This window comes from Triticum dicoccoides, chromosome 2B, assembly GCF_002162155.2.
Source record: "Triticum dicoccoides isolate Atlit2015 ecotype Zavitan chromosome 2B, WEW_v2.0, whole genome shotgun sequence".
In the NCBI taxonomy this organism is placed as follows: Eukaryota; Viridiplantae; Streptophyta; class Magnoliopsida; order Poales; family Poaceae; genus Triticum; species Triticum dicoccoides.
Window position 1 is genome coordinate 638316874 of NC_041383.1, and position 72089 is coordinate 638388962.

Here is a 72089-nt window from a genome sequence, read left to right on the forward strand (position 1 = left end):
TCACTCATGATTGGACGCTTTTAACATGGCAGTTTGATAGTGGTTGCATCTTGCATTGATTTCTACGTTGTACTGCTTCTAATTTTTCGAATTGCCACTTATGACAAGACACTTTTAACTTGGCAGAGTAATATTGGTTGCATCTTTCATATGGTGTCTAGCTTGCATTACTTCTATTTTCTTGAAAATCCTTCTGCTTAGTTTGCACATCGTAGCTGTGAATGTGTCATGCCGTCCTGTTTTTCTTACATATTCCATCCTCATACGGTTGTCTTACATCAAAGTATTGCTTGTCTATATCATGCATCAATGAGTTCTGAAGAGTGATTTTATTCTTTTGTGTTGTGGGTACAGCTTGACATGGCAAAGTCAAAAAAGAGCAAGGAAAATAATATAGTAGGGAGTGTTGTTACTCGTCAGGTGAAACGGAAAAGGATTTGCCGTCGAGATTCTGCTGGTACTTATAGTGCAGTAGAAGGTCCAAGTCCACCGGCTAAATCTACAAACACAGTATCACCTGCTCCACCAGCTGCAGCATCCGCTTCAATTGTACCAGCATCTCAACCAGTTACTCGTTCGTTTGCTCCGGAACTGGCCAGTTCCCAAGCTACCTTCACACCTAACACTACTTCTGAAGCACTGCTGACACAACAGGCCTTGGCAAGATCAGATGAACCTCATGAGCATCAACACCAAGACGGTACCTGACCGAGTCAAGTTGCAGTTGCATGCTCCTTTATATGTACTCTCATAGTTTGATGTACACTAACACTTTCCATATTCGTTGTTGAACTAGCACCACGGCGCAAGCGGAAACAGACATCAGGGATAATGCTTGACAGATTAACAAAATCTAAAGGAGGAAGAATGGAGATCCATTTTGAGGCAGGTTTAAAAATGCCACGCAATGCTACAGAGTCAGCCAAGTTAGTATCAAAGGCAGCCGTTGCCGTTAGGTGTCATGCACGTATCCTTCCAACGTGGATCCAGTACAGGAATGAGAAAGACAATACCCAGTTCAACACCTTCCTTGACCTTTTATCCATAAGTAATGTTATTCATCGTAATTAGTAATATTGTCTTGCTCTGTCCCATACTTTCTAGCTTCCTCCTAATAAGACCCACATTCTTTTTCAACAGATGAGGTTCAAGTTGGATCCGAAAGATGATGCAACTAAACAAGCATGCACTCATGTTTTTAGTCTGCTCTGCAACAGTATCGGTACCACCTTTGAAAATCTCACTTTGAAGGCAAGGCTAACAATGAAATCTCCCAAACATCTCCAGTGGAATATATTACAGATGAAGACTGGACAACCCTCATTAAACACTGGTCTGATCCAAAGTATCAGGTAGGCTATATATATTTGATCAGACCACATATTGAACTTGTATTTATGTATGTGCCTTACAAGTGTATCTTGTTCTAGGCTAACTATTTGAAGAACAAAACCAACCGTTCTAAAGTGAAATTCCAACAGACAACAGGATCTCGTAGCTATATTGCACACTGCGAGGCTCTTGTAAATAGCTGCTACTTCCTTCTTTTTTGTGTGCCATATTATCGTATCTATATTGACTTGTTCCAAATACAGAGGAAAGCCCGTGCGGACCAAAGAACCTGAACCGAATGCAGTGCAAATCTTCAAGGATTGCCACACCAGCAAGATGAAGGGCATGAGCACAGCAGTTCAAGCCGCTGTTGTAAGTCCTTACTCCTCCTGCCTTGAACTGATTGGTACTGTGATGTGTTCATTTAACTACTTGGTTTGCAGCCAATGTCAGTTACTCTGTTCACTTTTATACATAGTTATCTTAACGTATCATTTCACCTTACATGGTTTAAAAGAGATGAAGGATATTCTTTTGGTCTTGATCTGTAATCTAGTTGTTATGTTCACGTGCGCACACAATGATAAAATAGCCTGATTGTTTTATATCTGTTTGCCCATGATATGAATGATGTCATACTATGTTCGTCCTACCTTAAACCATGTCTCTTTATCCTTAGATGTCAATGAATGTGAGGAAATAGACAATACAGTAGGCATGCTACATGGACATATGTTCCGAAAGTGATTTTATTATGTAGTTGGCACTACAATACATGCTAATGTATTACAGTAGTTCACCAAAATAAGTTATGTATAAACGTTTAACCTACTTTGTTTGTTTTTGTCTCATTAGTAAATTATCTGGTACACTAATCTACAAGTCCAAACTTTCAGGAAGCTATGGAACAAATGATTGAACTGCCACAACCACCTGAAAGTGACGAGGCTACGACAGGCACAATGTCACCTCTTGCGTAGTGCGTCAGTATCTCTCCACTAACAGTGCAAAAAGCACCTGCCTGCGTAATTCTGGGTTGGTTGTCAAGGTAACCTCGTCCAAATCGCCTTCTGAACAAAATCTTCCTGCTAGACAGAGTGATATATCTGTGCTCTAAACACAAGTCCAATCCCTAATGGACGTTGTTTCGGAAACAAGAATAGTTGTTGAGAAATGTTGTTAAGATATGAATGGTTTTAAAACCATACTATCAGACATTCGCTTTGTAGTTCAAGAGCAATGGCGGAAAAAAGGTGGAGGTCGTGCTGCTTCATCAGATTCTATAGCCTGAAACATTAGCACTCAGGTCAAATGATCTGTGCTTCTATACATTTAATGGTGCTTTTATCTGGAAGGACTGTAAACTTTATGCCAACAGACCTTTCGTTGTATTGTTGGAATTTATTTTGTTGTGATACAACATTTATGATGCTGCCATAGGCTGTAGTAATTATGACGCTATTTTTGTATAGTGTAGGTTTATCTTAGTAATGTATTCGGCCGAAAGCTTCGTAGGAGCCCAACATGCCAACATTCGTCGGGCCATTCCAATTGCGCTAAAAACGATTACGGGCCGAAATTGGCATGTAGCCCACTAAAAATATCTGTGCCTAAATCAGCATAAGCTTTAATATTTTTCTCGTAAGCCTGTGCCCATAGTGGGCCTTTAACAGGCCTAAACATAATTTGGGCCCTCGGTAAAATTAGGCCGTTTACATGTGTAAATATCTCGAGCCCATAAAAAACATGGGCCTTTAGTAGACTGAAAGTGAGATTGGGCCCTGATTGTGCCAAATAACCTAATGGACTTAGCAGGCCGAAATGGTGGCCCATTTACGATGCGGATCTTTGACAGGCCGAAATTCGGATGGGCCGTAAATGCACCGACCTAATACACGGGCCTTTAACGGGCCGGAACTTCGGTCGGTCTAGATTATCGCCATTTTTATATGGGCCATTAATGGGCCTGATATGACGTTGGGGCACATATGGCCCATGGTTTACGTCCGGCGTTAACAGACCGGAAATGACAACAAGCCGAAAGTGGCCCAAATCTATAGTGTGCCTCTAACAGGCAGAATGTCAGACATGGCCGAATATGACCCAAATCCTTTACGGTCATTTATGGGCCGAAAGTTTTGATGGCCTATAAATGGGCCCAAATGAAGCCGGACCTTTAACAGGCCAGAAATACACCAGGCCGTAATTCGGCCCAATTACTTAGCGGACAGTTAACGGGCCAGAAGTGACCATGGGCCTCATTGATGACAAGTTTAGTACAAGCCGTTGACGGGCCGATTTGACAGAGAATCTTGGGCCTTTAGCTGGGCTGGCCCATAATGGTCTGCAAAATCTTGTGGGCCTTTAGCTGGGCCGGCCCATTGTGGTCCGCAAAATCCTGTGGGCCTTTAGCTGGGCCGACCCATTATGGTCTGCAAATTCGTGTGGGCCTTTAGCTGGGCCGGCCCATTATGGTCCGCTAAATTTTGTGGGTCTTTAGCTGGGCCGGCTCATTATGGCCTGCTAAATCTTATGGGCCTTCGGTTGGGCCGGCCCATTTAAACTTTGTGGGCCACTTTTGGGTCGGTCCACATGTCAACATATCATAGGCCATCTCGACCATTGGATGAGTGACACCTGTGCCAACACGGAGCTGACGCGTGGATCCGTCAGCCAATGAGAATTTTACACATGGAAAATCGGCATTGGTCGTGGCTGTTAACGGGTTATCGGATCCAAAATCCAACCCGATAGCTTAACGGCGTTCCGTTACGGTGGATGCCACGTGTCGGTTACCCTTGCCGAAAGCACTTCTGTGACGCGCGATTTATCGTCATGGAAGTGGACACTTCCGTGATGATAATTTTGGTAATGTCATGGAACACTTCTACTACAGCACAGGTATGACTATCTCGATTCTGTCAAAAATTTGTCATGGATGTACATGCATGACAGAAAACGCGACCTACTGTGACAAACACGTATCATCACGGAAGTGTATTATTTTGTAGTGTGAAGACGCATTTCTCTGATTTGGGTTCGAGCTTATCAGATTGAAGCTTTTTCAAATAAGCATCGCAGCCCCAAACTTTTAAGAAATGACAACTTTGTTTTCTTGCCAAACCACAGTTCATAAGGCATCATCTCAACGGATTTTGATGGTGCCCTATTTAAAGTGAATGCAGCTGTCTCTAATGCATAACCCCAAAGAGATAGTGGTAACCTGGTAAGAGACATCATAGATCACACCATATCCAATAAAGTGCGGTTACGACATTCGGACACAGCTTTACGCGGTGGTGTTCCATGTGGCGTGAGATGTGAAACTATTCCACATTGTTTTAAATGAAGGCCAAACTCGTAACTCAAATATTCTCCTCCACGATCAGATTGTAGAAACTTTATATTCTTGTTACGATGATTCCCACTTCACTCTGAAATACTTTGAACTTTTCAAATGTTTCAGACTTGAGTTTCATTAAGTAGATATACCCATATCTGCTCAAATCATCTGTGAAGGTCAGAAAATAACTATACCCGCCGCGAGCATCAACAATCATTGGACTGCATACATCGGTATGTATTATTTCCAATAAGTTACTAGCTTGTTCCATTGTTACGAAGAATGAAGTTTTAGTCATCTTGCCCATAAGGCACGGTTCACAAGCATCAAATGATTCATAATCAAGTGATTCCAAAATTCCATCTTTATGGAGTTTCTTTATGCACTTTACACCGATATGACCCAAACGGCAGTGCCACAAATATGTTGCACTATCATTATCAACTTTGCATCTTTTGGCATCAATATTATGAATATGTGTATCACTGCGATCAATATTCAATAAACCATCAACATTGGGTGTATGACCATAGAAAGTTTTATTCATGTAAACAGAATAACAATTTATTCTCTGTCTTAGATGAATAATCGTATCGCAGTAAACATGATCTAATCATATTTATGCTCAACGCAAACACCAAATAGCATTTATTTAGGTTCAACACTAATCTCGAAAGTATATATAGGGAGTGTGCAATGATGATCATATCAATCTTGGAACCACTTCCAACACACATCGTCACTTCACTCTCAGCTAGTCTCTGTTTATTCTGTAACCCCCGTTTTGAGTTACTAATCTTAGCAACCAAACAAGTATCAAATACTCAGGGGCTACTATAAGTACTAGTAAGGTACACATCAATAACCTATATATCAAATATACCCTTGTTCACTTTGCCATCCTTCTTATCCACCAAATATTCAGGGCATTTTCGCTTCCAGTGACCATTTCCTTTGCAGTAGAAGCACTTAGTTTCAGGCTTTGGTCCAACTTTGGGCTTCTTCACGGGAGTGACAACTTGCTTGCCATCTACTTGAAGTTCCATTTCTTTCCCTTTGCCCTTTTCTTGAAACTAGTGGTCTTATCAATCATCAACACTTGATGCTCTTTTCTTGATTTCTACCTTCATCGATTTCAGCATCACGAAGAGCTCGGGAATCGTTTTCTTCATCCCTTGCATACTATAGTTCATCACGAAGTTCTAGTAACTTAGTGATGGTGACTAGAGAACTCTGTCAATCACCGTCTTATCTGGAAGATGAACTCCCACTTGATTCAAGCGATTGTAGTACCCAGACAATCTGAGCACATGCTCACTGCTTGAGCTATTCTCCTCCATCTTTTGGCTATAGAACTTGTTGGAGACTTCATATCAATCAACTCGGGTATTTGCTTGAAATATTAACTTCAATTCCTGGAACATCTCATATGGTCCATGACGTTCAAAATGTCTTTGAAGTCCCGATTCTAAGCCGTAAAGCATGGTGCACTAAACTATCAAGTAGTCATCATTTTGAGCTAGCCAAATGTTCATAACATCTGCATCTGCTCCTGCAATAGGTTTGTCACCTAGCGGTGCATCAAGGACATAATTCTTCTGTGCAACAATGAGGATAAACCCCAGATCACGGACACAGTCTGCATCATTGCTACTATCATCTTTCAACTTAGTTTTCTCTAGGAACACATATAAAAACATAGGGAAGCAACAACGTGAACTATTGATCTACAACATTATTTGCAAAATACTATCAGGACTAAGTTCATGATAAATTAAATTTCAATTTAATCATATTACTTAAGAACTCCCACTTAGATAGACATCCCTCTAATCATCTAAGTGATCACGTGATCCATATCAACTAAACCATGTCCGATCATCACGTGAGATGGAGTAGTTTTCAATGGTGAACATCACTATGTTGATCATATTTACTATATGATTCACTCTCGACCTTTCGGTCTCAGTGTTCCGAGGCCATATCTGCATATGCTAGGCTCGTCAAGTTTAACCCGAGTATTCTGCGTCTGCAAAACTGGCTTGCACCCGTTGTATGTTAACATAGAGCTTATCACACCCGATCATCACGTGGTGTCTCGGCAGGACGAACTTTGGCAACGGGGCATACTGCATACTCAGGGAGAACACTTATACCTTGAAATTTAGTGAGAGATCATCTTATAATGCTACCGTCAATCAAAGCAAAATAAGATGCATAAAAGATAAACATCACATGCAATCAATATAAGTGATATGATAGGGCCAACATCATCTTGTGCCTTTGATATCCATCTCCAAAGCACCGTCATGATCAACATCATCACTGGCGCGACACCTTGATCTCCATCGTAGCATCATTGTTGTCACACCAACTATTGCTTCTACGACTATCGCTACCGCTTAGTGATAAAGTAAAGCAATTACATGGCGATTGCATTGCATACAATAAAGCGACAACCATATGGCTCCTGCTAGTTGCTGATAACTCTGTTACAAAACATGATCATCTCATACAATAAAATTTAGCATCATGTCTTGACCATATCACATCACAACATGCCCTACAAAAACAAGTTAGACGTCCTCTACTTTGTTGTTGCAAGTTTTACGTGGCTGCTACGGGCTGAGAAAGAACCGTTCTTACCTACGCATCAAAAACACAATGATTTTTTGTCAAGTATGTGCTGTTTTAACCTTCAACAAGGACCGAGCGTAGCCACACTCGATTCAACTAAAGTTGGAGAAACTGATACCCGCCAGCCACCTGTGTGCGAAGCACGTCTGTAGAACCAGTCTCGCGTAAGCGTACGCGTAATGTTGGTCCGGGCCAATCATCCAACAATACCACCGAATCAAAGTATGACATGTTGGTAAGCAGTATGACTACTATCGCCCACAACTCACTTGTGTTCTACTCATGCATATAACATCTACGCATAAACCTGGCTCTGATACCACTGTTGGGGAACATAGTAATTTCAAAAAATTCCTACGCACACGCAAGATCATGGTGATGCATAGCAACGAGAGGGGAGAGTGTCATCCACGTACCCTCTTAGACCATAAGTGGAAGCGTTATGAAACCGTGGTTTATGTAGTCGCACATCTTCACGATCGACCGATCCTAGTACCGAACGTACGGCACCTCCATGGTCTGCACATGTTCAGCTCGGTGACGTCCCACAAACTCACGATCCAGTAGAGCTTCAAGGGAGATTTATGTCAGCACGACGGTGTGATGATGGTGTTGATGATGCTACCGACATAGGGCTTCGCCTAAGCACCGCTACGATATGACCGAGGTGGATTATGGAGGAGGGGGGCACCACACACGGCTAAAAGATCAATAATCAACTTGTGTGTCTTGGGGTGCCCCCCTGCCCCCGTATATAAAGGAGCCAGGGGGAGGCGGCCGGCCAAGGAGGAGGGCACACCAAGGGGGGAGTCCTACTCCCACCGGGAGTAGGACTCCTTCTTTCCTAGTAGGAGTAGGAGAAGGGAAGGAGAGAGGAGGAAGGAAAGGGGGGCGCCGCCCCCCTTCCTTGTCCAATTCGGACTAGAGGGGGAGGGGGCACGCGGCCTGCCCTGGCCGCCCCTCCTCTTCTCCACTAAGTCCCAATAGGCCCATTACACTCCCCGGGGGTTCCGGTAACCCCCCGGCACTCTGGTATATGTCCGGACTTGCCCGGAACCCTTCCGAAGTCCAAACATAGTCATCCAATATATCGGTCTTTATGCATCGACCATTTCGAGACTCCTCGTCATGTCCGTGATCATATCCGGGACTCTGATCTACCTTCGGTACATCAAAACACATAAACTCATAATACCGATCGTCACCGAACATTAAGCGTGCGGACCCTACGGGTTCGAGAACTATGTAGACATGACCGATACACGTCTCCGGTCAATAACCAATACCGGAACCGGGATGCTCATATTGGCTCCTACATATTCTACGAAGATCTTTATCGGTCAAACCGCATAACAACATACGTTGTTCCCTTTGTCGTCGGTATGTTACTTGCCCGAGATTTGATCATCGATATCTCAATACCTAGCTCAATCTCGTTACCGGCAAGTCTCTTTACTCGTTCCGTAATGCTTCATCCTGCAACTAACTCGTTAGTCACATTGCTTGCAAGGCTTATAGTGATGTGCTTACTGAGAGGGCCCAGGGACACCTCTTCGACAATCGAAGTGACAAATCCTAATCTTGATCTATGCCAACTCAACAAGTACCATTAGAGACACTTGTAGAGCACCTTTATAATCACCTAGTTATGTTGTGACGTTTGGTAGCACACAAAGTATTCGTCGGTTAATCGGGAGTTGCATAATCTCATAATCATAGGAACATGTATAAGTCATGAAGAAAGCTATAGCAATATACTACACGATCAAGTGCTAAGCTAATGAAATGGGTCAAGTTAATCACATCATTCTCTAATGATGTGATCCCATTAATCCAATGACAACTCATGTCTATGGCTAGGAAACTTAACCATCTTTGATTCAATGAGCTAGTCAAGTAGAGGCATACTAGTGACACTCTATTTGTCTATGTATCCACACATGTACTAAGTTTCCGGTTAATACAATTCTAGCATGAATATTAAACATTTATCATGAAATAAGGAAATAAATAATAACTTTATTATTGCCTCTAGGGCATATTTCCTTCAGCATGATCTCCAGAACAGGATTACCGTACCACTCTAGTGCGGATCGTGCTCTGCCAGACCTACGAGGTTCTGTAGTAACTTGATTTGAAGTTTCATGATCTCTATTATTAGCTTCCTCTCCAGTTGGTGTAGGCATCACGTGAACAGATTTTTCGGATGAGCTACCTTCCAAATTGAGAGCAGGTACAATTACCTCATCCAGTTCTACTTTCCTCCCACTCACTTCTTTCGAGAGAAACTCCTTCTCTAGAAAGGTTCCGTTCTTAGCAACAAAAATCTTGCCTTCGGCCTTGTGGTAGAAGGTGTACCCAATTGTTTCTTTAGGGTAACCTATGAAGACACATTTCTCCGATTTGGGTTCGAGCTTATCAGGCTGAAGACTTTTCACATAAGCATCGCATCCCCAAACTTTCAGAAATGACAACTTAGGTTTGTTGCCAAACCACAGTTCATATGGTGTCGTCTCAATGCATTTTGACGGTGCCCTGTTTAAAGTGAATGCAGTTGTCTCTAATGCATAACCCCAAAATGATAATGGTAAATTGTTAAGAGAGATCATAGATTGCACCATATCCGATAAGGTTTTTTTACATCTATGCCCCTAGTTCTTTAGCTCTACTCATTCATCCCCACACTCTTAACTTTTGCTCAGTGTTCCCCACTCCCTTGTCCGAAACCCTCAGAACAGGTCACAATGAATGTTGCTGTCGGGTCAGTGCTTTGACTGTTAACTCTGAGGAGTGGGGCCACATTGGGCGGTGTCACTGTTTGACTGTTGGGCCGTGGTTTCCTTGGGCCGTCCCTTGCATTAAACGCTTGCGCGCACCGCCATGACAGAAGCCTGCTATTCATGCACCCAGCAAGCCTGCCTCCATGCGTTGATGCGTGCCGCCACGATGCGTTGACCGAGCCTACATGCGCCAATGTGTGCTGCCACGATGCACTGACCGAGCCGCTTTCGTGCATGCCAGCCGCCATGGATGCGGCGACGTTCACTGCCCCTGGTTCGTCTCTTCTCGCACGCTTGTCTCCTTAATTTAGAGCATCGCTTTTTATGATCAGTTGCAGCCTTTTCAATCCACTCGCATCTGCACCCGTTTTGCTACGACAAATAAATTGAACAAATATGTTTTATATTTTTGTGGTTGCATGCACTAGCTAGGTGGCTACATATTTGTGGCTTGTGTAAAAAAAGAAGGATTCGTTGTGGCTACATGCACTAGGTGGTTACTAACAAAGCGAGCTCTCTTGGCCTCAGAACACAAGAGACCGAAAGGTCGAACTTGAGTCGTATAGTAGATACAATCAACATAAATATGTTCACCGATGATGACTAGTCCGTCTCACGTGATGATCGGACACGGCAGAGTTGACTCGGATCATGTATCACTTAGATGACTAGAGGGATGTCCATCTGAGTGGGAGTTCATTAAAATTTGATTAGATGAACTTAATTATCATGAACATAGTCTAAAGGTGACATCCCGGACTTTTTGGGGGGCCCGTCTGGGTCAAAAAATCATGATCAGACAATGACCAGGCGTATCTTTCACCAACCCACCCTCCCCACCCACGGCCTAGGTTTTCCGGCGATCTCCACTTCTAGCCAGTGATTCTTGGATCTTCTCCGCTCATCTTCTCCGGCGTGCTCTGATCTACACGCCTATACCCATCTTCTATGGGTACCTCTGGTGGATCAACGTTGGATTTGGATTTCTCGGCGGGCTCCAACTTTGCGGATAAGGTTTTCATTTCTTGTGGGAGATCTATTCATCCCTCGGATGACACGAGCCATTTCATTATGGTTGTGTCCTTTAGCCAACATGCTTTTCGTCTTGATGAGGATTCAGTGGCCGCTGCATTGGAATCAACGATTGGAGGATCGGCCATTGATTTGTGGGTCCAACTAATCAAGGGCAAGGTATTTTCTTTCATTGTTTCCTGCAAACAAGTTGGTCTTTTCATCCTCAAGTTGAGATCATATGCATGCCCGCATTTCAAATGTTATTTTCACCTTTGGGGAAATGGTGGTCCAAATTGGAGACGTGAGTTAGTGATCTGGAGGAAGGAATGCGACGTTGAGTGGATTCTGGTTAGCCCCTCTAAAAAGCGTGCAACTTTGGGTTTGATTGCTATGCATAAACCTCCATCAAAGTCTTCTCTTAGATCGGGTTCTTTGACAAGGAAGAAAATCTCCTTTGCCATGTTCCATCAGTACCCTATTTGTAAGGGTTATAGATACCCAGCTACTCAGATCCTTGTTGACACAATTGCTAAGGCCAGCTATGAAATTAACCCTGCTGAGAAGGTGATCCTGCCGTCACCGCCGGCGAACAATCTCCAGTGGACGGTGGCGACGCCACCCATCTCTTTCGGAACGATCAACGTCCCTGCCAAAAATACGGCCGTCATTTCCGGAACGGCACCAACATGTTTAGGCAATGTGTTGCATGACACGCAGGATGTTGTGTCACCTTCTTGCGTTGCACTGGAACTTCACGCCCATCGTGGATCTCCGGCCCAACATGGGGATCTGGCACCATGCACGGCTTCTATGGCCCAAGTTGCGGCCCAACCATCAGTGCCGCTTCTGGATAAGGTGATTTCTTCATCTGGAGATTATTCTCAACTGATTATGGACTCTGCTGGGGATTCTGCCAGGTTTAATGATATTATTGATGATATTGTGTTCAACGTGTGGAAGTGCCAGAACTGTTTATCTATGTTGCACCACACAAATTTGTGCACCAAGCAGGTCAGATGCCGTCATTGCTTTAAATTGGGCCACAGAGCCAAGGGGTGTTCCGGCTCTGCGCCTTCCCCAACTTACAGGTGGGTCCCAAGAGCCAATTCGGTTTCTCCGGAACGGTCAGCGGAGATATACTCGCCCGACGCCTCGGTTTCCACCTTGGGGTCTTTGCCCAGTCCTATCACGCCTGCCACCCCATCGCTTCCGCCATTGCCCGCAGAGCCACCGCCCACCACGCCTCCGCCACCTACCTCAACGCCGCCGCCCACCACACCACCAACTCCATCGTCGCCACCGCTCAGCTTGCCGCCTTCCCCCAGGGCTACATCCTCGCCAATAGAGCTTCCTCTGAATCCAACAATTTCCACCTTTGCTCTCGACCCCACGCCGTTCGTCCCGCATGGTTGTGAGATCATCGATGGTGGTCCGCGGCGGCTCCCGCGCACCTTCTACTCCCCTGCGGTGGCTCCTGATCGTCAGCATGAAGACTATGCAATTGCCATCGTTGAGCCTGCTCCTCTGCCTGAAGAAGTTCTCATCTTCAAAAATATGGTCAGTTATTTTGTCATTAACAATCTTGGCCGCGCTGTTCTTGATGCTCAGCCTTGGATTCAAGGAGTTGGTCTCTTCCATTTCAATAGGCCGTTTCCTAGGCAGGCTCTAGTTGATCATCCTCCTTTCGATCTTGGCAATGATAGATTTGTTAGATTTGTGCCACATGATGAGGGTATTAACTACAGAGCTATCCATGGTTTTCGCCTGGGCTAGGTTAGGATTGTTGGAATACCTCCGGATTATAGGCGCACACAGTTTATTTCTGATGCTATTAGCACTTTTGGCCGCTTTCATCACTGGCACCAGGATGATCCTCTGCTTGTTCGTACTCTGGCGTATGTTTCTTTCCCTGCAACTACATTAGTGCCAAGGGATGTTGTCTATTGAGAGTTTGTTGACTTTGGTGGTTCCCACATTTCCTGGTCTGCTCCGATATATATCTATTCTGTAGACTTTGCTGATATTCTGCCAGCTGATGAGGACCCTATGCCCCTTGATGGCAACCCGCACCCTCTCCCTGGACACCTACAGTTTCATAACCATAACTGGGTTATGCCTGAATTTCCTGAGATTGGCTCGGATGCGTTACCACCACTAGAGCATGACCATGCGCCTCCGCACCAGGATGCTCCACATCATGATGTGCAATAGGAGCTTGTGGATGAGAATCAAGTGGTTGTGGATCAATCACAGGAATCAATGGTTCTGCAAGTTTCGGATGATTCAGTTAATAACCAGCCAATGAATGACATGGTCATTTTTTAGCAACCTGGGGCTCCCTTGCAGCCTCCTCTACATATTGGGCAGGTGCTCACTGTCTTTGGTCCTGTCCTGCCTCCTAACATGCTGTGGAAGTGATCATTTGAGAAGATGATGCCCTCTCTCTGCTTTTCTGAAATCCCAAAGCTCATGTTCAAGTCTGGATTTGGGACTCTCTTGCTATCTAACAAGTCTTGGGATGTTTGCTTTCATGGATATGATCTCAACATTGTTATGCCACATGTGCCTGCTTCTTCTAGCGTCAATGCTCGACTTATTCCTCCAGCAAAAAGGCCAGTTGCTCGGGCCCTCTGTTTTGATGATATTTCTGAACCCATCTCTGAATCTTTTGAGTTCACTACTGCACCAAAGGTGACTGTGAAACATGATCACAAGCAAAAGTCTGCACCTTTGGTGGACACTGAGGTTCGTCGCAGTGCACGGCTCAGTGCTTTAAGAGATGGATACCGTTTGCCATGTAGTGGCGCCAACAAATCTAATGGTCTGAACAGGTCTCCGCACACTTTGAAGAAACACAAGACCAAGTCCGCTCAGTCTGATGGAGCTTCATCAGTGTCACCACCTACTGCCATCTCTGAACTCCAACGTATTGGGGCTCGCCTGCGCATCGCTCCGGAGAAGATAGCCACGGATAAGCTTGTTGCTAATCCGGCTTAGTCTACCAGCAGCAAGAGTTCTGATGATTGATTGCATACATATGCTTTCTGGTCCATGGCGTACCTCCTTAAACACCATCTATCTTTATTTATGTCTTTATGTTTCGAACTCTGTCATTCTGATATGTTTAGCTGGTCTATGTGGATCATGGTGTGGTCTACTTTTGCTGCAACTTCTTATGGTTTGTAATGAGTCAGACCGGGTTTAAAGAATGGAAGGTTCTGTGTTGGAACGTGCGTGGCCTTAATTCTGAAGCGCGCTAGCTTGCTGTCAAGCAAAAAATTGATGAAAGTGGTTTCTCTGTTGTTTGTCTACAAGAGACTAAGTGTATGCATATTGATCATAGGTTCATTAGGAAGTTCTGTCCTCGACGTTTTGACAATTTTGCATACGTGCCTTCGGTTGGTGCATCAGCTGGTATGGTTGTTATTTGGAATTCTTCTTTTTTTGAAGGCAAGTTAATTGAGGCCAAACCGTTTGGTATTATTGTCGAGTTCCTTTCCAAACATACATCTGAAGTTTGGAAGCTTGTGACGGTTTATGGTCCTTGTCAGAGTCCTGCCAGAGATGAGTTTGTACAGTGGTTATATAATCTGGACATTAATTGTGATGACAAATGGCTTCTGTTGGGGGATTTTAACTTTATGAGATCGTTTGAAAACCGTAATCTGCCTGGTGGTAATGTCAACGACATCTTTCTGTTTAATGAAATCATAGGTCATTTGGGTCTTGTTGAACTGCCAATTAAGGGCAGACAATTCACTTGGTATAATATGCAATCTCAGCCCCTCCTTGAACAAATCTACTGGGTTTTCACTTCGGTTGCTTGGACGTCGGATCATCCAAACACTTTGGTCTTGCCTCTTGCGCGATCGACATTAGATCATGTTCCTTGTGTGGTCACTATTGCCACGGCCATTCCCAAAGATAAAGTTTTTCGTTTTGAAAATTATTGGGTTGACTTACCTGGATTTAATGAGTGTGTTGCTCAGGGTTGGGGCAGGACGGTGCGTAAGCCTACGGCTGCTTTAACGATTTCCTCCAAGTTCAAAGCACTCAGACATGCTTTAAAGAAATGGCATTTAAAGCTGTCCACAGTCAAGGCGCTAATTACTGATTGTAACAAAGTTATTATGTTCTTTGATGAGTTGGAGGAGATCCGACCTCTAAGTTGGCCTAAATTCAATTTCAGGCGAATAGTTAAGTTGCACCTACATGATATTCTGCACTGGCAGTATGTTTATTGGAAACAACGCTGTACAATTAGAAGGATTAAGGTGGGGGAGGAAAATTCTAAGTTTTTTCATGCTATGGCCACCGAGAGGTACCGACGGAATACAATTTCTTCAATCAAGAATCCGGCGGGTGAGGTGGTTTCTGACCATCAAATGTTGGCGGGCATGTTTTGGTCTGATGTCAATCAGCGTATGGGACATTCAAAAGGAATACAAATGGGTTTTGATCTACCCAATTTAATTCAGAGAGTTGATGGTCTGGAAGATTTATCTTTGCCGTTCACGGATTCTGAGGTTGATGCTATAATTAAGAACATGCCGTGCGACCATGCTCCAGGCCCCGATGGCTTTATAGGTCTTTTTTTAAAGAGGTGCTGGTCTATTCTCAAGGAGGATCTTATGCAACTTGTCAACGACTTTTATGAGGGGAGGTGTAATTTGGAATGTCTTAATACTTCGTTAATCACCCTTGTCCCCAAGAAGCTAAGCCCAGAAGTGGTTGGAGATTTCAGGACCATATCATTGACAAACACGTGTTTGAAGGTTTTGACCAAGCTACTAGCCAATCGGCTACAAAAGGTGATCTTGAGATGTATACATCGCAACCATTACGGGTTTCTTCGTTGCCGCTCTATCCAGGATTGTTTAGCCCGGTGTTTCGAATATATTCATCAATGTAAAGCATCAAAACGGCCCATCATCCTCCTTAAGCTTGATTTCTCGAAGGCCTTCGATACAATTGAGCATGAAGCCATCCTCAGAATCTTACAATGCAAGGGTTTTGATGCTCGTTGGACTGGCTGGATTAATAGCATTTTGTCCACGGGTTCTTCTTCTGTCCTCTTAAATGGAGTTCCAGGAAATCATTTTATCTGCAGATCGGGCGTACGTCAAGGAGACCCTCTTTCTCTATTATTATTTGTCATTGCGGTGGATTTGCTTCAGTCGATAGTCAATGAGATGTGCTCAAGAAATATTCTGTCACATCCCTAGTTCTGGTATGACCTAGACTAGCTAGTCATGTGTGCATCATGTTTAAATTCCATTTAATTCTGAAATGAGGATTTGTGTAACCCTCAGAATCATTTCTGGAAATGATCCAGATAAAAATTGCTCCAAAAAGGTCCAAGAAAATTCTCATGTTGCTCTCTGAGAATATTGGACAGAGATAAAAATCAAACCAATATTTTTAGGAGCTCATAAGTATTTATTTTGGCATTTGGAATTAATGCAGTAAATATTTGCTTTGGATATATATAGTTATATATATACAATATTGTCCAAAAATTATGCTAGTTAATGAGGAGCTCTGGAATAACACCACTAGCTCCTGCAAAAATTGGCATAAGAATATAAAATGGTTTAGTATTTTTATTAAACCAAACAAATGTTAGAAAATAGAAAAGAAAAATAAAAGGGAGCTTACCTGCGGCCTGGCGCTTACCTCCCTGTGCAGCCCGTTCCTGTGCAGCCACCAGGCGGCCCAAGTGGCCAGCCCAGCAGCAGCCCGGCCCACTGGCTCCTCTATCGTCTTCCCCCCCTCGCCCAAAGCAGCTGCATGGCCGCGCCACATCCGGCCGCGGCCACGTCTCCTGCCACCTTCTGCTTCCCTCCTCATCACTCTGGCCTCCCTGGACGTCGCCACGACGCCCCGCACCTCTCTCCCTCTCTCTCATTCCTCCCCCTCCCCTGGTCTCACTCCCACGCGCACGGCCGAACGCCACCGTCGCCGCTGCTCGCCGTCACCGTAGCCACCGCCTCCCCCTCGCCTCTCTGACACGCGCAGGAGCTCCGCCTCCTCGCCCTAAAGCTCTCCGCTGGGCCACGCAAGGCGGAGCGCCCCATGGAGCCGTCACCGTCACCATCTTCATCTCTCATCACCGGAGATCATCTTCACCGCCCCGCCGTCTTCAGCGCGTCCCCGAGCTCGCCGACAAGCCCGTCGCGTCCGCTATGAGCTTCTGCTTCGTCCCCCTCTCTCCGTTTCTCCGTCCTCGCACCGTAGCTCCCGTTCCCCACCATGGCCGTAGCACCTCGCCGCCGTCCATGTCGCCGCCGTCGCCTTGGCCGCCGCAGCCCGCAACCGAGCGCGTCACCGTGCTCCTGGTGCCACAAGGGTGCCGTAGAGCCCCTCGGGTGGCCTCCCCGTGCCCCGCAGCCCGCTCCCCCTCGAAGTCGTGCTCCAGCCACCGCCGCGAGCTCTGCTCCGGCGAGCTTCGGCCTCCCCGGCTCCTCTGCCCTGCCCCAATGGATGCGCGCGAGCACCAGCTCCTCGGAGATGGTCTCCGCCACCTGGATGGACGCCGGAGGGTAGATCCCAAGCCCTCCACCGCGTTCGGCCTCGCCGGCGGCTAAACGCCGACGGGTTTTGACCCGTTGACCTCGCCGGCCTGACGTGCGGGCCCGGCCTGGCAGGTGATTAGCTTAAGGCTAATCACCAATTAAGCTAAACCCTGACATTGACAGTGGGCCCTGGCGCCCCTAATCTTTTAATCAGGTTTAAACTAACCCCTGTTTAACCCCATGACACTGACGTGTGGACCCCACACGTCAGGTTTGACCTGGTCAGCCACGGTTGACTCGCTGACGTCATGCCTCTGTAATGCTGACGCAACTATTCTTTTTCTGGATTTAATTTAAATCAGGAAATTCCAAAAAATGATATAAACTTTAAAAAATCATAGAAATTCAACCGTAGCTCAGATTGAAATAATTTATATATGAAAAATGATCAGAAAAATGCAATCTATCCATCTGAGCTAGTTTAATGCATGACAAACCAACCTAAACCTGTTGTATAGGTGAAAACATATAAATGGCATATATAAGAGCTTAATTTGGAGTTGCATTTGAACCCTTGGTTCAAATGGACTTCATTCAAACAGAATGCTAGTTGCATTATCTCAAACTGCATCACATCTACATGCCATGTTCATGCATCATATTGTTGCATATGCTTGTGTATTAATTGTCGACACCGTTCCTTCTCGATTGGTCCTGCTCCGGAGAGTGCTCCAGAGTACCTGTCTGAGGAGCAGTGCCCCCCCTGTTGATTTACCAGGCAAGCAAACCCCCTTGTTCATTCCGATACAATCCTACTCTCTCGCTCCTACTCTCATTTATTGCATTAGGACAACAACGATTCAATTGCTACTTTGTGCTGCGGTAGTTGAACCCATTCCTTTGCATGACCTGTCATTGCCACAGTAAATAGTTGAAACCCACTAGCATGTGTAGGAGTTGATTGAGCCATGTTGTGTTCCTACCATGCTATGCCTGCTATTGCTTAGAGTGTGTCAGGTCTGATTCATTGGGAATGAATTGGAGTGTTACGATATGTTCTGATGCTGAGAGTGAAGTGTGTGAACACGATTGGTAAAGGTAGTGGTGAGAGGCCATGTAGGAGTACATGGTGGGTTGTCTCACTGGAACCGTCCTTAAGCACTGAGTTCTATGTATGTTGTCCAATGACTCGATACTACCACACATTGGGTTCCGGTAACTCGACCCCTCTCGACTATTAACCAACTTGATCTCTGTCCAGGAGTCGCAACTAGTTTCTGGTGTTTGTAGGTAGTGCTATTTTTCTACCGAGTGGCACCCGGCAGGGTGGGCTTGGGACAGACTAGGCACATGTGGCCTGGTGTACCGAGTGGCACCCGGATGGTGGGCTCGGGAACCCTACACACATCGTTTGGGGCCGTGAGCGACACCCCGGCCAGATCTCCTTGCGGATGGAACCCGAATAGGCGATAAACCTGGGCTAGAGTCTGTGTGGTTAGTCAGGTCGTGGCCGACACCCTCGCCAGGCTTCCGCTTGAAGGTTGCCTAGATACATGACGTGTACATGGCGGTAAGTGGCGAGAGCGTGTGTGAAGAAGTACACCCCTGCAGGGTTAAGATGATCTATTTGAATAGCTGGGTTCGTGGTTATGGACTTCTTGGATGCTTACATGGTACATAGACAACTTGAAGTGGATACTCTAAAATGCTCAAGACAAAGTGTGAGTGCTATGGATGGCCTTCTTGTAGGGAGACGGGGATGAATCCATAGTAGTGTATTGTGTGGTGATTAGTGGACTCGTGTACGTTGTCTCACCTCAAGAGTTTCTCGTAGTCGTAGAACAGGATAGCCACTGAGTCAAAGCTGGCTTGCTGCAACTAAACCCCACATTACCCTCTTGATACAAATGCATGTATGATAGGATCTGATGTAAGTTTTGCTGAGTACCTTTGTACTCATGTTGCTTTATTTATGTTTTTGCAGCGGAGACTTCGGTCTTACTAGTTTACGTGGACTTCGACAAGTAGCTTGTACCTCAGCTACGATCTTGATCGGATGTTGTAGATAGTCAGGCTCTTCAGCCTTTTTCATTTGTAGATGTCTGTACTCAGACATGTAATGCTTCCGCTTGTTTCTTGTTTGCTCTGAATGTTGGATCATGTGACCCCTGTTTGTAATATATGCTGTGATGGCTCTTTGAGCCTTATCTATATGAGTTGTTGAGTTATGCTGTGATGCCATGTTGTACAGCACATACTTGCATGTTATGCGTATGTGTAATGTGTATTGCTATGTGTGGGATCTGACTATCTAGTTGTTTATCCTTAGTAGCCTCTCTTACCGGGAAATGTCTCCTAGTGCTTTCACTGAGCCCTGGTAGCTTGCTACTGCTCCGGAACACTTAGGCTGGCCGGCATGTGTCCTTCTTCGTTCCTGTGTCTGTACCTTCGGGGAAATGTCACGCGGTGTCTACCGGAGTCCTGCTAGCCTGCTACATCCCGGTTTACCGGAGTCCTGCTAGCCCAGTTGCTACAGCCCGGATTCACTCGCTGATGACCGACACGTTCGTTGCTGGGTCATGTATGCCTGTTCTTGTAAGTTAGTGCCACTTTGGGTTCACGACTAGCCATGTCAGCCCGGGTTCATTGTCATATGGATGCTAGTGACACCATCATATACGTGTGCCAAAAGGCGCAAACGGTCCCGGGCATGGTAAGGCGACACCCGTGGGAATACCGTGCGTGAAGCCACAAAGTGATATGAGGTGTTACATGCTAGATCGGTGTGGCATGGAATCAGGGTCCTGACATATTCTCACTCAGCCAATACCAACAAATTCAAATGACTACCCAATCGTACAATATGCGGATGACACACTCATTGTTTTACCTGCGATTGATGACCAGCTGATCGCCTTCAAGGACATGCTTACGACCTTTGCAGCATCCACTGGTTTACGAGTCAACTTCAGTAAGTCATCACTTATTCCAATCAATATGAGTGATGAGGAGGGTGCTAGGGTTGCCAACCTTCTAGGTTGTGATGTAGGATCTATGCCTTTCACATATCTAGGGCTACCCAGGGGTACCTCCAGACCCAGGATCTATGGTCTGTTACCTCTTGTTGACCGTATTGAACGCCGGTTATCTGCCTCCTCATGTCTGTTGAATCAAGGAAGTCGATTGCAACTGCTTCAGTCAGTGCTTTGCTCAATGCCAATCTACTTCCTATGCACTCTATCTCTCCCCAAGGGCATCTTGCAGCAGATTGAGAGAATCATGCGTCAATGCCTGTGGAGGGGCAACACAGATAATCCTTGACAATCATTAGCTGCATGGGATCGAGTCTGCCGACCCAAGAAATGTGGTGGTTTGGGTGTGCTTAATTTGGGACTACAAAATGAAGCCTTGCTGCTAAAACATCTATTCAAGTTTTTTAACAGAATGGATGTTCCTTGGGTCACATTAATTTGGGATACCTATTACGTTGCTTCGCCACCAGTGGTCACGCAAAGCTGTGGCTCATTTTGGTGGAGGGATGTCATGAGCTTGTACACCAACTTCTGCAAGTTAGCCGTACCACAAGTGCATGCTGGCAACACGGTGGTTTTTTGGCTTGATCGATGGTAGCTGGGTAATAATGTCATTCTCTTGAGTGAGCAGTTCCCTTGGCTTCATTCTTTTGTCATTGATGACACAATCACAGTCAGAGAATTTATGGAGCTTCCAGAGATCTCGAAGCATTTTCATCTGCCACTGTCTCAAGAGGCCAATTCTGAACTAACTCATCTTCAGGATTTGCTGTCTTCAGTCACTTTGAACGGGGAGTGTAAGGACATATGGAAGTGGCCATCTAAATCTGGGGAGTTTAAATCAAAGTTATATTATGAGTCTTGCTTCTCCCATTTGGTGGTTGATCCCATCTTCAAATGGTTTGGAAGTCAGCGTGCACGCTCAAGTTTAAAGTGTTTGGATGGCTTCTTCCAATGGACCATTTGAATACTAGGGATATGATGCAACATAGGAACTGGATCATCCAGGATGATACGTGTGTTCTTTGCCTTTGTGCTTCACATGAGAATCGTACACATCTTTTCTTTGCTTGCAACTTCAGCCAAAGGGTTTGGAATTACCTTGGGATTTCTTGGAATGCTCAACCAAACCAGAACACATATGAGATGGCTCTTGCTGCTAGGAGGGATTTTGGTCATCCTTTCTTCACTAAGGTGGTTTTTACTGCTACCTGGAATATCTGGACACAAAGGAATGGGAAAATCTTTAGAAATGAGAGACCTACCTTCATTTCTTGGAGGAGGAATTTAATACATGATATTTCTCTATTAGCTCATAGAATCAAATGTAAATATAAGGATAGCTTAGTTCTCTGGATAGCCTCTCTCTCATAGGCTTCTTGTAAGTATTTCTTTCTTTGTTTTCTGGTTCACTGTAATTATGTAAACCTCTTATTATTATTTATTAAAACACCGTGAGGCTATTGCCTTGCAGTACATAGTCAAAAAAAACATAGTCTAAAATATCTTTGCAATATGTCTTATAGATCAAAATGGCCCACGTTAATGTTGCCCTCAACTTCAACGCGTTCCTAGAGAAAACCAAGCTGGAAGACGATGGTAACAACTACACGGACTGGGTCCAGAACTTGGCGATCATCCTCATAGCTGCCAAGAAAGCATATGTCCTAGAAGCATCGCTAGGTGAAGCACCCATTTTCCCAGCAACTGAAGACATTATGAACACCTGGCAGTCGCTAGTGATGATTACTCCCTGGTTCAGTGCGGCATGCTTTACAGCTTAGAACCTTGGCTCCAAAAGCGTTTTGAGCAGCACGGAGCATATGAGATGTTCCAAGAGCTGAAAATGGTTTTCCAAGCTCATGCCCGGGTCGAGAGATATGAAGTCTCCGACAAGTTCTACAATTGTAAGATGGAGGAAAACAGTTCTGTCAATGAGCATATACTCACTATGTCTGGGTTACACAATCGTTTGTCTCAGTTGGGAGTTAATCTCCCAGATGACTCGGTCATTGACAGAATCCTCCAGTCGCTCCCACCTATCTACAAGAGCTTTGTGATGAACTACAATATGTAGGGGATGGAAAAGTCCATTCCTGAGTTATATTCAATGCTGAAATCAGCGGAGGTGGAAATCAAAAAGGAACATCAAGTGTTCATGGTGAATAAGACCACTAGTTTCAAGAAAGGCAAGGGTAAAAAGAACTTCAAGAAGGACGGAAGGGAGTTTCTGCGCCCGGTAAATCAGTTCCCGGGAATAAGCCAAACAATGGACCCAAGCCCGAGACTCAGTGCTTTTATTGCAAGGGAAATGATCATTGGAAGCGGAACTGCCCCAAGTACTTAGCAGATAAGAAGGCCGGCAACACCAAAGGTATATGTGATATACATTTTATTGATGTGTACCTTACCAGTACTCGTAGTAGCTCCTGGGTATTTGATACGAGTGTGGTTGCTCATATTTGTAACTCAAAGCAGGAGCTGCAGAATAAGCAGAGACTGGCGAAGGATGAGGGCACGATGCGCGTCGGGAATGGTTCCAAGGTCGATGTGATCGCCATCGGCATGCTACCTCTAAATTTACCTATGGGATTAGTTTTAAACCTCAATAATTGTTATTTAGTGCCAACTTTGAGCATGAACATTCTATCTGGATCTCATGTAATGCGAGATGGCTACTCATTTAAATCCGAGAATAATGGTTGTTCTATTTATATGAGAGATATGTTTTATGGTCATGCCCCGCTGGTCAATGGTTTATTCTTATTGAATCTCAAACGTGATATTACACATATTCATAGTGTGAATACCAAAAGATGTAAGGTTAATAATGATAGTCCCACATACTTGTGGCACTGCCGCCTTGGTCACATTGGTGCCAAACGCATGAAGAAACTCCATGCAGATGGACTTTTGGAGTCTCTTGATTATGAATCATTTGACACATGCGAACCATGCCTCATGGGCAAGATGACCAAGACTCCGTTCTCCGGAACAATGGAGCAAGCAACCAACTTGTTGGAAATAATACATACTGATGTGTGTGGTCCAATGAGAGTTGAAGCTCACGATGGCTATCGTTATGTTCTCACCCTCACTAATGACTTAAGTATATATGGGTATGTCTACTTGATGAAACACAAGTCTGAGACCTTTGAAAAGTTCAAGGAATTTCAGAGTGAGGTGGAGAATCAGCGTGACAGGAAAATAAAGTTCCTACGATCAGATCATGGAGGAGAATATTTGAGTCACAAGTTTGGTACGCACTTAAGGAAATGTGGAATTGTTTCACAACTCACGCCGCCCTCACTAATGACTAATGACTTAAGTATATATGGGGTGTATGAACGTCGTAATCGCACTCTATTGGATATGGTGCAATCTATGATGTCTCTTACCGATTTACCGCTATCATTTTGGGGTTATGCTTTAGAGACAACCACATTCACTTTAAATAGGGCACCATCTAAATCCGTTGAGATGCCACCGTATGAATTATGGTTTGGAAAAAAAACCAAGTTGTCGTTTCTAAAAGTTTAGGGATGCGATGCTTATGTTAAGAAACTTCAACCTGAAAAGCTCAAACCCAAGTCAGAAAATGCGTCTTAATAGGATGCCCCAAGGAAACCATAGGGTATACCTTCTACCTCAAATCCGAAGGCAAGATCTTTGTTGCTAAGAGCGGATCCTTTCTAGAGAAAGAGTTTCTCTTGAAAGAACTAAGTGGGAGGAAAGTAGAACTTGATGAAGTACTGCCTCTAGAACCGGGAAGTAGCACAGCTCAGGAAGATGTTTATGTGGTGCCTGCACCGACTAGAGAGGAAGTTAATGATGATGATCAAGGAACTTCGGATCAAGTTGCTACTAAACTTCGTAGGTCCACAAGGACACGTTCCACACCAGAATGGTATGGCAACCCTGTCCTAGAAATCATGTTGTTAGACAACGGTGAACCTTCGAACTATGAAGAAGCGATGGCGGCCCTAGATTCCAATAAATGGCTTGAAGCCATGAAATCCGAGATAGGATCCATGTATGAAAACAAAGTATGGACTTTGACAGACTTGCCCGATGATCGGCGAGCCATAGAAAATAAATGGATCTTTAAGAAGAAGACTGACGTGGATGGTAACGTGACCATCTATAAAGCTCAACTTGTCGCTAAGGGTTATTGACGAGTTCAAGGGGTTGACTACGATGAGACCTTCTCACCCGTAGCGAAGCTGAAGTCCGTCCGAATCATGTTAGCAGTTGCTGCATTCTATGATTATGAGATATGGCAAATGGATGTCAAAACGGCATTCCTTAACGGTTTCCTTAAGGAAGAATTGTATATGATACAGACGGAAGGTTTTGTTGATCCTAAGAATGCTAACAAGGTGTGCAAGCTCCAGCACTCTATCTATGGGCTGGTGCAAGCATCTCGGAGTTGGAACATTCGCTTTGATGAAATGATCAAAGCGTTTGGGTTTATGCAGACTTATGGAGAAGCCAGCGTTTACAAGAAAGTGAGTGGGAGCTCTGTAGCATTTCTCATATTATATGTGGATGACATGCTATTGATGGGAAATGATATAGAACTTTTGGAAAGCATAAAGGCCTACTTGAATAAGTGTTTTTCAATGAAGGACCTTGGAGAAGCTGCTTACATATTAGGCATCAAGATCTATAGAGATAGATTGAGACGCCTCAACGGTCTTTCACATAGCACATACCTTGATAAGATATTGAAGAAGTTCAATATGGATCAGTCCAAGAAGGGGTTCTTGCTTACTTTGCAAGGTGTGAAATTGAGCACGGCTCGATGCCCGACCTCAGCAGAAGATAGAGAAAAGATGAGTATCATCCCCTATGCCTCAGCCATAGGGTCTATTATGTATGCCATGTTGTGTATCAGACCTGATGTAAACCTTGCCATAAGTTTGGTAGGGAGATACCAAAGTAATCCCAGCATGGAACAGCGGACAGCAGTCAAGAATATCCTGAAGTACCTAAAAAGGACTAAGGATATCTTTCTCGTTTATGGAGGTGACGAAGAGCTCGTCGTAAAGGGTTATGTCGATGCTAGCTTCGACACAGATCTGGATGACTCCAAGTCACAAACCGGATACGTGTATATTTTGAACGGTGGGGCAGTAAGCAAAGCGTCATGGCGGGATCTACATGTGAAGCGGAGTACATGGCAGCCTCGGAGGAAGCACATGAAGCAATCTGGATGGAGTTCATTACCGACCTAGGAGTTATTCCCAATGCGTCGGGCCCGATGAATCTCTTCTATGACAACACTAGAGCTATTGCCCTTGCCAAGGAGCCCAGGTTTGACAAGAAGACCAGGCATATCAAGGGCCGCTTCAACTCCATTCATGAAAATGTTCAAGATGGAGACATAGATATTTGTAAAGTACAAATGAATTTGAATGTTGCAGATCTGTTGACTAAACCTCTTTCATGAGCAAAACATGATCAACACCAGAACTCTATGGTGTTCGATTCATCACAATGTAACTAGATTATTGACTCTAGTGCAAGTGGGAGATTGTTGGAAATATGCCCTAGAGGCAATAACAAAATGGTTATTATTATATTTCCTTGTTCATGATAATTGTCTATTGTTCATGCTATAATTGTATTAACTAGAAACTGTAATACATGTGTGAATACATAGACCACAACATGTCCCTAGTGAGCCTCTAGTTGACTAGCTCGTTGATCAATAGATGGTTATGGTTTCCTGACCATGGACATTGGAAGTCATTGATAACGGGATCACATCATTGGGAAAATGATGTGATGGACAAGACCCAATCCTAAGCATAGCACAAGATCGTGTAGTTCATTTGCTAAGAGATTTTCTAATGTCAAGTATCATTTCCTTAGACCATGAGATTGTGCAACTCCCGGATACCGTAGGAATGCTTTGGGTGTACCAAACTTCACAACATAACTGAGTGGCTATAAAGGTACACTACAGGTATCTCCGAAAGTGTCTGTTGGGTTGGCACGAATCGAGACTGGGATTTGTCACTCCGTATGACGGAGAGGTATCTCTGGGCCCACTCGGTAATGCATCATCATAATGAGCTCAATGTGACTAAGTAGTTAGTCACGGGATCATGCATTATGGAACAAGTAAAGAGACTTGCCGGTAACGAGATTGAACGAGGTATTGGGATACCGACGATTGAATCTCGGGCAAGTAACATACCGATTGACAAAGGGAATTGTATACGGGATTGATTGAATCCCCAACATTGTGGTTCATCCGATGAGATCATCATGGAACATGTGGGAGCCAACATGGGTATCTAGATCCTGCTGTTGGTTATTGGCCAGAGAGATGTCTCGGTCATGTCTGCATGATTCCCGAACCCGTAGGGTCTACACACTTAAGGTTCGGTGACGCTAGAGTTGTTATGAGAATTAGTATGTGGTTACCGAATGTTGTTCGGAGTCCCAGATGAGATCCCGAACGTCATGAGGAGTTCTGAAATGGTCTGGAGATAAAGATTTATATATGGCAAGTCCTTATTCGGTCGCCGTAAATGTTTGGTGGATTATCGGTATTGTACCGGGACCACCGAAAGGGTTCCGGGGGTCCACTTGCCCCGGGGGGGCCTATGGGCTGAATATGGAGGGTAACTAGACCCTAGGTGGGCTGGGCACCATCTCCCCCTAGGGCCCATGGGCCTAGGGTTGGGGAAACCCTAGAGAGGGCGCCCCCTTGGCTTGGGGGGCAAGCCTCCCTCCCTTGGCCGCTGCCCCCCCTCTATATCCATCTGGAGGGGGCAGCCCCCTCTCCCTTGTCCCTCTAAATAGAGGGCAGGTGGGAGGGCTGCCACACCCTTCCCATGGCGCAACCCTCTCCCTCCCCAACACCTCCTCCTCCTCCGTAGTGCTTGGCAAAGCCCTGCAGGAGAACCACAAGCTCCACCACCACATCGTCGTGCTGCCGGAGCTCTCCCTCAACTTATCCTCTCCCCTTGATGGATCAAGAAGGAGGAGACGTCCCCAGGCTGTACGTGTGTTGAACGCGGAGTCGCTGTCTGTTTGGCGTAGATCGGATCTTTCGTGATTTGAATCGTCGCGAGTATGACTCCATCATTCGTGTTCCAGTAACGCTTCCGCTTAGCGACCTTCAAAGGTATGAAGATGCTCATCCTCTCTCTCTCTCTCTCTTGTTGCTAGAATCTCCTAGATTGATCATTGTGATACATAGAAAATTTTGAATTATCACTCCGTTCCCAAACAATGACATACTCAGAGTGGTGACGACGACACTATGGTCATAGGGCAATTCAGCAATTGGAAGGCACATTCCAATTTATACCAAGGATGTAACCTAGTGACTAAGCGTGCTCACAAGAACTTTAGCACTTCCATATTCATGAAGGTTTGCCAACATCTATGCCAAGATCTTGGTGACACCTCGTACTACCATGATGAATATTGGTGAAGGATGCAAATGCAAGGAAGATAACACCTTCTCTGATTTCCCCTTAGCGAGGCCAATGAAACAAAATATGGATGATCGACCAAGAGGCATTTAGCACTCCGCTTCTAATGTTCTCCTTGATGTGCTAGAGTAACCCATTCATAGATATGGTTTGGTATCTAGAACATCAAGTAAAAGGTCAGACTTCGGGAGCACAAGAATCCATAAGGAACAACTGCTGAAGTAAATCCTACGAAATCCTTATGGGGAGGTGGCCAACTTCCTCAATAAAGATACTACAATAATAGGTCTTCCGGCTGGGTGTGTTGCCCACGACATTCACTTTACCGGGTTACAGGGAGACCAATATTATAGTTCTCGGGAAAAGTTCCAACCATCATATCTGCCTGAGATTCAGATTTGGTTGGTGCCAGGATATTCCAGACTCATCAAGCCTAGAAAGAAAAATGAAAGTTTGCAAAACAAATCGACGAGATGGCATTGTGAGATTGGGAAGAAACTACAATAGAAAGCTCCAAGTATGAGCTGGTTCTAATACATACATGTGAACATGTTGTCCTAGACAAGCATGACCACATAGTAGTCTTACAATGAAACACTACCGAGTTCAGGTGGGGAACCATCGTCGAGGATATCGAAGTCCTTACATAAGTCCGGATTAGCTCTTATGAAGGAACTGCTTCTCCTTGAACAAATCCGTCAGTGACTTGGTGTGCTAGGGATACATATAGCATGAAGGTTGCAAGTCTCCAAACCACAGAATACTTCGCACGTATGCATGACCGATTTGGGATGATTCCAGAGGAAGCAACATTGACTTTCTTGAATTCACGGCGGCAACTTGCACCAAATGCACATGAATTAGAGGAAGTCACTTCTTTCGTCCAAACATAGGCTTCATGAGCGGAACACGAAGATAATGCTTACAAAAGTTTCAGCACTAGCTAGATGTTCAACGCGAATCATGGAGGAGATAAAAATGTTGCTGATGGGCTCAACAACAATTCATCCAGGTTTCCATATAAGTGGAATTCCACAATTATGTGAACAAGGTGATAGTATTGGTCAGACCAAGGGATATAATGGTGTATGCTCGAGGGATCAACCACGAGTAACACAACATTACAAACATCGTTAGTGCTGATTTAATTTGAGGATAGCCCACATGCAAATCAAAGTTTGGACAAGACAATAGATCCAATCACTAATCACAAGGACCAATTGATGACGATATCATCTTTCTTCAACACACACACACACACACAAGATATCCCTTAGTGATGAACTAAGTCAGGTAAGCTTGTATCCTCCAACTCTCCAAGTTGTTGTTTAGCTTAACCAACTAGCTCAGGGGTATCCAACACAGATTCTTGGAGAAGGGGTGGTTCATAGGTATAAACCAACTTGATCACGAACTCAGCATAACGGTCAGGAGACAACCTGGTAATACTTCCAAGAGGATATTCAGAAAATCACGAACCACCAATATGTTATTAAGCTCGAGAACAATCTTGCTTTTCAGAGAAAGACGATGTGATCAAATAAGCAAGGATTGACACAATCCTAATTCTTGATCGAAGAGTGCACCGGGAATAAGGACTAGGTAGGACAATCTATCTTAGGATGATGATTCAATAACCAACACGCTAAGAATGAAATTATTGTCCTTTAACTACCAAGAAACAAGGTTGCTAGGAGTATCGATTTCACACATCATAGTTCACCTGTCGGCATTCCCGTTGCAACAACACGTGAACCGAGAAATGAATAATGATGGCGAGAATTACCACTGTATCAAGAGTTCATAGGATGGTGTGCAATTCCCATGATATTCTTGATATAAATATGGTAATACTCGAAGGTAGAACATAACAAAAGCTATATTGGCATTTTGACGTGCGAAGTACAACTACTTTGACCCAATCCTAGAAATGGATAAGGTACTGGGTTTTGTTTCTCCTTGTCATTCCGGAATAGAATGGCTTGACAGACCACAGGAGGAAAAGGCATCGATGAACACGAATGCACAACTACTCTTGACAATCTGTTGATAGACAAAGGTCGGGAAACAACTAAAGAGGGACAACTCAAAAAAACATACGATTTTCTGAGTTGTGGATGCATAGATTAGTATGTCGAACTAAGTTCAACAGGTTTCTTCCGGATAACCCATGCAGAGAGCTGGAACTGGCAGAGTCACAATATAAAATGGAGAACTCATCGAGAGCACTCTTGTTGTGATCTTTAGGTTCAAAGAACTTCTGTCATAAATAGTTCATGGTATTTGTAAGAACGATATACCATGAACCTCGAGGACTATCGCAAAGGTTACTAATATCCTAAAGGAACAAGCAACACTATCAACATGAAGTAAGTAGGGTGAATCTCGGGTTCAAAAACCAAGAAGTAGAATATCAACATGGCAATGGGTACCCGCAACCCGCGAACCCGACGGGTAAAAACCCTATTAGGGTAAGGGTTTGGGACAAATAAATACCCATGGGTTTATAAATGGGAAAAAATTGTACCCATTGGGTAACTCATGTATGGGTATGAGAATGCAATACCCATACTCGCGCACCCGCGTACCCGCATACCCATATACTATTTTCTTCTAATAGTAGGCTCCCTATGTCATTCACTAAAGGAAACTAGCCATTGTATCCTAGGCTAATGCAACCGCTAACCTCAACCCAAAATCCTCTTCCCTTACACATGTGCATGATCTTGTTTAAATGCGTTGATCTTGTTTTGTGAACTCAAGGTTTTGTTGATCTTATTGTATAACCTCCTTTTGTTGATTATTTCAAAGTAGTGGCTGCAGAAGTACGTTCAAATAAAAGAAAATTAGAGAAAATTGTGTCTGTCTTGTTTGTCTTGTAATTGAAAAAACAGAATTGGTGTGAATGTTCCTCTAAAAGTTCATGTATAGCCTACTCACCCATGTATATTACTGGGCATTGTTCAGTGGCATCTATTTCGTGCTTATTTCTATCCATTTCTCCAAATTAATATCATTCTTTTTATTCCATCACGCAAAAAATCATCATCTATATGTGCTCAAAAGATAAAATGTGGTATATATATACTGAAATGCTGAAGTATACATGCTGAAATGTTGGGTATATATGTGTAGATGTTGAAAAATACACGATGAAGTGTGAATTGGGTATGGTGATCAAGATGGGTATTTATCCCACGGGTGTTACCCGCACCCGACCGGGTACGGGTATGGGAATAGTTTGAAACCCGAGGTGCTGGTACGGGTATGGGTATGGGCAAAAAATAATGAGACATGTAAGGGTTTGGGCGGCCATTACCCGCACCCGAACCCGGCGGGTGTCATGTTGAGTAGAATACCTACTACTAAGTGGCATCACTGGATGCTTTCGAGAATGACGGCCAGAATCATCACACGGTGAACACAAAACGAGGATGGATTACTAGGTGGTTTACTAAGACACCTCGGGTTGTAATAATAGCTCCAACATATATGTCGAGGCAGTGAAGTACCTCAACACACTAGTTAGTGTGGTTGATCTGGCACAAAGGAACATCGGGAACGGAAGGAAGGGATTTGCAAGTGCATCAGACTATCTAGAAACCTGGGATGACTCGAACAGCATAACGGCTGTAAATGATCAAAAAGATTTGGGACATTCTACAAAAATGGTGGCATAACCACTCAGAATCACAATATCAAAGTTCCGAGACGAACTATGAACACACAGAAATAGTAGGAACTGAACTAAGACTTGAATCCATCAATCTTATAAGTCTACGGATTAGTAACATGTGATCCTGATAGAAAGAAGAGAAAGCCTAGTTTCTTAACCCCGTAGGAAAGATAGGATGACTCAGATCAGAAGGCATAAGGTAAAGGAGTAAAAAGAGCCTTACGTTCCCATCCACAATCAATTCCGTTATGTAACTAAAGAATTTCTAGACTCGACTTCGACTAGTTTGGCTTGGTAATCCTACATGCAGTCTGGCTCTGATACCAAAGCTGTCAGGACCCCGATCCTAAGTCACACTGATCTAGCATGTAACACATCATATCACTTTGCAGCCTCACGCACAGTATTCCCACGGGTGCCACCTTACCTGGACCGGGACCGTTTGCGCCTTTTGGCTCACATATACGATAGTGTCATTAGCATCCATATGACAAAGAACCCGGGCCGACATGACTAGTCGTAAACCCAAGGTGGCGCTAAGTTACAGGGACATGCATACATGACCTAGCATTGAACGTGTCGATCATCAACATATGGACCCAAGTCGTAGCAAGCTACAAGGACTTAAAGGAACAACGTGTGACATTTCCCCGAAGGGACAGACACAGAAACAAAGAAGGACACATGCAAGCCAGCCTAAGTGTTCCGGAGCAGTAGCAAGATACCATGGCTCGGTGGAAGCACTAGAAGACATTTCCCGGTAAGAGAGGCTACCAAGAATAAACAACTAGATTTTCGGATCCCACACATAAGCATTTCAATATCATACACACAATATGCTCGATATGTGCAAATACAACATGGCATCACAACAAAAATCTACAACTCAAAGTATTTATTCAACAGGCTCCGAGGAGCCAAGTATTACAAACATGAGTCTGATAACCCAGCATACAGAGCATATAGGCAACGGAAGCACAACATGTTTGAGTACAAACAACTACAAATGAAAAGGCTAAGGAGCCTGATTATCTATCAGACCCTCCCGAGGGCACAAGATCGTAGCTGAGGTAACAAGCTAAATGTCAAAGTCCACGCTGAAACTACTAGTGAGTCTGAAGTCTCTGCAAAAACATAAATTAAGAGAACATGAGTACAAATGTACCCAACAAGACTTACATCAGATCTAGCTACATATGCATCAGTATCAACAAAGGGTTGGCGGAGTTTAACTGCAGCAAGACATCTTTGACTCTGTGGCTATCCTATACTACGACTGCTGAAAACTCTTTTGAGTGGCACACACGAGTCCACATATTCACCATATTAATACACCACTATGGATCCGCTCCCGTCTCCTACGAGAACACCATCCATAGCACTCACGCTTATATTGCGCATTTTAGTGTATACACTTTCACTTGTCTATGAACTGTATAGGCAACCCAGAGGTCCTTTACAATGGACGCGACTATTGAATAGATCATTTATAACCCTGCAGGGGTGTACTTCTTCACACATGTTTCCACCACTTAGTGTATGCACACGACATGTGCTCGGCAGTCTTCAAGCGAAAGCCGACGTGGATGTAGACCACGACCTGACTAACCACACAAATCCCTAGGCCAGGTTTATCGCCTATTCGGGTTCCACCGTAGGTAGTCCGGCTTAGGTTTCCACTATAGCCCCGAACGATGTGTGCAGGGTTCCCGAGGCACCAAACGGGCGTCCCGGTACACCGTGCCACATTCCTACCCCATCACAATACACTCCTCAGGTCAGTGCTGCGCACGGCCTCCAGCATGCTACAAACACCAGAAACTACTTGCAACCCTTGGAAAAAGGACATGGGCGGTTAATAAGTCGAGCGGGGTCATGTTTCAGGGCCCAACGTGTGGTAGTAGCTGTTCATGGATCACAAACAGAGAACTCAGTTCCTGAGGACAGCTTCAATGAGACAACCCACCATGTACTCCTAAATGGCCTCTCACTGCTACCTTTACCAAATCATGTTCACACACTTAGCTCACACATAGTAGGACATGTTCATCACTATTCCAATTCATCCCCGATGAATCAGACCTGACTCAACTCTAAGCAGTAGCAGGCATGACAAAAAGCATGAATGGGTAGGCACATCAGGGCTCAAACAACTCCTACTCATACAGGTGGGTTTCATCTATTTATTGTGGCAATGATAGGTCATGCAGAGGAAAGGGGTTCAACTACCACAACACGTAATAGTTGAATCGTTGTTGTCCTAATGCAGTAAAAGAGAGCAGGAGCGAGAGAGTGGGATTGTATCAGAATGAAAAAGGGGTTTTTGCTTGCTTGGCACTTCTAAAGATGGTATAGCTCTTCATCGGTGTCATCGAACTCATCGTCGAAACACGTCTATCAAGAGGGAACAATCACCGACAATAGAGAAGGAACACAATCAATACAATGCACAATATGATGTGATTTGATGTGATAGCCTGGATTTTTCCTTCTCTCTTTTTCCGGACTTGCCTTCTCTCTCTTTTCCGGACTTGGTTTTTATCGTGGTTTTTGCCCGGATTTGAGTTTGAATCATTTAAAATGGACTTGTCACTTGGGCATATCCTTGCCTTTCACCCAAGTGGCCTATCTTCTTTACTCCTATGATCAATCCTCAAAATAATCAAATGAATATTTTTCACAAAAGAAAAATATTCATTTCTCTCTCTGAAACTCACTTTTGAAACTTGTGCCCCAAAGCAACCTCAATTTTTCTTTCTCAAAAAAATCTGAGGTAATTCCTAAATATTCTTAGCACCTTGGCACACATTTCTATCCAAAAATATTGCACCTATTTTTGGAATATTTTTGCTGTAGATAATCATTTCTATTCTGGCCCAAAACTCCAGTTTGTACATCAAGTGCATTTTTCCTTGAGATTTTAGCCTTGATCTTTCTTGAGCTTAAACACCCTCCTAAGAAACCCTAAACCCCAGGACATCAGCCCTAATGGCCTTCTAGAAGGTGGCCAAACTTGGCGACCAAGTTTCTGGACAGAAACTTGTCATCTTAGTTGAGTCAAGTCTGGTCGGCCTGGTCATGAACCATCATCTCTCCTAGACTAAACACTGCACGGTCGAGCGCGTAGACAAGGTTTGGCCGCTCCTGGTCGTCGTTTTGACCATGCCAGCTTGGTGACTGCACGAGGACACGGTGCCTGCCAGCGTCTCGATGCACTCTGGCTGGCGCCTCGCTCTCTGTTTCGCGCGTGGTCGTTCCAGCGCTCGCTGCCGTCTGCCGGACCACGCCACAAGCCTCAACCCATCACCCTTGAGCATTCACTGGCGCTCGCCAACGCCGGAGCCGCCGCAGCAAGCACGGGCGCGTCGCGGCCAAAACGCCACAGTGCGTGCGTGCGCTTGTCCTCTTCCCCAACCGCCTCATGTGCTCGTCCGCGAGCGTGGGCAAGCTTCTGCGTTGATGCTGAGCCTTTGCCCCCTCGCCTTGGAGATTTCGTCACCATTCACCGTGTGTCCAGAGAGCTCCGGCGGCGACACGTTCGCCCCTTGCTCCGGCTATATATAGCGCTCCCCTCCTCGATTTTTAGCCAAGCACCACTCGACACCACCTCCATGAACATGTTGATGAGCAGAAGCTCGGTCAGGCAGGCCTCTGGCCGTCGCCCCGACCAGAGGACTCCGGTGATCCCCGCAGTCCAGCCGCTGCTCTCCGGTGCCTCTTGAGGTCAAGCAGCTGCTTGGGCGGGGCATTGGGGATCTGCTGGTGCTGCCTGGACACCACTAAGCCCTCAGAGCTGCCTCTAGCCGTCGTCTTCAACCTCTCCGACGAAATCCGTCCTCCACCGTAGCTCGCGAGCTCAACTGCGAGTAGCTCCGTCCACCCCGAGCCAAGCTAAGGGTATGGGCAGGTGCGCCTCGAGCCCCGCTTCAATCCTATCCCTCTAGCCTAGCCCCAAACCCCCTCGTCACCGGCGTGAGCTCCGGCGAAGCCCCGCCTCTCTCTAATCTCGCGCCCTGATACGTCTCCAACGTATCTATAATTTATGAAGCATTCATGCTATTTTATTATCTGTTTTGAATGATTACGGGCTTTATTATACACTTTTATATTACTTTTGGGACTAACCTATTAACCGGAGGCCCAGCCCAGATTGCTGTTTTATTGCCTGTTTTAGTATTTTGAAGAAAAGGAATATCAAGCGGAGTCCAAACGGAATGAAACCTTCGGGAGCGTGACTTTTGGGAAGAATATGATCCTGGAGATTTGGAGTTCACGTCAGAAGAGCCTCGAGGAGGCCAGGAGATAGGAGGGCTCCCCCCTCCTGGGCGCGCCACTATCTCCTGGGCCCCTTGAGCACCCCCCGACCGACTTATTTCACCTATATAATCCCATGCACCCTAAAAACATCAACAACGAAGATAGATCGGGAGTTCCTCCGCCGCAAGCCTCTGTAGCCACCAAAAACCTCTCGGGAGCCCGTTCCGGCACCCTGCCAGAGGGGGAACCCATCACCGGTGGCCATCTTCATCATCTCGGCGCTATCCATGACAAGGAGGGTGTAGTTCATGCTCGGGGCTGAGGGTATGTACCAGTAGCTATGTGTTTGATCTCTCTCTCTCTCTCTCTCGTGTTCTCTCTCTCGTGTTCCCTTGATATGTCTCCAATGTATCTATATTTTTTTATTGTTCCATGCCATTATATTACCTGTTTTGGATGTTTATGGGCTTTATTTTACACATTATTATCATTTTTGGGACTAACCTACTATCCGGAGGCCCAACCCGTATTGCTGTTTTTTTGCCTATTTCAGTATTTCGAAGAAAAGGAATATCAAACGGAGTCCAAACGGAATGAAACCTTTGGAAGCGTGATTTTTGGAACGAATGTGATCTAGAGGACTTGGAGTGCAAGTCAAGAAGCAGCCGAGGCGGCCACGAGAGGGTAGGGTGCGCCCCCCTGTCTCGTGGGCCCCTCGGGCAGCCATTGACGTATTGCTTCCTCCTATATAAGCCTACATACCCCAAAAACATCCACAGAGCCACCGAAGAAATATTTCCGCCACCGTAACCTTTTGTATCCGCGAGATCCCATCTTGGAGCCGTCACCGGCGTTCTGCCGGAGGGGGATTCCACCATGGAGGGCTTCTACTTCAATACCATAGCCCTTCTGATGAGTTGTGAGTAGTTTACCACAGACCTTCGGGTCCATAGTTATTAGCTAGATGGCTTCTTCTCTCTTTTTGGATCTCAATACAATGTTCTCCCCCTCTCTTCTGGAGATCTATTCGATGTAATCTCTCTTTGCGGTGTGTTTGTCGAGATCCGATGAATTGTGGGTTTATGATCAAGTTTATCTATGGATAATAATTGAATCTTCTCTGAATTCTTTTATATGATTGAGTTATCTTTGCAAGTCTCTTCGAATTATCGATTTGGTTTGGCCTACTAGATTGATCTTTCTTGCCATGGGAGAAGTGCTTAGCTTTGGGTTCAACCTTGCGGTGTTCTTACCTAGTGACAGAAAGGGTTGCAAGAGACGTATTGTATTGTTGCCATCGAGGATAAAAAGATGGGGTTTATATCATATTGCTAAAGTTTATCCCTCTACATCATGTCATCTTGCTTAATGCGTTACTCTGTTCTTATGAACTTAATACTCTAGATGCATGCTGGATAGCGGTCGATGTGTGGAGTAATAGTAGTAGATGCAGGCAGGAGTCGGTCTACTTGTTGCGGACGTGATGCCTATATACATGATCATGCCTAGATAATCTCATAATTATTCGCTTTTCCATCAATTGCTCGACAGTAATTTGTGCACCCACCGTAATACTTACGCTATCTTGAGAGAAGCCTCTAGTGAAACCTATGGCCCCCGGGTCTATCTCTTATCATTTTTGCTTCCACTCTACTTTTATTTGCATCTTTAATTTCTGCATCTATATTATAAAATACCAAAAATATATTTATCTTATCATATTATCTCTATCAGATCTCACTTTCGCAAGTGGCCGTGAAGGGATTGACAACCCCTTTATCGCATTGGTTGCGAGTTCTTTGTTTGTTTGTGTAGGTGCGTGGGACTTGTGAGGAGCCTCCTACTGGATTGATACCTTGGTTCTCAAAAACTAAGGGAAATACTTACGCTACTATTGCTGCATCACCCTTTCCTCTTCAAGGAAAACCAACGCAAGCTCAAGACATAGCAAGAAGGATTTCTGGCACCGTTGCCAGGGAGGTCTTCGCTCAAGTCAAGACATACCAAGTACCCATTATAAACTCATCTCCCTCGCATTTACATTATTTTCCATTTGCCTCTCGTTTTCCTCTCCCCCACTTCACCCTTGCCGTTTTATTCGCCCTCTCTTTCCCAATCTCCTCCTCTCTTTCGTTTGCCTCTTTCTGTTTGCTTGTGTGTTGGATTACTTGTTGCCATGGCGCAAGATAATACCAAATTGTGTGATTTCTCGAATACCAATAATAATGATTTCCTTAGTACTCCGATTGCTCGTCTTGATGATGTTGAGTCTTGTGAAATCAATACCGCTTTGCTGAATCTTGTTATGAAAGATCAATTCGCCGGCCTTCCTAGTGAAGATGCCGCTACTCATCTAAACAACTTTGTTGATTTGTGTGATATGCAAAAGAAGAAAGATACAGATAATGATATTGTTAAATTGAAGTTATTTCCGTTTTCACTTAGAGATCGTGCTAAAGTTTGGTTTTTCGTCTTTGCCTAAAAATAGTATTGATTCTTGGAACAAGTGCAATGATGCTTTTATCTCTAAGTATTTTCCTCGCACTAAGATCATCTCGCTTAGGAATGATGTTATGAATTTTAAACAACTTGATCATGATCATGTTGCCCAATCTTGGGAAAGAATGAAAGTGATGATTCGCAATTGCCCTACTCATAGTTTGAATTTATAGATGATCATACAAAAAATTTATGCCGGTTTGAACTTTGCTTCTAGGAATCTCTTAGATTCGGCCGCGGGAGGCACGTTTATGGTAATCATGTTAGGAGATTCTACAAAACTTCTTGATAATATTATTGCAAATTATTCTCAATGGCACACCGAACGATCTACTAGTAAAAAAGTGCATGTTAGAGAAGAAATCAATGTTTTGAGTGGAAACATGGATGAACTTATGAAAATATTTGCTACTAAAAATACTCCTCTTGATCCCAATGATATGCCTTTGTCTACTTTGATTGAGAATAATAATGAATCTATGGATGTGAATTTTTTTGGTAGGAATAGTTTTGGAAACAATGCTTATAGAGGAAACTTCTCTAGACCGTTCCCTAGTAATTCCTCTAATAATTATGGAAATTCATACAATAATTCTTATGGTAATTTTAATAAGATGCCCTCTGATTTTGAGAATAGTGTGAAAGAATTTATGATTTCTCAAAAGAATTTTAATGCTTTGCTTGAACAAAAATTGCTCAAAGTTGATGATTTGGCTAGGAACATTATAGACTTTCGCTTGATGTTGATTCTCTTAAACTTAGATCTTCTCCTCCTAAGCATGATATCAATGAGTCTCTCAAAGTAATGAGAATTTCTATTGACGAGTGCAAGGAAAGAACCGCTAGATTGCGTGCTAAGAAAGATAGCTTTATAAAAGCGTGTTATTCTAGTTTCCATGAAAATAATGATGAAGATCTTAAAGTTATTGATGTGTCCCCTATTAGATATTTGTTCTGCAATATGAATCTTGAAAATTATGGGACTGAAGATGAGTCAACTTTACCTAAAAGGCATCCCAAAAATTCGGAGTTTTTAGATCTTGATGCTAAATTTGGTAAAAGTGGGATTGGAGAGGTCATGACTTTAAATAGCATTGAACCCACTATATCGGATTTCAAGGAATTTGATTATGATAATTGTTCTTTAGAAAGTTGTATTTCCTTGTTGCAATCCTTTGTTAATTCTCCACATGCTTATAGTCAAAATAAAGCTTTTACCACAGATATCGTTGATGCCTTGATGCAATCTTTTGATGAAAAACTTAATTTGGAAGTTTCTATACCTAGAAAACTTAATGATGAGTAGGAACCTACTATAAAGATTAGAATTAAAGATCATGAGTGTTTTTCTTTGTGTGATTTGGGTGCTAGTGTTTCCATGATTCCAAAAACTTTATGTGATATTCTAGGTTCCCATGATCTTGATGATTGCTCTTTAAATTTGCACCTTGCGGATTCCACCATTAAAAAGCTAATAGGAAGGATCAATGATGTCCTTATTGTGCAAATAGAAATTTGGTGCCCTTTGATTTTATCGTTCTTGATAGAGATTGCAATCTTTCTTGCCCTATTATTCTTGGTAGACCTTTCCTTATAACGATTGGTGCGATTATTGATATGAAGGAAGGGAATATTAGATTCCAATTTCCATTAAAGAAAGGAATGGAGCACTTTCCAAGAAAGAATGTCAAATTACCTTATGAATCTATCATGCGAGTTACCTATGAACCAAGTGTCAAAGATGGCACTACTTAGATCTATCTTCGCTTTTATGCCTAGCTAGGGGCGTTAAACGATAGCGCTAGTTGGGAGGCAACCCAATTTTCTTTATGTTCTTTGTTTTTGTTCCTATTTAGTGATAAATTTTGCTTGTACTTTCTGTTTATATGTATTTTTATCTTTTAATTAGTGTTTGTGCCAAGTAGAACCTATAGGATAACCTATGATGATAGTTGATTTGATTCTGCTGAAAAACAGAAACTTTGCGCTCACGAGAAAAAATTCAATAAATCACAGGAACAAGATTTTGCATTGATTCTTTTTGCTGCTGATATATAAACAAATTTTTTAATACTTCCTATCTTGGTAGGATTTTTAAGGTTTCAGAAGTTTGCGTTAGTTACAGATTGCTACAGACTATTCTGTTTTTGATAGATTCTGCCTTTCGTGTGTTGTTTGCTTATTTCGATGCATCTATGGCTAGTATGTAAGGGTATGAACCATAGAGAACTTGGAATACAGTAGGTTTAACACCAAAATAAATAAAGAATGAGTTCATTACAGTACCTTATGTGGTGCTTTTGTTTTCTTGCACTAACGGAGCTTATAAGATTTCCTGTTGAGTTTTGTGTTGTGATGTTTTCATGTTTTGGGTAAAGCTTTTATGGACTATGGAATAAAGGGTGGAAAAGAGCCTAATCTTGGGGATGCCCATGGCACCCCAATATTTCAAGGATAGCCAAAAACCTAAGCTTGGGGATGCCCTGGGAAGGTATCCCCTCTTTCGTCTTTGTTCATTGGTAACTTTACTTGGAGCTATATTTTTATTCGCCACATGATATGTGTTTTGCTTGGAGCGTCGTGTATTATATTAGTATTTGCTTTTTAGTTTACGAAAATAATCCTTGCTGTACACACCTTTTGGGAGAAGCCTATTTGATTAGAATTTATTAGAATATGCTATGTGCTTCGCTTATATCTTTTGAGCTTGATAGTTTTTTGCTCTAGTACTTCACTTATATCTTTTAGAGCATGGCGGTGGATTAATTTTGAAGAAATTGCTAGTCTCTCATGCTTCACTTATATTATTTTGTGAGTCTCTTAGAACATCATGGTATTTGCTTTGGTTATGAATTTGGTCCTAGAATGATGAGCATCCAAGTTGGGTATAATAAAAACTATCATAGAAAGTGAATTGGATGCTAGGATCAATTTGATGCTTGATAATTGTTTTGAGATATAAAGGTAGTAGTGTTAGGGTCATGCTAGTGGATAACTATGAAATTGAGAAATACTTTTGTTGAAGTTGGCAAGTCCCATAGCATGCACGTATGGTAAAAGTTGTGTGACAAATTTGTTGCATGAGGTGCTCTTTTGAGTGTCTTATGAGTGGCAGTCGGGGACGAGCGATGGATTTTTCCTACCAATCTATCCCTCTTGGGGCATGCGTAGTAGTACTTTGCTTTGAGGTCTAAGTAGACTTTTGCAATAAGTATATGAGTTCTTTATGACTAATGTGAGTCCATGGATATACGCACACTCATCCTTCCACTTTGCTAGCTTCTATTTTACCGCACAACTTTCGCCGATAGCATAAACCCATTATTTACCTTCCTCAAAACAGCCACCATACCTACCTATATGGCATTTCCATAGCCATTCCGAGATATATTGCCATGCAACTTTCCACCGTTCCGTTTATTATGACACGTTTCATCATTGTCATATTGCTCTTTGCATGATCATGTAGTTGACATCGTATTTGTGGCAAGGCCACCTTCATAATTTTCATACATGTCACTCTTGATTCATTGCATATCCCGGTACACAGCCGGAGGCATTCATATAGAGTCATATTTTGTTCTAGCTTTGAGTTGTAATTCTTGAGTTGTAAATCCATAAAAGTGTGATGATCTTCATTATTAGAGCATTGTCCCAGTGAGGAAAGGATGATGAAAACTATCCCCCACAAGTCGGGATGGGACTTCGGACTTTATAAAAATAAAAGAGGCCAAAGAAGCCCACAAAAAAAAGGAAAAAAAAGAAAAAGAAAAAAAGAGAAAAAAAGAGAAAAAAAGGAAAAGAAAAAAAATAAAAAAGGAAAAAAATGAGAGAAAAAGAGAGAAGGGACAATTGCTACTATCTCTTTTTCCACACTTGTGCTTCAAAAATAGCACCATGATCTTTATGATAGAGAGTCTCATATGTTCTCACTTTCATATACTAGTGGGAATTTTTCATTATAGAACTTGGCTTGTATATTCCAATGATGGGCTTCCTAAAAATGCCCTAGGTCTTCGTGACCAAGCAAGTTGGATGCACACCCACTTAGTTTCTTTTGTTGAGCTTTCATATATTTATAGCTCTAGTGCATCCGTTGCATGGCAATCCCTACTCACTCACATTGATATCTATTGATGGGCATCTCCATAGCCCGTTGATACGCCTAGTTGATGTGAGACTATCTTCTCCCACTTTTTGTCCTCACAACCACCACAATAGACCACCATAGTGCTATGTCCATGGCTTGCGCTCATGTATTGCGTAAGAGTTGAAAAAGCTGAAGCGCGTTAAAAAGTATGAACCAATTTCTCGGCTCGTCATCGGGGTTGTGCATGATGGGAGTATTTTGTGTAATGAAAATGAAGCATGGCCTAACTATATGATTGTGTAGGGATAAGATTTCTTTGGATATGTTATTTTGATAGGACATGATTATTTGTTAGTATGCTTTGAAGCATTATTATTTTTATGTTTTATAAGCTTTTATCTCGAGTCATTTGGATCTGAACATTCATGCCACAATGAAGAAAATTATATTGAGAATTATGCTAGGTAGCATTCCACATCAAAAATTCTGTTTTTATCATTTACCTACTTGAGGACAAGCAGGAATTAAGCTTGGGGATGCTTGATACGTCTCCAACGTATCTATAATTTTTGATTGTTCCATGCTATTATATTACCTGTTTTGGATGTTTATGGGCTTTATTTTACACATTATTATCATATTTGGGACTAACCTACTAACCGGAGGCCCAACCCGTATTGCTGTTTTTTGCCTATTTCAGTATTTCGAAGAAAAGGAATATCAAACGGAGTCCAAACGGAATGAAACCTTCGAAAGCGTGATTTTTGGAACAAACGTGATCCAGAGGACTTGGAGTGCAAGTCAAGAAGTAGCCAAGGCGGCCACGAGAGGGTAGGGCGCCCCCCTATAGGGCACGCCCCCTATCTCGTGGGCCCCTCGGGCGGCCACCGACGTACTTCTTCCTCATATATAAGCCTACATACCCCAAAAACATCCACGGAGCCACCAAAGAAATATTTCCGCCACCGTAACCTTCTGTATCTGCGAGATCCCATCTTGGAGCCGTCGCCTCCCACGGATCGATAAACCTTAGGTCATCCAATTGAGGGAAATTTGCTACTGTCCTACAAACCTCTGCACTTGGAGGCCCAACAACGTCTACAAGAAGAAGGTTGTGTAGTAGACATCAAGCTCTTTTCTGGCACCGTTGCTAGGGAGGTGAGTGATTGAAGGTATATCTTTAGATCTTGCAATCGAATATTTTTGTTTCTTGTTTTATCACTAGTTTAGTCTATAAAAGAAAACTACAAAAAATGGAATTGAGTTTATCTCATACGCTTCATCTTTTTAATATCTTTTGTGAGAATGATGGTAAGGAAAATTGTGCTCCAGTGCTAGAAGAAGAAATCTATAAAATGTTTGTCACTAAATGTTAGAATGATGAGCATAATTGCAATGTTGTTAGTATGAACTCTTTGAATATCCATAGTACTAATGATGATTGCACTAGTCATGAAGAAAATATCTCTTATAAGCATGTCAACTTTTGTGGAGTGCATGTTTGCATGAACAAACCAAATAGAGAAGATATATATTGCAAGAGACATAAGCATTTAGAAACTAAATTGTTGAAAGAAAAGTTAAATGGGAGTGCTGAAAATTTACATTTCCTTTGCCGTACTTGTGAAATATGCAATGAACGTGGTCATCTACATCTCCTATGCAAATTATTTCATGATCGAATCATGTCCAAAAGTTGCGATGATTTGATTTCCCTTGCACATTATAATGAACTTAGTTTGCCTTTGGGTTATGAAGAATTGAAACGTTTAACTAAGAATCTTCCAGATTTTGCCCTTAATAAATTCCTTGATATTGATCTACAGAAGATTTATTTGTATTGTGCGGTGAATTGCATTGAAAATCCTTATATTGTCAATTACATAAAGAAAAGAAAGCAAATAGAAGATGATGAGAATACTAATGAAAGGGAAGAGACTTCCCAATATCCTCCTATTATTTCTTATGATAAATCAGGTAACGAGGAGGAACTTTCTATTGAACCAATCTCATCAATAAGGAGCTCAAAGAAGATGGTTGAACCCACACATAATGTGAAGAAGAAAAGGAAGAGAAGGAGCAGCAAAGGTAAAAAGGTATCCCTCCCAAATGATGTTGTTCCTACTACTCATTGGGATGATGATAATTGCTATACTATTGGTGCTGTCCATACTATTAATGATGAGAATGATTATGCTTATGATATGAAAAGGCCCAAGCTTGGGGAAGCTATCTTTGATTAGGATGAAATATTTGAGAATTTATTTTCTGTAATTAATGTTTGTCCCAAGCTTGGGGATGCTACATTTAATGAAGATGATATTTTAGCATCCCAAGTTTTGATATGCAAAGTTGTTATGATGATAGCATGCCTCTTACCTATGATGATTATATTGGTGAAAGTGGGTTTGGAAGAGTGTCAACTTTAGGAAGTAATGATCCCACTATTTTGGAGGATGTTGAATCTTATTGTGATGAATATGAAAGTGGATTTGGAAGTGTCAACTTTATTTAGTGATGATTCCACTATCTTGGAAGAGGTTTCAATCGATTATGATGAGAACGAAGTTGCTACTTATGATGATTATTGTGATAAACTTATGCTATAAAAAGTAGTGATGATTATATTTATAAAACTTGTCATGATTATGATTACCCTTTTTCTGAACATTACTCTTTTAAGGTGGAAATAATTTATAGTATTCAAGTCTCTTATGATACTCCCACCATTCCGAATGAGAAGAATTTTTCTTATGTGGAGAGTAATAAATTTTCTATGCTTGTAGATCATGAAAAGAATGCTTTAGGTTCTGGTTATATTGTTTAATTCATTCATGACGCTACTCAAAACTATTATGAGGGAGGAACATATGCTTGTAGGAATTGCAATAATATCAAGTTTCCTCTTTATGTGCTTAAAATTTTAAGGTTATGCTTGTTTTGCCTTCCTATGCTAGTTGATTATTGTTCCCATAAGTTGTTTGCTCACAAAATCCCTATGCATAGGAAGTGGGTTAGACTTAAATTTTCTAGTCATACGCTTCATGATGCTCCCTTTTTGTTTTAATTCTTATCTTTTATGTGAGCATCATTGAAATCATCATGCCTAGCTAGGGGCGTTAAACGATAGCGCTTGTTGGGAGGCAACCCAACTTTATTTTTGTTCCTTGATTTTTGTTCTTGTTTAGTAATAAATAATTCATCTAGCCTCTGGTTATATGTGGTTTTATGTTTTAGTTAGTGTTTGTGCCAAGTAGAACCTTTGGGAAGACTTGGGTGAAGTCTTTGTGATCTTGCTGTAAAAAACAGAAACTTTAGGGCTCATGAGAATAGGTTGATTCTTTTTTAAGATGATTAATAGACAAATTCCTCAGGTCCACCAACTTATTTCATACTTTTTGTAGTTCCAGAAGTATACGTTTCATATAGATTACTACAGACTGTTCTGTTTTTGATAGATTCTGTTTTCGTTGTGTTGTTTGCTTATTTTGATGCATCTATGGCTAGTATGTAAGGGTATGAACCATAGAGAACTTGGAATAAAGTAGGTTTAACACCAATATAAATAAATAATGAGTTCATTACAGTACCTAAGTGGTGGTTTGTTTTCTTGTACTAACGGAGCTTACGAGTTTTGTTTTGAGTTCCGTGTTGTGAAGTTTTCAAGTTTGGGTAAAGATTCGATGGACTATGGAATAAGGGGCGACACGAGCCTAAGCTTGGTGATGAACAAGGCACCCCAAGGTAATATTCAAGGACAACCAAAATACTAAGCTTGGTAATGCCCCGGAAGGCATCCCCTCTTTCGTCTTCGTTCATCGGTAACTTTACTTGGAGCTATATTTTTATTCGCACATGATATGTGTTTTTCTAGGAGCGTCATTTTATTTTGTTAGTATTTGCTTGATGTTGTGTAGAATAATGTTTTTCATCTATATTTTCAATAAAAATGTCAAGGATAGCCTTTACCATGCTTATTTTGCAAGTATAAATGTTGCTGTTTGAAAACAGAAAGTTTACCGCTGTTGCAAAAATTCCCTAGAAAAGTCAGAGAGTGATATAATGTTGAATCTTTTTGCATAATGAGCTCTGATAAATCGTCTATAGTGTAGTATTTTTCTTATAATTGTTGGAGTTAGGGAAGTATGATGAATCTTGCATTCTTTACAGACTATACTGTTTTGGTAGATTGCTGTTATGTTTGCATATGTTTGCTTGTTTAATGATTATATTTGAGGATATGAGTATTAAATATGCAGAGACATTTAGTATTAAATGCTGAATAATAATCTTAGTGATTTGTTACAGTAGAAAATGATAAGGTTTTGCATTGTTTTATACTAACCTATCTCACGAGTTCTTGTTGAGTTTGGTGTGGATGAAGCTTTTGATAAAAAGAGAAACCATGATATGAGAGGAATTAAGGAGACACAAAAGCTCAAGCTTGGGGATGCCCAAGGCACCCAAAGATAATATTTCAAGAAGTCTCAAGCATCTAAGCTTGGGGATGCCCTGTTAGGCATCCCACCTTTCTTCTTCAACAATTAATGGTTAGTATCGGTTGAACCTAAGTTTTTGCTTCTTCACATGAGTTGTGCTATCCTTGCAATATCATTTTATTTTGTTTTGCTTGTTGTATGAATAAAATACCAAGATCTGAAATTCTTAAATGAGAGAGAGTCTTCACATAGTTGCATAATTATTTAACTACTCATTGATCTTCACTTATATCTTGTTGGAGTGGTTTTTCATTTACTCGTGTGCTTCACTTATATCCTGTGAGTAAATGGTTGAATGAGTTGAATGGCATAAATCTGAAATTATATATGCCTCATTTGCTTATCCCATGGACAATAATGACTTCACATCTAAGAAATGGAGGTTGTAAATTTATTGATGGTTAGCAAGCATTGTATTGGTCATTTGAACAATTAATGAAAGAATATTGAAGGAAGAGAGATTTCACATATAAATATATTATCATAGACATCTTTTATAATTGTGAGCACTCATTAAGTATGACATGCTAAAGAATTGGTGTTGGACAAGCAAGACAACGTAATGGGTTATGTTTTATCACATCTCAGTTAAAGTATATTGTCATGGATCATTCAAACATGTTGAGTTTGCCTTTCCCCCTCATGCTAGCCGAAATTCCTAGCACCAAGTAGAGATACTACTTGTGCTTCCAAATATCCTTAAACCCAGTTTTGCCATGAGAGTCCACCATATCTACCTATGGATTGAGTAAGATCCTTCAAGTAAGTTGTCATCGGTGCAAGCAATAAAAATTGCTCTCTAAATATGCATGACTTATTAGTGCGGAGAAAATAAGCTTTGTATGATCTTGTTATGGAAGCAATAAAAGCGACGGACTGCCTAATAAAGGTCCATATACAAGGAGCAATATAAAGTGACGTTCTTTTGCATTAAGATTTTGTGTATCCAACACTAAAAGCGCATGACAACCTTTGCTTCCCTCTGCGAAGGGCCTATCTTTTACCTTATGTCTTTTACTTTATGCAAGAGTCAAGGTGATCTTCACCTTTTCCTTTTTCATTTTATCCTTTGGCAAGCACTTTGTGTTGGGGTGATCCTGATATATATATATATCCAATTGGATGTAAGTTAGCATGAACTATTATTGTTGACATCACCCAAAGGTGATACATTGGGAGGCAACACTTGAAGCCCCTATCTTTCTCAATGTCCGATTAAAACTCCAAAACCATTAGTATTGCGTGAGTGTTAGCAATTGTAGAAGAATATATGATAGTTGAGTATGTGAAGTTTGCTAAATCAAAGCTCTGACATAGACCCTTCCTGAAAATAAGATGAATTGCAATTGTTTGATGACTAAGAATGAACTTTGCTAGTTTTCATGAAAATTTATGGTCTTTGCTTTAACATGTGAATTGCTTGTTACTAGTTCGTGAGAAGTTTTATGAGATGAACTATTGTCATGACATATAAACATGCTAGAAAAGGTGATTGAAATTATCATTGATCAAACTTGTGCACCTCTAGCATTCAGACTTCATAAATTCTTTCTTTTATCATTTACCTACTCGAGGACGAGCAGGAATTAAGCTTGGGGATGTTGATACGTCTCCAACGTATCTATAATTTATGAAGCATTCATGCTATTTTATTATCTGTTTTGAATGATTATGGGCTTTCTTATACCCTTTTATATTACTTTTGGGACTAACCTATTAACCGGAGGCCCAGCCCATATTGCTGTTTTATTGCCTGTTTCAGTATTTCGAAGAAAAGGAATATCAAATGGAGTCCAAACAGAATGAAACCTTCGGGTGCATGATTTTTGGGAAGAATATGATCCTGGAGACTTGGAGTTCACGTCAGAAGAGCCTCGAGGAGGCCAGGAGATAGGAGGGCGCGGCCCCTGAGGGAGTCCTGGATAAGGGGGTATCCGGACAGCCGGACTATGTACTTTGGATAGACCGTTGGACTATGAAGATACAAGATAGAAGATTTCGTCCGGTGTCCGGATGGGACTCTCCTTGGCGTGGAAGGCAAGCTTGGCGATTCGGATGTAGATCTCCTCCTTTGTAAACCGACTCTGTGTAACCCTAGCCCCCTCCGGTGTCTATATAAACCGGAGGGTTTAGTCTATAGGACACAACAACAACCATACCATAGGCTAGCTTCTAGGGTTTAGCCTCTCTGATCTCGTGGTAGATGAACTCTTGTAATACTCATATCATCAAGATCAATCAAGCAGGAAGTAGGGTATTACCTCCATCGAGAGGGCCCGAACCTGGGTAAACATAGTGTCCCCAGCCTCCTGTTACCATTAGCCTTAGACGCACAGTTCGGGACCCCCTACCTGAGATCCGCCGGTTTTGACACCGACATTGGTGCTTTCATTGAGAGTTCCTCTGTGTCGTCACTGCAAGGCTAGATGGCTTCTCCAACCTTCAATCATGCTGTCCAGGGCGAGACTTTTCTCCCCGGATAGATATTCGTGCTCGGCGGCTTCGCATTGCGGGCCAACTCGCTTGGCGATCTGGAGCAGATCGATAGCTACGCCCCTGGCCATTAGGTCAGGTTTGGAAACCTAAACTACACTGCCGACATCCATGGAGACTTGATCATCGACGGATTCAGGCCCGTGTCAGGAACACAGAACAATCACGATGTGCATGACTTAGATCTGCAGTCGAACAGTATTCGGAACATCGCACCTGCTACAGCTCCGAACTTTGCTCCAGAGCAGGTTGTGCCTTCTAAGGACGGGTGGATGGACCCCGCCTCGAAGGCCGCACACTCATCAGCTTTGGAGCCGAACACAGACTCCTCTCCTAAAGGGATCTGTATCTCCAGACCCCCGGACTCGTCTCTGTTGGAAATATGCCCTAGAGGCAATAATAAAATGGTTATTATTATATTTCCTTGTTCATGATAATTGTCTATTTTTCATGCTATAATTGTATTAATTGGAAACCGTAATACATGTGTGAATACATAGACCACAACATGTCCCTAGTGAGCCTCTAGTTGACTGGCTCGTTGATCAATAGATGGTTATGGTTTCCTGACCATGGACATTGGATGTCATTGATAACGGGATCACATCATTAGGAGAATAATGTCATGGACAAGACCCAATCCTAAGCATAGCACAAGATCGTGTAGTTCATTTGCTAAAGCTTTTCTAATGTCAACCATGAGATTGTGCAACTCCCGGATACCGTAGGAATGCTTTGGGTGTACCAAACGTCACAACGTAACTGGGTGGCTATGAAGGTGCACTACAGGTATCTCCGAAAGTGTGTGTTGGGTTGGCACGAATCGAGACTGGGATTTGTCACTCCGTATGATGGAGAGGTATCTCTGGGCCCACTCGGTAATGCATCATCATAATGAGCTCAATGTGACTAAGTAGTTAGTCACGGGATCATGCATTATGGAACAAGTAAAGAGACTTGCCGGTAACGGGATTGAACAAGGTATAGGGATACCGTCGATCGAATCTCGGGCAAGTAACATACCAATGGACAAAGGGAATTGTATACGGGATTGATTGAATCCTCGACATCGTGGTTCATCCGATGAGATCATCGTGGAACATGCGGGAGCCAACATGGGTATCAAGATCCTGCTGTTGGTTATTGGCCGGAGAACGACTCGGTCATGTCTGCAAGGTTCCCGAACCCGTAGAGTCTACACACTTAAGGTTCGGTGACGCTAGAGTTGTTATGGGAAATAGCATGTGGTTACCGAAGGTAGTTCGAAGTCCCGGATGTGATCCCGGACGTCATGAGGAGTTTCGGAAGTGTTCCGGGGGTACCAGGCTATGGCCAGCATGACCGAAAGGTGTGTCGGGAGCCCCGACAAGTGTTGGAGGGCCTCATGGGCCAAAGGGGAAGGGGCAAACTAGCCCACTAAGGGGTGGTGCGCCCCCCCCACACCCTTTCCCAGATTATTTGGGGAGGTGGGGCGCCTCCACCTAGCTTGGGAGGCAATCCTCCACCTGCTTGGCTTGGGGGGCAAGTCTCCCAAGGATTTTCCCTAGCGAGATCCAATCTGCTTGGCCATCGCCCCCTAGGGGAAACTCTAGGGTGCCTCCCTCTATCCCCTTGCCCCTATATATAGTGGAGGGGTGGGAGGGCAGCGACACCTCTTCCCTGACACAACCCTCCCTTCTCCTACACCTCCTCCTCCATAGTGCTTGCCGAAGCCCTACTGAAGAACCACGAGCTCCACCACCACCACGCCGTTGTGCTGTCGGAGTTCTCTCTCAACTTCTCCTCTCCCCTTGCTGGATCAAGAAGGAGGAGACGTCCCCGGGCTGTACGTGTGTTGAACGCAGAGGTGCCGTCCGTTTGATGCTAGATCGGATCTTCTGCGATTTGAATCACCACGAGTACGACTCCATCATCCGCGTTCTTGTAACGCTTCCGCTTAGCGATCTTCAAAGGTATGAAGATGCTCATTGAGGGAGTCCTGGATTAGGGGGTGTCCGCATGGCCGGATTATGACCTTTGGCCGGACTCCCGGACTATGAAGATACAAGATTGAAGACTTCGTCCCGTGTCCGGATGGGACTTTCCTTGGCGTGGAAGGCAAGCTTGGCGATGTGATATGAAGATCTCGTCCCATTGTAACCGACTCTGTGTAACCCTAGCCCTCTCCGGTATCTATATAAACCGGAGAGTTTTAGTCCGTAGGACGAACAACAATCATACCATAGGCTAGCTTCTAGGGTTTAGCCTCTCTAATCTCGTGGTAGATCAACTCTTATACTACCCATATCATCAATATTAATCAAGCAGGAGTAGGGTTTTACCTCCATCGAGAGGGCCCGAACCTGGGTAAAAACATCGTGTCCCTTGTCTCCTGTTACCATCCGCCTAGACGCACAGTTCGAGACCCCCTACCCGAGATCCGCCGGTTTTGACACCGACATTGGTGCTTTCCTTGAGAGTTCCTCTGTGTCGTCACCTTTAGGCTCGATGGCTTCTTCGATCATGAACCACGATGAGGTCCAGGGTAAGACTTTTCTCCCCGAACAGATCTTCGTGTTCGGCGGCTTCGCACTGCGGGCCAATTCGCTTGGCCATCTGGAGCAGATCGAAAGCTACGCCCCTGGCCATCAGGTCAGATTTGGAAGCTTAAACTACAGGGCCGACATCCGCGGGGACTTGATCTTTGACGGATTCGAGCCACGGCCGAGCGCGCCGCACTTTCACGACGGGCATGATCTAGCTCTACCGCCGGACAGCGCTCAGAGCGCCGCTCAGGTGTCCGCTCCGACCTTTAGCTGGGAGCCGACCGCGCCAATCGGGGGCGAACGGTTGGACGCCGCCCCGGAAGCTGCAATCTCTATGGCGATCGAGCCGAATACCAGCCTAGTCCTTTGTGAGGCCTGCGACTCCAAGGTGCCGGACTCCTTTCCGGACTTCGGATCTTCCACACTCCTTCCGATCGAACCCAATTGGGCTCCGATCATGGAGTTCAACGCCGCGGACGTCTTTCAGCACTCGCCCTTTGGCGACATCCTGAATTCACTAAAGTCCCTCTCTTTGTCAGGAGAGCCCTGGTCGGACTATGGTCAGCAAGGTTGGGATGTGGACGACGAAGAAATTTGAAACCCACCCACCACCCACTTCGTAGCCACTATCGACGATTTAACCGACATGCTCGACTTCGACTCCGAAGACATCGACGGTATGGACGCCGATGAAGGAGAAGAACAAGAACCAGCACCAATAGGGAACTCGAAAGCCACCTCGTCATATATACATGGTGGACACTCCAAAAGTAGGGAATGGCGATGAAAAAACGGAGGATGACCCCTCCAAGAAGCAACCTAAGCGTCGACGTCAGCAACCTAAGCGTCGACGTCAGCAGCAACCTAAGCGTCTAAATCCTGCCAAAGCAAAAACAGCGAGTCCAGCACTGGAGAGAACAACACCCCAGACAGTGCCGAAGACAACCCCCTCCAGCAGGATTCAGCGCAGGAGGACGGAGAAGCCATCCCTCATGAGAGAGCGGCAGACAGGGAGGTCGAGGACGGCAATTACATGCCTCCCTCCGAAGACAAGGCAAGCCTCGACGACGACGAATTTGTCGTGCCAGAGGATCCCGCTGAACAAGAGTGTTTCAAATGCAGACTTATGGCCACAACAAGCAGCCTCAAGAAAAAACAGCAGCAGCTTAGAGCTGACCAAGATTTGCTAGCCGACAGATGGACTGAAGTCTTGGCGGCCGAAGAGTATAAACTCGAACGCCCCTCCAAGAGCTACCCAAAGCACAGGCTGCTACCCCAACTAGAGGAGGAAGCAACTAAACCCACATCACCAGTGTATGATGCGGCCGATCGGCCACCCCGTGGCCGCGACAGAGAGGCCTTTCGGCCCTCAACTCAAGCCGCACCCCGGCGCCGCTCAAAAAATACCAGAGCACGGGGAAACACACCAGACCTGCAAGACATATTGGAGGATAAGGCAAGGCAAACAAGATCAATCTACAGATCGCGTGGGCGCCCCACGTCACGTGACGGTAACCGTCACGCCGGATATGACAAATACGGCCAGGCTGAACACAACAGACAAAGCTCATCCGAGCTACGTCGCGGTATAGCCCAGTACAGGGGCGCCGCACACCCACTATGCTTCACAGACGAAGTAATGGATCATCAAATCCCCGAGGGTTTCAAACCTGTAAACATCGAATCAAACGATGGCACAACAGATCCTGCGGTATGGATCGAGGATTATCTCCTTCATATCCACATGACCCGTGGTGATGATCTACACGCCATCAAATACCTCCCGCTCAAGCTTAAAGGACCAGCTCGGCATTGGCTTAACAGCCTGCCAGCAGAGTCAATTAGTTGCTGGGAGGACCTGGAATCCGCATTCCTTGACAACTTCTAGGGAACTTATGTGCGACCACCAGACACCGATGACCTAAGCCACATAATCCAGCAGCCAGAGGAATCGGCCAGACAATTCTGGACGCGGTTCCTAACCAAGAAAAATCAAATAGTCGACTGTCCGGATGCAGAGGCTCTTGCAGCCTTCTGGCACAGCATCCGAGACGAATGGCTTGCCCGGCACCTAGGACAGGAAAAGCCGAAATCTATGGCAGCACTCACGACACTTATGACCCGCTTTTGCGCGGGAGAAGATAGCTGGCTAGCTCGTAGCAATAACATAACCAAGATCCCTGGTAACTCAGATACCAAGGACAACAATGGCAGGTCATGTCATAACAAGCACAAACGCCACATCAACGGCGATAATACTGAGGATACGACAGTTAATGCCGAATTCAGAGGCTCTAAACCCGGTCAGCGGAAGAAGCCATTCAAAAGAAATCCTCCAGGCCCATCCAGTTTAGACCGGATACTCGATCACTCGTGCCAGATACACGGCACCCCCGGACAACCAGCCAATCACACAAACAGGGATTGTTGGGTGTTCAAGTAGGCAGGCAAGTTAAGTGCCGAAAACAGAGACAAGGGGCTGCATAGCGATAACGAGGAGGAGCCCCGGCCGCCGAACAACAGAGGACAGAAGGGCTTCCCCCCACAAGTGCGGACGGTGAACATGATATATGCAACCCATATCCCCAAAAGGGAGCGGAAGCATGCTCTCAAGGACGTCTATGCGTTGGAGCCAGTCGCCCCAAAGTTCAACCCATGGTCCTCCTGCCTGATCACTTTTGAACAAAGGGACCACCCCACTAACATTCGTCACGGCGGATTCGCCGCATTGGTTCTAGACAAAATCATTGACGGATTTCACCTCACTAGAGTCCTCATGGACGGCGGCAGCAGCCTGAACCTGCTTTATCAGGATACCGTGCGAAAAATGGGTATAGATCCCTCAAGGATTAAACCCACAAAGACAACCTTTAAAGGCGTCATACCAGGTGTAGAAGCCAGCTGTACAGGCTCAGTTACACTCGAAGTGGTCTTTGGATCCCCGGATAATTTCTGAAGCAAAGAGTTAATCTTCGACATAGTCCCATTCCGCAGTGGCTATCACGCCCTGCTCGAACGAACCGCATTCACAAAATTTAATGCAGTGTCGCACTACGCATATCTCAAGCTCAAGATGCCAGGCCCTCACGGAGTCATTACGGTCAATGGAAACACCGAATGCTCTCTCCGAACAGAGGAGCACACGGCGGCCCTGGCGGCGGAAGTACAAAGTAGCCTCTCAAGGCAATTCTCCAATCTGGCTGTTAAACGTCCGGACAACGTCAAGCGCGCCCGAAGTAACCTACAACAAAACCGGCCGGCATGTTCCGAGCAAGCATAGCAGTGCGGCCCCAACCCCAACCCTAGCAAGATGGCAATAGTAGTACCAGGCGTACATAACTACGCTCTGGAAATACCATGGGCATAAGGGGAGGGGCAGAACCATGGCACGCCCAGAATGTGGCTCAACCGCACTAGGGGCTCCTGATTTTGCCATTTCTTTTTTTATTTTTATATACTTTCAGGACCCAACTATTCGGAAGGCCTGTCCGGCAATACACTCGCCGAATACACGATGCAACAGCCAGGGAGACAACAAGCCACGTCAAATGTCCATATGGTCTCTATAACGAGCTAAATACCTGTTTTACTTAAAGTCTCGCAGCTTTCCCTTGGAGGGGGACATGTCAAATAATCCCATCTCTTGCTTATCGCACTATTTGTATCATTCTGCTTTCATAGTAGCCCTTTTTAATAAGCAATACATAGCTCCTATTTGTTATTGTATTCATTTATTTATATACAAATATGTCACGTCATGACATTATGCAACTGTACACTTTGGTACGGCCAATACACCAGGGGCTTAAGTACCCCATAATACAGTGTGAGAAGACCGAACACTCTCATGAGTGCGACACCCCAAACTTATAGCACTATATGCATCGGCTCCAAATCATGTCTTGGGTCAGTAGTTGGGTTTGCCCGGCTCCCATGTTTTGGTACCTTATGTTCCGCAATGTCGGCTAAGGTAGCACTGGGAGAACTACTGCGATTGTGCCCCAGTTGAGCTGGCTTAACACCTCAGTAGAGAAAGCTAAAACTGACCGTCATGATAGGGCGCGAGACCGGTCGCTGTTCGAGAGGTTTTTCGAGTCCCTAAAGACTTATGCCGCTTAGAGCGAGGAGCTGGATTTATCCGGCCTAGGCGTGGATAGCGCCCCGAACTCGGTCTTCCGAATACTAGGGGCTTCGCCGAAGTTTATAATTATAGAATTCTATGGCTAAGTGAGAGTGATAAAGCATTATAAGTCCGACGGCCTTGTTCGTTGTGCTGAGCGCCTCCCTAGATGGACCCAAAAATGGGAACAAGAGCGCTCAGGTTTATCCCGAACACCCCAGTACTCGTGGCATGGGGGTAGAAGCTGACGACTTGCATCTCTCAGATTTCATAAACGGCCACACAGAAGGTAATATTTTAAATTCAAAAATCATTGCTTAGTTCATATGAACAAGTTTTCAGCGCACAGGATAAACAAGAGCGAGTTTACTCAAAAATTACATCCCCGGTACATTCATTTGCTACAAGACGGGCACCCTTAAGGACGCCCTCATAATACATCTCGGGCCTGCGATGCTCCTTCGCCTCCGGTGGCCCATCGTTCACCAGTTTCTCAGCATCCGGCTTAACCCAGTGCACTTTAGCATGGGCAAAAGCCCTACGGGCGCCCTCGATGCACACTGAGCGCTTGATGACTTCAAGCCGTGTACAGGAATCCACCAGCCGCCGCACCAGCCCAAAGTAGCTCAAAGGCATGGCCTCCCCAGGCCACAGCCGGCCTATCAGGCCCTTCATGGCCTGTTCGGCCGCCTTATGAAGCTCGGCCAGCTGCTCCAGCTGGTCGCTCAGGGGCACCGGGTGTCCGGCGTTAGCATACTGGGACCAGAACACCTTCTCGGTCGAGCTCCCTTCCTCGACCCGGTAGAATGCGGCGGCGGCGGATACACTGCGGGGCAGATCTGCGAATGCTCCTGGAGAGCTCCGGATTCGGGTAAGTAACAGGTAATTTACTTTCACGTGCTTGCTTTGCATAAAGAATGCCTTACCTGCCGCAATCCTTCTCATCGCCTCAATTTCCTGGAGGGCTTTCTGGGCATCGGCCTTGGCAGATTTGGCGCTTTCAAGTGCCGAGGCAAGCTCGGACTCTCGAGTCTTCGAGTCAAGCTCTAAACTCTCATGTTTCTTCACGAGAGCATCGAGCTCTTGCCGCACCTCCGCCATCTGCGCCTCTTGCTTTTCTCGCTCAGTGCGCTCCACGGCCGCATTGTCTTTGGCCTTGGATAGCGCTTCCTTCAGGGTCGCCACCTCGGATGTGGCCCCTGCAACATTCACGTTGGTCCTGTCATTATTTGCAACCAGGTAATTTTATATACTTACATAAGGGATTAAATACCTTCCTTGTCCTCGAGCTGCTTCTTGGCACGGCCGAGCTCGTTCTCAGACCGCTCGAGGCTCTGCTTCAATACATCGACCTCCGCAGTCAGTGCGGCAGAGGTCAGCAGCGCAGCCTGCATTCCCATATTGACATATTTATGTTAGACTCCTGTGTATATCTTTTTAAGATCCTCAGTCCGTCTTTTCTTTCCAAACACCAAACTGAGCATCAGGGGCAACTGTCTATGTGGTAACATTTTTATATGTTTTAAACACATACCTCAAAGCCTGTTAGAAGGCTGGTACAGGCTTCCGTCAGCCCACTCTTGGCGGACTGAACCTTCTGAATCACCGCACTCATAACAGTGCGGTGCTCCTTGTCGATGGAGGCGCCGTTAAGCACCTCCAGAAAATTGTCCGGCGCCTCCGGTTGGACAGAGGTTGCCAACATCGTAGGCTTGCCCTTCTTGCGAAGGGGCCGCCTGCCGGACTGCAGAACCACTGAAGGTTCTAGAGCGGTGTCCGGCCCAGGGTCGGACTTATATCCCTCTGGGGCTTCATCCCCTTTGGGCCTGGAGTCCGGGAGGTCGGCTTGCGGCGCCTGCAGGACCACCTCCTCCTGGTTTAGCCCCTTTTGGGACTCCACCTCGGCATCGTCCGTAGGGCGAGGGGAGGAGGCCGTCGGGAGTGAAGCGCTATTCACATCCGATGAATCCAGGGAGCCGCTCGACGAATCGCCGAGCTGAGCCTTGGGCGTACTGCATGATTGAATTCGGCGTCAGAGGGTACTATACAATAGAGGAGCGCCATAAGTTATTCTGGTATCTGGATACTTACGATTTTGCCAGGGGCTTGACCCTGGATGGCCATTCCTCTCCGCCGTCTTCGGCGCCGGAGGCGTAGTCCGGTAGAAGGGTCCTCCCCTTCTTGGACCCTTCGGCCTCCCCAGTTGGGGCGGCCTTCCTTTTCTTTCCTCCCCCCGCTGGAGGGGAGAGGCTTCTTCTTCCTCCTCCTCGTTTTCGGAGGTGGAGGGCACTTTGGGGTCGACGGGCGATGAATCCGACACCACCAGGCGCCGGGAACTCTTTCGAGTCCCCGTGGCCTTCTTTTTGGCCTTCTTCTCCGGCACCACGTGGGGTGCCGGAATCAGCAGCTTCGTCAAGCATGCATCTACTGGACCTTCGGGCAAAGGGGCCGGACAGTCAAACTGTTCGGACGTCCTCTTCCAGTCCTGTTAAAGGAGTGGGAGTTTAGATCCTGCATAGAGTCAAACTGTGAAAATCAAGTATCATGTAAAGGATAAAAACAAGCTTACTTTGGTGGCTTGGTGCTTGGGGCAGAATCCGGGATCCTCGGTGATGGGAGGGGAGATCTCGGAGCTCTTGAATAGCACCTTCCAGGCGTCCTCATGCTTTGTGTCAAAGAGCCTGGACAGAGTCTGGTGCTGAGCCGGGTCGAACTCCCACAAGTTGAAAGCCCGTTGTTGACACAGAAGGATCCGGTGGAAGAGCATGGCCTGGACTACGTTGACAAGTTTAACCTTTTTGTTCACCAGGTCTTGGATGCAGGTTTGGAGTCCGGACACCTCTTCTGGATTACCCCACAATAAGCCCGTCCCTTTCCAGGACGTGAGCCGGGTGGGGATGCCAGATTGGAATTCAGGGGCCGCTGCCCACTCAGGGTCATGCGGCTCGGTGATATAGAACCACCCCGATCGCCACCCTTTGATGGTTTCTACAAAGGAGCCCTCGAGCCATGTGACGTTGGGCATCTTGCCCTCCATGGCGCCTCCGCACTCCGCTTGCCGACCGCCCACGACCTTCGGCTTGAGGCTGAAGATCTTCAGCCATCGGTCGAAGTGAGGCTTGATGTGGAGGAAGGCCTCGTACACGACGATAAACGCCGAGATGTTGAGGATAAAATTCGGGGCCAGATCATGGAAATCCAGGCCGTAGTAGAACATGAGCCCCCGGACAAATGGGTGAAGAGGAAAACCCAGTCCGCGGAGGAAATGGGGGAGAAACACGACCCTCTCATGGGGCCTAGGGGTAGGGATGATTTTCCCCTCATCTGGAAGCCGGTGCGCGATGTCGTTAGACAAGTATCCGGCCTTCCTCAACTTTTTGATGTGCCCCTCCGTGATGGTGGAGGCCATCCATCTACCTCCCGCTTCGGACATGATTGGAGAAGGTTGAGGTGGGAAGTGCGGACTTGGGCGCCGGAGCTCGAGTGTGCAGGAATGGATAAGCAAAGGAGGAAGAAGGCGTAGATGGAAAGGGTGGATCCTTATCCCCTTATATGGGCGGCCGAAACTATGAGCCCCCACCAGCCTAGTAAAACTCGCTTATCTCCCAAGCGCCGCGATTAATGGCGCGATTGGGTTACCCACGCCCGTATTGATGAGAATCCCGGAATAAGGGGACACGATCTCTGCTTTGACAAGATGTGCCAAGGAAACCGCCTCGCTAAACGCACTGAGGTGGAACAGTAAAACGATTCGAATAAAGTCTTGGCCGTAGCGTGATGTCACACTACGGAATACGTCAGCAGATTAGATTTGTGTAAATATTATTCTCTCTACGATGGTATGTGGAACTTATTTTCTAGAGCCGGACACTATCCTTGTGTTCAACATCTTCTATGAAATATTCGGAGGAGGAACCTGCCTTGCAATGTCGAAGACAATTGTGCGCCGGACTCATCGTCATTGAAGCCTGGTTCAGGAGCTACTGAGGGAGTCCTGGATTAGGGGGTGTCCGGATGGCCGGATTATGACCTTTGACCGGACTCCCGGACTATGAAGATACAAGATTGAAGACTTCGTCCCGTGTCCGGATGGGATATTCCTTGGCGTGGAAGGCAAGCTTGGCGATGCGATATGAAGATCTCCTCCCATTGTAACCGACTCTGTGTAACCCTAGCCCTCTCCGGTGTCTATATAAACCGGAGAGTTTTAGTCCGTAGGACGAACAACAATCATACCATAGGCTAGCTTCTAGGTTTAGCCTCTCTGATCTCGTGGTAGATCAACTATTGTACTACCCATATCATCAATATTAATCAAGCAGGAGTAGGGTTTTACCTCCATCGAGAGGGCCCAAACCTGGCAAAAAACATCGTGTCCCTTGTCTCTTGTTACCATCTGCCTAGACGCACAGTTCGGGACCCCCTACCCGAGATCCGCCGGTTTTGACACCGACGCTTGAAAGTGCGTTATGTTGACTAGAGGGGGGGTGAATAGGCGATTTTTATTAATTCTTCACTGAGGAATTTGCCAGTGAGGAAATTCCTTAGCGAAGAACTATTAGCAGCGGAATAAGTACTCAGAAGTAAGCATAACAGAATACAAGCATGGTCATCATGATGAAATGAAGACTAGCACAGAGTACAGAAAGCGTAATCACAGGATAACACAAGATGAAGACAAACAGACTGAAGAAATTGAACTGAGGAAATTGAGAAAGTCTTCAGTCAAAGCCTTCAAACACAGATATGAACAAACACTCAACACAGTAATGAGGAAATGAAAGGGTTGAGGAAATAGAACCAGTTAGGTTGGTGAAGACAATGATTTGGTAGACCAGTTCCAACTACTGTCTCAGTTGTACGTCTGGTTGGAGCGGCTGAGTATTTAAACTCGAGGACACACAGTCCCGGACACCCAGTCGCTGAGCACGCAACTCAGGACACCCAGTCCTCACCGTATTCTCCTTGAACTAAGGTCACACAGACCTCGTCCAATCACTCGTGGTAAGTCTTCAGGCGACTTCCAAACCTTCACAGACTTGGTCACTCAGCAATCCACAATTCCTCTTGGATGCTCTAGACCTTGACGCCTAACCGTCTGGAAGAAGCACGGTCTTCAAAGGTAACAAGCGTCGGATCCACGCAGGATCAATTTCTTCAGTGATGCTCAATCACTTTGGGTTTGTCGGGGTTTGGTTTTGGGTTTTCCTCACTTGATGATTTTCGCTCAAAGTCCTCGGAGGATGGGTTGCTCTCAAATGACAAGTGTCAAGTTCTCTCGGAGCAGCCAACCAGCTAGTGGTGTAGGGGGCGGCTATTTATAGCCTAGGGAGCAGCCCGACATGATAATACATAAATGCCCCTAAATGATATGACCGTTAGGTGGATAAGATATTTTGGGACAGCTAGCGCGCAGCACAGCAACGGTCGGAAATTTGACTCTCAAATTCCTCAGGGCTATCATGTTCCTCACTGTGTAGGTAATTCGCATTGACGAATTCCCAACTCCTCAGTCAGAACAAATTCATCAGCGACCAGAAGAACTTCGTCTCTGTCACTGAAGAAAGTGACTGAACTGTATGAGATTTCCAAAGGCTTCACTCGAAGGGATTGGTAGGTGTAGGATTTTGAGTTGAGCATCACATGGAAATTTTTCCTTAGTATTTCCTCGACCCCCTTTAACAGTACGGTGTTTCCTATGACTCAAGAAAGAGAAAATGAAACTACGAAAATAAAAGTCTTCACGCTTCATGTTCCACAAATGAATACCAAGTCTTCAAGGTCACACCAATTTCTTCACTTTCAAAGTCTTCAGAAAGTCTTCAGAATATCAAAGTCTTCAGTTGAAGAACTTCATTTTTAGGGCTCGACTTTCTCTGTAAATATCAAACTCCTCATAGACTTATAGACCTGTGTATAATCACAAACGCATTAGTCCCTTAACCTATAAGTCTTCAATACACCAAAATCACTAAGGGGCACTAGATGCACTTACAATCTCCCCCTTTTTGGTGATTGATGACAACATAGGTTATGTTTTCAACGGGGATAAACATGTGAAGTGTATACACTGATATTGAGGAATTTGATTATAAGATATAGTAGAACTCCCCCTGAAGATGTGCATAGTGAGGAATTTGCTTTTGAGGCAATGCACATTTGAAGAGTTGAATCATGGAGATCTCCCCCTATATCTTGTAATTCATGCACGCATTTGATATATAATATGAAGAATTTGAACTGCATGATGAAATATGGTGCCTGATGAGATTCAACATGCGTGCAATGTCATTAATGAGGAATAAGCATGCAAAGCATAATGCAACAAAAGTATCAGCGCGCCATCGGGTTTAAGATTACAACTCGATCCAAATAAAAGTTTTAGAAGAATGAGAGTTGTAACTTAGAAAATGCCCTTAATATAGACCCGCTTGAAGACTAACTCAGATTTCTCCCGCTTTGTCATCAAATGACCAAAAGGATTGAAACTGAGGACTAACGCCCCTGAAGAATTTCAAGTTGATGGAGGAGCGCCAGCGTTGTCGGGGTTGTTTGTTGTAGCAGGGCCTGCCGCAGTGTCGTCCAAATCTTCATACTCATCAGTGTCACGCGATGAAGAATAAGAGCTGGCCACTAGTGGAGGAATTTTGACCCTCTTGAATTTCTTCGGAGGAGGTGCAGACCTGTCAAATTCTTCCTTGAGACCCATAGTCTTCAGTTCTTCAGCGCTATAGACATGAGTGAGGACAGCCCAGGTGCGGTTAAAGGTTTCATGAAGGTAGTATTGGTTCTTCTTCACTGCATTGTGTGTTGAGGTCATATTGTGAAGAAGTGCACCAAACTGACGCTTTACCCATTTGTGATTGTGATTGCGATCAACCTTCTGATGAAGGCTGAGGAGTAACTCACGATCAGTCATCACCCTGGGTGCTGTGGCTTGAGGATTTTGCTTGGCTGAGGTATTTGCGGCAGAGTCATGTGTGGCAGAATCGTCATTGGTAGAGTAAGATGCAGCCTTGCGAAATTGACCATCCAATGGATGAATGCCTTCATCGATCACAGCAGCGGCCTTGCGTTTATCATCAGCTGATGAAACTGTCCGTTTGAGGACTTCAATGGGAGGCAAGTAGCTACCATGGTTCAGAGTGTCAGCTTTGTAATTCAGTGAAGATCTTGCCCTGATGAATCTCATAATCCAAGGAGCATAGGGCTTCAGCTCGAATGGTGACATAGCAATATTGGCCAGAGTCCTCATGAAGAAATCATGGAAGTTGACGAGAACGCCATGAATGATGTTGAAAAGCATATTCTTCATGATGCCAACGACTTCTTCATCATTTGAGTCGTGGCCTTTTATGGGACTCATTGTCTTCGTTAGAATTCGATAGACAGTCCGAGGCACATAGAGTAATTCCTTCACGAGGAATTTGGTTCGTGGGGCCTACCTTGGCTTCAAAGGCTTCATCAGCACTTGCATATAGTGATTTGAAAGTTCTGGTTCGTTGTAGATACAACGAGCACCATCAAGTGGAGGACTCAGTGGTAGAGCACGAAGCAATTCAATTGCTGGTGCCTTGTAGTGAGTATTTTCAGACATCCAGTCTAATACCCATGAGTTCACGTCTTCAGCGTCTCCGGTGATGTGCAGAGTTGCATAGAATTGAAGAATGAGTTCTTCATTCCAGTCACAGATATCAGTGCAGAAATTCAGAAGTCCTGCGTTGTGAAGAACACCGAGGACTGGCTCAAAGCCGGGCAGAGACTCCATGTCCACATGAGGAATATGTGCATGATCGAAGACTTTGTCTTTGTTGAAGAGCACTGAGGAATAGAAATTGGCTTGGCTGGCAGTCCAGAAACGCCTCTTCCTTATGCGAGCAGAATCATATGGATTATAATCAGTGAAGAATACGTGCTCGGCAAAGAAATCTTCAGCCTTGAACTTCTGTTTGCTTGAGAAAGGATTCTTTGGCTTTGGCAGAGGGGTGTCAGTGAGTTGCATCACCACCTCAGGAATCGCGAGCTCAGGTTCTTCAGGCTGAGGAATTTCTTGTTCCTCAACAGGTGCAGTCTGAGGATCAGCAGCAACAGGTTCATCAACACTAGTGGCTGGAATTTCTTCATGGACAGATGAAGTGGGATGAGTTTCTTCAGAGCCCATTTGAACAGTTGGAGCAGGGGACTGAGGTATCTGTTGGATTGGGGTGAAGAGTGGAGAGTTTGGATGCTGACTTTCCCAAAAGTCATCGTTCATCACTGGCGTTGTGCTTCCAATATCCACATCTTCTTCAAGTTCCTCAACACCGACCTCTTCAGCTGTGAACTGAGGCATAAGCGAGGAAATGATTGGGGTTGAAGGGATTGCTTCCACTTCAATTTCTTCATCAATCTGCTCTGACGAAGCAGCAGAATGATTTTCTTCATCAGATCCGCTTGGGATCTCATAGTCTTCTCCAAAAGGAACAAGGTCGTTTGATGGTATGGAGGAAATCGGAACAACATCAATTGGATTTTCGAGTGAGCTGGTCATTGGCTTCATTTTCTTAGCAGCCGAAGAGTTTGATGCAGCTGATGCCTTCCTTTTCTTCACTGCAGCTCGCTCTGCAGCCTTGGTCTTCTTCACATCAGAAGAAGATGGAAGAATTGGAGTTGGTGTGGGCGTGGGAGGAGCTGAGGAATCTGGTTCATTTTCTTCAGGCGCAACTGATGCAGTTGCTTCGATCTCTTCAGTTTCTTCATGCGCACCACTAGTGGATGCCCTGGCAATTTCTTCAGCGGCTGGAATTTCTTCACCAGCCCTGGAACGAGCATGTTCTTCAGTAGGCTGAAGGTCATCAGCGGTGCTGGCATGTTCTTCAGCAGAACGAGCAGAGTCTGCAGCCTGAAGATTTTCTTGTTGCGATGGGGCTGCAACATTTGTGAATTTCTTCGTCAGATTGACGAATCTTACTTTAGCTCCTTGCCAATCAGCATAGTAGGCATCAAAGTCATTGCTGAGGGCTTGAATTTCAGACTAAACCTGGAGAAGTTCCTCAGGTGTCATTCTGACAACCTTTTTCTTCAGGAGCTTCTCCTTTCTGTATTGAGCTTTCTTGATCTCTCTTGCCTTTTCAAACTTCCATTTCTCTTCAGTGATGAAATGGGTCAACATATGACTTTGTCCAGGGGTCAGATGAAAATCAGGCATTTGGGTGTTTGGATCCTTGTGCCAGAGATCAATATAATCGAGGATTTTCCTCAGATCCAACAGCAGTGGCACAGATGTGCCTTTGGCTCTAGCGGCCTTCACCTATCTATCTCTGATGATTTCTACAAGTTCATCGTCAGAAGCTTCATCATCAGAAGGCACATGGAATGCGACCTGTTTCTTCTTTGGACTTGGCCGACGACCTCGTCCAGCTGTTGCTTTGGTCTTCAACAGTGTGGGGCCTGATGAGGAAATTGGTGCAGCTGAGGAACTTGCTGAAACACCAGAGGCAATCGAGAAACCAGCAGTCCTTTGACATGTAGCCAGATGCACAGGAGCTGAGGACTTTGAAGGAGCTGTAGCAGTGTGAGGAATTTGCCGTGAGGGCACTGTTGGTGAAGCACTTGGCTTACGAGACGGCTTCTTTGGCATGGATTTCCTCGGTTTGACCGAGGCCTCAATAGCAGTAGCAGTGGCAGAATCCTCATTGAATTTCTTCACTGCCTCCTTGGCTTGTCTTGCCAATTTAGCTTGGCGCTTAGCCCATTCTTCAGGAAAGTCCTCACCATGTTTGATGCTTGTGGGGTCAGCTACTTGGCCAGGTGCATGGAGGATTGAGGGCGAATTTCCTCATGTACTTTGGAGTCACATATCTGTATTCCCTCTATTCCCTTCCCCATCTCCGTTCAATCCTCTGAATGCGCACCTTGCGCTGATTTTTGTTTTTTCTTTGCCAAATTTTGCTTCATCAGGTGTGCAATAGTCAGCATAAATTTCCTCAGGGATTTCAAACGCAGTCATAACCTCAGGTTTCTTTCCTCCTTTCTGCGGCTTCTTACCGTCTGCCATATTCTTCAGTTGAGGAATTTGAACAATCGAGTTCTCTGAAGAAGTATGCAGTTTTTCTTCGAGGAATGCTGCAAATGAGTTAAGTTGATGAGAACCTAGTGATTCAGCAGCAGACATGAGTACCTGTGAATAGAGTACAGGTGCGAGGAATTCGGAGAGGTCATATGCGTTATGAGGAGGTTTTTCGAAAAGAACAAGTTTTGAGGAATTTGACCAGATGAACCTTGAGGAATTTCACTAAGCGTTCTTGTCTTAGGTTCCAGAGTTGTACAGATCGAAGATCCACACAATTAGGGAATCTTGAAGAAAATGATTGCTTAGAGAAATAGTTCAAGATCATATGATGTGTGGTGTTCATATGTGTGAAGATTTGAAGAATAAACACCTTTGAAGATTTTCAGGAAAGTTTGAGAATCAAAGTGAGTAATAAAAGTAACTTTTAATTACCCGAAGTGAAGAACACGACGAACTGAGCAGAACAGATGTGAAGTTCGTCAGGTTAGATCTCCCACGCCCTAACTTGGCAGAGGAAGACAGCTACGGCGGCGGCGGAGTGAAGATTTCCGTGGTCGGTGTGAGTACGACGGCGATGAGGTCGAGGCAGCGAAGCTCTTCCTCACCAGCGACGATGGAGTAGCGGCGGCGCTAGGGTTTGAGGAGCTCGAGTGAGAGAGTAACGATCGAGCGGAGTAAATGAAGTGAGGAAGGGGAGAGGGGTATTTATAGACACGGTGAAAAACCGTTCGCCCGAAGATTTGGGACGAACATGCCCCTGCCCTTTCTCCTTCTCGCGACATGTGTCACCCACGTACTGTGTAGTTGAGATCGTGTACGATCGTGAATGAATAGAATAATGCATTGTGGGATGCGGAACGGTTTGAGCGGCAAAACCGAAAAGTTGGATAAGATTTCTTTTAAAGTTTCGTTCGCAATTTCTTCAGCTGACAAGGACACAGTGAAGATTTTGAACGAGTTTCAAATAGAACGCATATGAAGAATTTGTGAATAGATTGGGTTGAGTATAGCATAGAGGGGGAAGGGTCCGATCACATTCACTTAGCAGAAAAAGCAACTTGAAGAAATAACAATAAGTGAATGTTGTAGAGGACATAAACTCATATATATATATATATATATATATATATATATATATATATATAGCCAATGAAGAAAAATGAAGGAAACAGTGAAGATTTTGAAAAGTTGAAGAATTTGAAAAAAACTGAAGAATTTCAAAACCGAGGAAAAACTCAAATTGAAGATTTTCAACTTTTTGTGGTGGCGTGACCCACCGTATAAGAATGATGATTTTAGACACCGCGTACAATTGTCGTAGGGTTCTGAGAATCAAATTCTTCATTAATTTCTTCACACTTAGAGTGTTATTCTTCATTGATTGAAGAAAAACGTTTCTTCATGTGTTGCACATCTAAGTCATAAATTTTGCATAAGTGTTAGGATGTCTGTCCTTTTCAAAGAACATTCGAAGATTCTAAGATATTTAGCAAACACCGCAACTTGCTAAATCTCTTCTCATCCAAGGGCTTAGTGAAGATATCAGCTAGCTATTCTTCAGTCTTCACGTGCTCGATGGAGATGTCGCCCTTCAACACATGATCACGAAGAAAATGATGACGAATTTGAATGTGCTTTGTCTTCGAGTGCTGAACTGGGTTGTGAGCAATCTTGATGGCACTCTCATTGTCGCAGAGGAGAGGTACATTCTTCACGTTGACGCCATAGTCCTTGAGTGTTTGCTTCATCCAAAGCAGTTGAGCAAAGCAAGAGCCAGCAGCAATGTATTCAGCTTCCGCAGTGGACAGTGATACGCAGTTCTGTTTCTTCGAGGACTAACAGACCAAAAATCGTCCAGGAAATGACAAGTGCCAGAAGTTGACTTGCGGTCCACACGATCACCAGCATAGTCAGAGTCAGAATATCCAATGAGATCAAAAGCAGAGCCCTTGGGGTACCATAATCCTAGTGTTGGTGTGTGAGCTAGATATCGAAGAATATGCTTCACAGCCTTATGGTGTGATTCCTTCGGTGCAGCTTGAAATCGGGCACACATGCAAACACTAAGCATTATATCTGGCCTAGATGCACATAAGTACAATAAAGAACCAATCATGGAGCGGTATACCTTGTGATCGAAGTCAATACCATTTTCATCAGTGCATAGATGGCCATTTGTGGGCATAGGAATTTTGACGCCTTTGCAATCTTGCATGCTGAATTTCCTCAGTACATCTTTGAGGTATTTCTCCTAAGATATGAATATGCCATTGCGCTGTTGACGAATTTGAAGACCTAAGAAGAATTTCAACTCTCCCATCATAGACATTTGATATTCTTCACTCATCATATAGGCAAATTCATCACTATAACGTTGGTCAGTACAGCCAAAGATAATATCATCAACATATATTTGGCACACAAACAGTTCACCATCATAAGATTTAGTAAAGAGAGTAGGGTCGAGTGAACCGGGTGTGAAGCCATTCTTCACGAAGAATTCCTTCAATGTATCATACCACGCCCGAGGGGCTTGCTTGAGGCCATAGAGGGCCTTATTAAGTCTGAACACTTTGTCAGGATTCTTTGGATCTTCAAAACCTGGGGGTTGAGCAACATATACTTCTTCCTCAAGCTTACCATTGAGGAATGCACTTTTCACATCCATTTGATATAAGATGATATCATGATGGTTAGCATAAGCAAGTAATATGCGAATAGCCTCAAGTCTAGCAACAGGTGCAAAAGTTTCATCGAAATCAATTCCTTCAACCTGTGTGTAGCCTTGAGCTACCAGTCGTGCCTTATTCCTCACCACAAGGCCATTTTCATCTTGCTTGTTGCGGTAGATCCACTTTGTGCCAATGATATTATGCTTGCAAGGATCTGGACGTTTGACCAGCTCCCAGACATTGTTGAGCTCGAACTAATGTAATTCTTCTTGCATAGCCTGAATCCACTCCGGCTCCAAAAATGCTTCATCTACCTTAGTGGGCTCTGTGATAGAGACAAAAGCATAGTGCCCACAAAAATTAGATAAATCTAAAGCTTTTGAGCATGTGAGAGGACCTGGTGCTCTAATGTCATCGATGATCTTCTCCACTTGCACTTCTTTTGCAACGCGAGGATGAGCTGGTTGTCGCTGAGGAGTTTGGTCAGCATTTTCTTCAGCACCATTTTCCTCAGCATTTTCTTCAGGTGTATCAGCTCGATGTTCTTCATGAACTGGAATGAATTCTTCAGCAAATTCTTCAGTAGGAATGACATCCTCAGTTGCCTTGAACTTGATAGAATCCTCAGGTGCTAGTTCATCTAACAAAGAAGGTAGGTGCTCTCTTTGCGAGCCATTAGTTTCATCGAACCGCACATCTACAGTGTCAACAATCTTGTGAAGAACAATGTTGAAGACTCTGTAGGTGTGCGAGTCCTTTCCGTAACCAAGCATAAAACCTTCATGTGCTTTCGGTGCAAATTTAGAATTGTGGTGAGGATCTCTGATCCAACATTTAGCACCGAAGACTTTGAAATAACTCAGATTGGGTTTCTTGTCAGTGAGGAGTTCATAGGCCATCTTCTTGAAGAATTTGTGAAGATATACTCTGTTGATGATGTGGCACGCAGTATCAATTGCATCAATCCAGAAACGATGAGGCGTTTTGTATTCATCAAGCATAGTGCGAGCCATCTCAACAAGAGTTTTGTTCTTGCGCTCCACGACGCCATTTTGCTGAGGAGTATAGGGAGCAGATAACGCATGAGTAATACCAAGTTCATCAAGATAGTCATCAAGGCCGGAATTCTTGAACTCAGTTCCATTGTCACTTCTGATGTGCTTGATCTTCACACCAAAGTTGGTTGAAGCCCTCGAGGAAAAACGTTTGAAGACTTCCTGCACTTCATGTTTGTAAGTAACAATGTGTACCCACGTATATCGAGAGTAATCATCAACAATGACAAAACCATATAGAGATGCATCATTAGTGACTATTGAGTAATGATTAGGTCTGAAGAGGTCCATGTGAAGCAATTCGAATGGACGAGTAGTGGTCATGATAGTCTTCGCTGGATGCTTGGCCTTGGTCATTTTTCCAGCTTCACAGGCTCCGCATAAGTGATCCTTGAGGAATTTGACATTCTCAATGCCAATGACATGCTTCTTCTTCGCAAGCATGTGCAAATTCCTCATGCCTGCGTGACCAAGTCGTCGATGCCATAGCCAGCCTTCTGAAGCTTTTGCAAGTAGACACACGGCTGGTTGTGGTCCTGTAGAGAAATCAACAATATACAAATCTCCTCTCCTAAAGCCTTCGAAGACTTTGGAATTGTCAGCTTCCATAATCAAAACACAGCGATACTTGCCAAAGACAACAACCATATCAAGATCACAAAGCATTGAGACTGACATGAGGTTGTATCCTAAGGACTCAACAAGCATGACTTTGTCCATGTGTTTATCCTTAGAGATCGCAACCTTACCAAGACCCAATACCTGACTTTTGCCTTTGTCAGCAAAGATGATGTGCTTCAGATGTGACGGTGATAAGGGAGCATCCATCAAAAGATTCTTGTCACCAGTCATGTGATTTGTACATCCACTATCGAGGACCCATTCAGTGGTTTTGGGTTGATCATCCTGCAGATGAATTAGTGTAACTTACAATCTCATATGCTTCATCAATGAAGAATATGATATCAAGTTCATCAGATGAATTTCATCAAGCAGTAAACAGATATAGCAGTAGGAGGACGTGTGAAAGTTTATTTCATCATGATTCGCCTGCGTCCTTTCAGGCAATTTTGTCAGGTCCCCAGCAAATTCTTCAGACGTTAAGGCGCGTCTAGAGACCTGACCCTGCAAAAGAGATTAGTTCTTTTTCTTCACCACCCACATCTGAAGGGGTGGCAAAGAGTCCATCACTCTGCGAGCACCATATGAGAAAGGTGGCATAGAGGCCAATCCATTTCGTTTCACATAAGAGGGGTTAGGGTAAGTATATGAATAAGCAGAGAAATTCTTCCAGGACTTATGAACATAATGATTTGAAGAATAATGTGCATATTCATAGCCCTTAGCTCTACCCTGCGAAACATAGGGGTTAGCACGATGATGATCATATGAGGACTTTGATTCATTTGAGGAATTTGATCCATGTGAAGAATTAGGTCCACATGAAGAATTGGATCTGGGGTTCCTGTTTTTCACAGGTGGTGTCATGAGGACATTCACCTGAAGACTTTCAACATAACTTTTGGGAACCCAAATTTTCTTCATAGGGGAACCGTTCCTGCAGTTAGTCCCAACATATCTAGCAAATACTTCACCATTCTGATTTTTGAACAATTTATAGTTGGAGTCAAATGACTCATCAGAAGAATGAGAAGATTCACATGTAAAGCTAGATAAGTTAGATGGATCAACTGGAGGTCCCTTTGCAGCAACCCATGAGGTTTTGGGGTACTACTCAGGCTTCCAATATGTTCCATCAGCATTCAGTTTCCTTTCAAAGGCAATACCCTCTTTCCTAGGGTTTCTGTTGAGGATCTGCTTTTTGAGCACATCACAAAGAATCTGATGCCCTTTGAGGCTTTTGTACATGCCTGTCATGTACAATTCCTTTAGCCCTGCATCGTTAGTGATACTAGCAATGTCCTCAGATGAGGAATTAGTGATAGCAGAGGCAGGTGAAGAATTTGTAACAGTTGAAGCATTTGAACATTCAGGTGAAGAATTAGCAGATTCACGTTCAATGCACTTTAAGCATGGAGGAACAA